The sequence below is a fragment of the Chelonoidis abingdonii genome, chromosome 11, assembly GCF_003597395.2.
Source record: "Chelonoidis abingdonii isolate Lonesome George chromosome 11, CheloAbing_2.0, whole genome shotgun sequence".
NCBI classification, from domain to species: Eukaryota; Metazoa; Chordata; order Testudines; family Testudinidae; genus Chelonoidis; species Chelonoidis abingdonii.
Window position 1 is genome coordinate 1,661,210 of NC_133779.1, and position 69,029 is coordinate 1,730,238.

The following is a 69,029-nucleotide window of genomic DNA, read 5'->3' on the forward strand; positions in this document are numbered from 1 at the left end:
GGGGCAGCGGAGCGTGGAGAAGCAGATCCAGGACGAGGCCCAGCGCCTGGTGGAGGAGTTCAAGAAAACCAAGGGTTCGTCTATTTGTGGGTTCCTCTGACTGGCCGGGTCAGGGTGTGGGGAGCAGCTGCGGGAGTTCCCCATTCATGCCCCTCCCTGCTGGAAGCCATCAGACGTTCCAGTACCAAAACTGCTGGACGGGCTGAATGTCCCGTCCCCTCTTCTCCTTCCAGGTTTGCCCTTCGACCCCACCTTCTTCCTGAGCCGCTCGGCCTCCAGCGTCATCTGCTCCATCGTCTTCGGCCAGCGCTTCGATTACGCGGACAAGAGCTTCCTTGACTTGCTGGTCAAGACCAACCAGGTCTTCGTGCGGCTGAGCTCCACCTGGGGACAGGTGAGCGGCCCAGGGAGCCAGGGATAGGGCCCAGTGCTCCCAGACACTCCGGAGGAGGATCCCCAGGGGGCCACCCTGGCCCTCTTTATCCTGCAGGAGTGGGGCAGACTCAGATGTGGGGCTGGAAGGGACCTCAAGAGGTCACCAAGTCCAGCCCCCTGCGCTCAGGCAGGACCAAGTCAACCCAGATTGATCCCGGCAGGTATCTCCCCAACTCACTGTTAAAAACCGCCAGGGTCGGGGATTCCACAGCCCCAACGTCGCCTGTTCGCAACTCCCCTGAGAGTTGGAAAGTTTTGCCCAATCTCTAACCAAAAACTCCCTTGCTGCAGTTCAAGCCCTTTACTTCTTGTCCTACCCTCAGTATATCACCAGCCTCGTTCAGAGTCATAGGGTTAGAAGGGACTGCAAGCAGGGGTGCTGGAGCAGGGAGCACCAGGCCCCCCCCATCACTTTTAAATAAGGGTGAGCAATGGGGGGAGGGGCAGAGAGGAGCAAGTGGGAGGTGGGGTCTGGAGGGGGGGAAGAGGCAGTGTGGGAGAATGACAAGAAACAGGACATATACAAGGAGATCAGACTAGAGAGTAATCTTCTGGCCTTGAGACCTGTGAAACGCTGGTGCTCGAGAGAAGCTGGGTTTGGAAGGTCACATGTGCATCCCCCTGGTTTTCTCTGCCCTATATATTATGTCCACAACAAACCGACAGAGATGCTGGATAAAAACATCAAACACTCTTGGGGGAAGGTTGCAATGTAACCCTGTTTCGGAGAATTTGGAACGATAATGAGAACCCAGAAACAAAGAGAGACAAAACAGGCTGCTCTTCAAGCACTGAGGCACAGCTCCCCCCACCCTCTCCAGGCTGTCTGTGATTAGACGCTTCCCTCTAGAGCCACATGCCTGCCACCAGGATTAGCAAACACCAGAGCTTTTAAAGCTGCCCCATTTTAACAGTTTTCCATACCCCACTCTACAGCTCTACGAGAGGTTTTCCTGGATCATGCGCTTCCTTCCAGGACCCCACAAACAGATCTTCCAAGACCTGGAGGACATCAACAGCTTCATCTTGGAGAGGATCAAAGCGAACCAGGTGTCTCTGGACCGTGATAACCCGCGGGACTTCATCGACTGCTTCCTCCTCCAGATGGAAAAGGTCTGGAAAGAGAGAAGCTGAAATGGATAGACGTGGCCCCAGTGTCTTTTGTTTCACACGTACAGTTCAGGCATCACCACATACTTCAGGGAATCAAAGCAAGTTTTTCAACTCCCCTTTGTCCTGTTGCCCACAAAATCTGACCACTGTTCAGCCGCTTGTGCTCTGGAACCGCGGTCTATCGGATCCTGGGGGTTCCCTGTGTGCTCTCTTGCCTGATCCTGATATCGGAAGCTCTTTGGAGCAGCATCTTTTTGTTCTGTCTTTGTAACCACTGAGCCCAATGGCCTGACCCACGACTAGGGCCTGCTAGCGCTATGGTAACACATGTGAGTAATTAATTAGTAAACATCTGAGTCCATCCACGGTACCTTAGCACCTCCATGACCTCTGAGTGCCTCCATGGAAACCTAGAATCTCCATTGTCTCTTAGTGCCACCATGGAAACCTAGAATCTCCATGGAAACCTGGAATCTCCACGGTCTCTTAGTGCCATCATGGAAACCTAGAATCTCCATGGAAACCTAGAATCTCCGTGGTCTCTTAGTGCCGCCATGGAAACCTAGAATCTCCATGGAAACCTAGAATCTCCATGGAAACCTACAGTCTCCACAGTCTCTTAGTGCGTCCACAGAAACCTAGAATCTCCATGGAGACACAGACTCTCCACGATCTCGTAGAGCTGGTGTGGGTACTGTAACCCACTCGGGCTCAAACACCCAGATTTAGGGATGCAAACCTTGATTTGAACCACAAACGTTTCTTGGGGTTAACAACTACTATTAGGACAATAGGCAAAATGAATCCATAACTATAATGATCAGTTACCCTCTCCCAAGGCGTAGGTGGGTCGGGCTGGATTGTTCCTACGATGCTCCAAATACCCCTTTATATTTTAGCACATATGTACCCCCCCACACACATATTCATTATCCTTCTCCCTGTCGCCATTAAGGTTAGATATCTTCCAATCAGCATGAAACCCGGCGACACCCACACTGCATACGTCACACCCATCTGCATGATTAGCCATGTCCCTGGCTAATTCTCAGCACGCCTACAACCCAGAGAGCGACCACGTCACAGATTGGCTGCCTGGCACAGGGTTATTTTCTCTTCTCGGCTTTCCTGTTCTTATCCTTCATGGCACTTCCTTGTTTGTCTCAACTATTTCTTCTGGTCATGGGCAGGGGGCTCTTATAAACCCACCAGCATCAGTTATTTAGCAAGCAACTCGCTCAGTTTTACCGCGGGTCCCTCAGGTGGTTTTAACAGACCTTTATTTCCCCTCCTAGCCCATAATCAAGTCCCTGTGGAAATACTCATCAAATCTTAAGACACACGGTGACTTCTCGCAGGCTTAGGCCTAACCATTATTGTTCCTAAGTAACCCATATGTTTCAGCTATCCAACAGGGCCTCCATAGTCACCTGGACTCTCCTCGGTCCCTTACTGCCTCCTTGGTAACCTGGTGCCTCCACAGTAACCTAGAAACACCACGGTAACCTGGAAGCACCATGGTAACCTGGCACCTTGTGGCATCCGAGGGGCTGAGGGCATCAGCTCAGTCTCTCACCCCGTCTGCGGCTGTCAAATGACTGCTTCAAAGGGGCAGCGGCCTACGGGGTTGGGGGTGGATCCAAAGGCCATTGAACTCCATGGGGCTATGCTGGCTTGCACCAGTTGAGGATCAGTCCCTATCCCAGTGATAACCCATGTACCTGCCTGTGCTTTCCAAGGAAATTCTGAACCCCGCCACGGAATTCCACCTCAGAAACTTGGTCCTGACAGCGTTCAACCTGTTCTTCGTTGGCACCGAGACCGTCAGCTCCACCCTGCGCTACGGACTCCTGATCCTGCTGAAACACCCGGAGGTAGAAGGTAACTGAGTGGGCGGGAAGCTGGGAATTAGGCTGCAAGCTTGGAATAAATGGGCCAGATCCCCCACTAGCGTCAACGGGCCTCGATCCCTTGATTCCAGTGGAGCTGAGGATCCGGCCTGAATGGGTGGTAACTTTTGGCCCCATCTGGAGTATTCAGAGGTGGAAGGAGTTTGATGGTTCTCAGCCCCATTCCTAGCATCCCTTACCCATACATTAGCATCCTCCACCCTTCCCAAGGGTCCCTCTGGATCATACCTTGGCCAGGAGCTAACGAGCCAGAAAGAACCACAGGGTCAGTCTGCGTCCAGCAGCCTGAGTAGACAATCCCCCGTGTTGTCACCCCAGCAGAGTTCTCGCTCTTCTCCACGGTGAGGGACCCAATGGCCATCACTGGCTGGCTGACCCCTGGAGAGACACACTGGGCTGTGTTATCCTGCCTTCTCTGAACGTGGGGGCCATGCCCCTCACCCCGAGGGCGTCAGATCTGCAGCTGACGTACCTTGTCTCCGCTGATCTCCCTGGAGCCACCCCGATGTACACATCCTCTCTGGACCAAAGCTGCCTGACTAATGGGGCGACCCTCGAGACCACCCCGCTGCCCCCCGCCGTGCTGCAAAGCAGGCTTTCGGACAGGCCAGGAACAAAGCCCTTCCATTCCCCGCCCCACGATGGGGTGTTCTGGTGTCTCCAGCCGGGCCGTGTCCTATGTCCCACTTGCCTCCCTCTAGAGAAGATGACCCAGGAGATCGACCGGGTGATCGGGCGTAGCCGCATGCCGGCGGTGGAGGACCGGAGCCGGATGCCCTACACCAATGCCGTCATCCACGAGATTCAGAGGTTCAGCGACGTTATTCCCATGAACCTCCCGCATGCCCTGACCCGGGACACCCACTTCAGGGGCTACACCATTCCCAAGGTAACAGCTCACGATGTCCGTGCGGGGCCGATTCCCTTCCCCCACCTGCCCCCCACCCCCAAATATCAGCCCGGAGTAACTCCACTGGAGCCAGCATTACACCAATCTCAATGTGGGGTAACCGAGCAGAATTGTCGCCCGTCGCTTCATGCAAAGCAAAACTGGGATGACTAGACCCATTTTGCAGAGAGGGAGACTAAGTCAGGGGCTGCTCCAGGAATAGAACCCAGGAGTCCTGAGTCCTCGTCCTCCCTACTCTACCCATTGCCTCTGCTTCTCTCTGCTGCCAGGGCACAGAGGTGTTCCCAGTGCTGAGCTCTGTGCTGCGAGACCCCAGCCGCTTCAGGGACCCCGAGAGATTCAACCCCATGCGCTTCCTTGACGAGCAGGGTCAATTCAAGGCGAACGAGGCCTCCATGCCGTTCTCCACAGGTACAGAGCTGGGAGGGCAAAGGGGATGTCGCATGAGCCCGGCTGCCCCCCAGCTGCGGTTTCTGAGACACGAGGAAGGGGGGCCATCATGGGCAAATATAGAACAACACACCTGACAGAGACATTCCTTCTAACTCATTTCAGTTCCAGGTTAGCTGATGCAGGAAGGTTCGTATTCAGCTCCCATAGCAGTAAGAAAGTGGGACCCCCGTCAGGCTGAGCACCACCCAGACCCCAGCCGAGATCAGGGCCCCGTCAGGCCAGGCGCTGCCCAGACTCCAACCAACATCAGGGCCCCGTCAGACCCGGCGCCGCCCAGATCCTGGCCGAGATCAGGACCCCGTCGGGCCAGGCGCTGCCCAGATCCTGGCCGAGATCAGGGCCCTGTGGTGCTGGGCGCTGCCCAGGCACAGTGAGACACTCCCGTCCCTGCCCCAAAACAGATCAAAGTCTAACTTGAGTTAAAAGAGCCTGAGCTGGCAGCCATTCAGTTTGTCCCTTGGATTAGCAGCTCCGGTCTCTCAGGTTCCCTAGGGGCTTTAAGGAGCTGCCGTGTCTTTCCCGCAGTTTTCACCTGGGGGCTCAAGGTCGCAGCGCAGGAAATGTGCCTCCCCGGCAGGTGGTAGCTGCTGCTGGCAGAATTCTTCCCTTGCCCTTGTGCTCCGTGACACAGGGACATGGGCCGGCTTAGCTGCCTCACCCAGGGGGGTGGATTTTCCCCGCCCCCGAGCAGGGTCGGTCTCAGCCCGAAGTCACAAATGCACAGAGGCCATGCCGCAAAGCCAGGACCAGAACCCCACTCTCCTGAAAGCTGCCTGCCTCCGCTGAGTGCCGCTCCCTTCGCCTGCCTCGCTAGCTCTCTGCCAGGGACGGGGGTGGGAGCGATTTGCTGGGTTATAAAATAGCCAGGGTGGGTCGTGGTTAATTCCACCCCTCATTTTCCGACCTAGGGAAGCGAAGCTGCGTGGGCCAGGAGCTGGCCAGAATGGAGCTGTTCATCTTCCTGACCGCCATCCTGCAGAACTTCACCCTAAAGTGCCCCGTCCCCCCGCGGGACATCGACCTCAGGCTGCGCGGTGCCGGCTTCGCCCACGTACCTCCCTGCTACCAGCTCTGTGCGGTGCCATGGGGCGGAGGGAGCCGAGCGCAGGAGGAGCTGCCAAAAGATCGTCCGCAGGGGACAGCAGGGGCTATGAAAGGGCCAAACCCAGCAACATAAAGAGACTCACTGCTTCTTGGCCTTGAGTTGCCAGCCAAAATGCAGGGCTGGGGGCCGTTCCCATCAGGAGGAGCAATGGGAGAGGGGAATCCGGCAGCTCTTTCACACTCCGTTTATGGACCAAGCCCCATCTTCCCGAACACAGGAGGAATCAAACAACAGGAGGGGGTTTCTTCACTCAGATTTCCATGCCACTTTGCAGACAGGTCTCCCCACCCTGGGGTGCTGCCCCTGTTCCCGCCAGGGTCCCCCTGGTCCACCCGCCTGCTGCGGCCCCAAGACTGGAGAAGCTCTGTCTCCCCACCACAGCCCCAGGCCACAGCGGGGAGTAAGAGCACCTCCCGTCCCGGGGCTGCTGGGGGGGACCGGGTGCTGGGGTGTCCTCTGCCAGGGACAGGGTGGGGGGCGCTGGGGGCTTCCCTCACTGCCGTGCCTGCCCGGTGCTGCCGCTGGGCACCGGGGTTGGGGCGTGGGGAGCTTTCCGTGCTCAGCCAGGGCTCTGGCTCCTCAGTTGGCTGTGTTGTACAGACAAAACTACCCAGGATCTTTTCAGGGGCAAGACAAAGATGCCACATTTATTATGACAACAATCTGATTTATGACCAATAACTAATATCTTAATCCTTGTACACACACATTATACCTCATACCTACACACACACACACACACACACACACACCCCTTTGGGGAAGAGAAGCGGTTGAAATACAGTCCAGTTTTGTTGTGCTCTGAGTGTCTTTTTACATCACCGTGTTAGTCTGTATCAGCAAAAACAACGAGGGTCCTTGTGGCACCTCAGAGACTAACAAATATATTTGGGCCTAAGCTTTCATGGGCTACCCCCACTTTGTGGGATGCTTGGAGGGGAACATACAGTGGGAAGATACATACCTGCCCCCTATAACGCCACCCGCTGTAACACGGATTCGGATATAAGGCGGTAAAGCAGCGCTCCGGGGGGCTGCGCACTCCGGCGGATCACAGCGAGTTCGATCTAACGCGGTTTCACCTGTAAGGCGGTAGGATTGTTTGGCTCTCGAGGACGAGGACGGCGTTCTAGCGGGGTAGAGGTGTCTATACACGCAGAACATGAAACAATGGGGGTTACATATCAGCTGTAATGAGACTAATCAGTTTAGGTGCTGCTGTCAGCAGCAAGAGAAAACCCTGTTCTCCGCTGATCAGGGTGGCCCATTTCCAGTACCTGACCAGAAGGTGTGAGTGACAGTAGGGGAAAGATTAGCTTGGGGAAATAGTTTTAGTGGGAGTGGTCTTTCCCCTACAGCCCATTCACCTGAGGGGGGCCGGCCCCACTGACCCCAGTGGAGCTACGGCCCATTCACCCGGGTGGGAGGCGACCCCATGGACCCCAATGGAGCTATGGCCCATTCACCCGGGGGGGCCAGACCCACCGACCCCAATGGAGCTACGGCCCATTCACCCGGTGGGGGGCCAGCCCCATGGACCCCAACGGAGCTATAGCCCATTCACCCGGGGGCGGCCGGCCCCACCGACCCCAATGGAGCTACAGCCCATTTGCCACGGCGGGGGGCCGGCCCCATCAACCCCAATGGAGCTACGTCCCGTTTGCCCCGGCTGGGGACCGGTCCCATCGACTGCAATGGAGCTATGGCCCATTCACCCAGGCGGGGGGCTGGCCCCACTGACCCTGGGGCTGTTTCGAATGAGAAGGGTCTCCACACACTCGTTGGTAGGATTCGCTCCTCCACATGCCTGCTGCCCACCGAGCACAGCAAGAGCCGAGTCGGGCATCCCGCTGGCGGGCCCCTCCCCAGAGCTGTGAGAGGAACCAGCCACTGGGTCCCCGGAGGTGAGAGATGCCTCCCCCCAGCCCCAACCCAGCCCAGCCCTGGAGCCCTGGCCGGGGGAGAGCCACCCTCCCGTGGCCCCTGCCCAGCCCAGCTGCTGCTCGGGGGAGTCCTCTCTCCCTGCCTAGCCCTGGGGCAGCCTGCACCCCAAGCCCCTTATCCCCAGCCCCAGCCAAGAGCCTGCCCCTAGCTGGAGCCCTCGCCCCCAACCCTCTGCCCCAGCGCTCAGCGCTAATCGCAGCGGTCCTTTCTTCTGGTACCGCAGCACCCCCTGGTGGGCGGACCGTGCAATTGCAGCACTCCCCCGTATGCTCTGTTATTGCGGGGGGCTGGGCAGGGCACATGAATTCTGCACTCATGTTTCTTTTGTTGAAAAGGGGGGGCCTATGGCTCCCTTCTCCCCTCCCTCCAGTTCCGGACCTGGTGGGTCAGTCCTTTTACAATCAGCTTTTGCCATCTGTCTCTTTGTCCTCCCTTCACTTCCCATGTCTCCTGCAGACAAGAGAAGGATGCGTTTTCTCCCAGCTCGACACCAGGTGTGTCACCCTGAAGGGACGGCCACTGCACTCAAACAACTCTTTCTTCCAGCGAGGCCGGCATAAAGGCTGCCCAGCCGTGGGGCACACGGAGAGACGGGAGTTTTCATAGCCCCAACTCCAGAATATCGTTACCCCTTTTTGACCCAAGCGGCCAAGGGAATTTGGGGGCCCTGCAGGCTGTTGCAGCCAGGAGGAGCCGTTGACAATGGAGTCTCAAAGTCCTGCTTCTCTGAGCACAGGAGGCAGCTTCCTTGCTCACAGCACGGGATGCTTTCCACCAGCTTGCTCAGGCCGTCTGCGTTTGGCTTTCCTGCTGCTCCTGTTGGCTTCTCCTTCCTGTCATGCTGCAGCTTGTCCCCGGTCTGTGCTTGCACGCCCACCAAAAAACTCCAACCGCCAATCAAAGCCCCGGCTCCTGAATTCAAAACCCCTTCACCATGGGATCCAGCTTTTCCATGTGCCTGGGGGGGTTTCGTACAGGGGCGGCTCTAGACATTTTGCCGCCCCAAGCTGGGTGGCATGCCGCGGGGAGCGCTCTGCCAGTCGCTGGGAGGGCGGCAGGCGGCTCCGGTGGATCTCCCGCAGGCGTGCCTGTGGAGGGTCCGCTGGTCCCGCGACTTTGGTGGACCTCCCACAGGCACAACTGCGGGAGGTCCACCGGAGCCACCTGCCGCCCTACCGGCAGCCGGCAGAGCGCCCCCTGCAGCACACGACCCAAAGCAAGGGCTTGGCGTGATGGGGCCTGGAGCCGCCCCTGGTTTCATAGATTCATAGATTCATAGACTTAAAGTCAGAAGGGTCCATTATGGTCATCTAGTCTGACCTCCTGCAAAACTCAGGCCACAGAATCTCACCCACCCACTCCTGAAACAAACCCCTGGCCTATATCTGAGTTATTGAAGCCCTCAAATCGTGGTTTAAAGACCTCTATGAATCTATCAAGCCCAGTGTCTCCTGGGAGGGGGTCCAACTTCACCTCCCAGCCGCACGCCAGGCAGAGCAGGGAGGGGAGCTGCCCACATCCTGGCAGAGCACTGGAGCTGCTGGACTCCAGGTGAAGAGGGGAGTGCCTCCTCCTCCAGCCCTTTGATGCGGTTTAGGTGGGCTCGGAACACGCCTACCACATCCGTCGCTGCAGGCAAGCGAGGCCGGGAACGCCCAGCCAAAGGACGTCTGGCTGCTTACTCCTAGAAACTTCAGCGCTTGCTTGGGGACTGCAGGCAGCAGCTGAGCAGTGGGGTTGGAGGATCTCCAGGGTACCTACACGTCGGTGCCCGTGTCCTTTTCTGGAGCCCGTGTCCTTTTCTGGAGATTCATAGAGGTCTTTAAACTTTATCTCTTTTAGCACCAGCTGGACACGCAGAGACTTAGCTGCACCTGTTACTGCAGAGGCAGCGAGAGGGAGCTCGGCGTTCGGCTCAGTGTCCCACCCACAGAAATATCTGGGTGGGTTCTTCAGCGGTCGTTGCCCATCCCCAGCTATCTTGCATAGGTGTTTTTGGAAGATACTTGCTCTGCTGCCTAGATCATAAGACTCGGCTACATGGCCTGGGCTTAAACAAGCAAACAGAACAGCCCCAAAGACCTGGATCCCAGAAGAGCTTTGACACAGGATGTTTTCCAATCCCCTCGTGATTCCAAAGGCGTTAAAAAGGCCAGTGCCCCAGTGACTGGCTGGCAAAATCGCCCCCAGACTGTCAATTTCTGAGTTGCGCCCAGCTGTGGGGAATACGGACACAGCCAAGTATCAGGTGAACTAGATAATCCTTGCCAGGTGCCACGAGATTCAGCTCCTGGAACCTACGTCTGACGCTTCAGCTGCTCCTGGCCCACGGGTGGCTGGTGCGATGGAGCTGGGGGGAGCAGCCACTCTTGTCCTGGCTGCTGGCGTTGTGTGCCTGGCTCTCCTCTGGGAGTGGAAACGGCAGCCGGAAAGCAGCAAATTTCCTCCCGGACCAACTCCTTTGCCGCTTCTGGGCAACGTGCTGCAGCTGAGCAGGAGGGACCTGTTCACCTCGCTGATGGCGGTAAGTCAGCGGCAAGTGAAAATCAACCCTTTGGATATTCCCAGGAAAAAGCTACAGGCAAGAGAGCTAAGGTTCAGAGTCCTCACCTGTACCTCAGCAGGGTGACCAGATGTCCCGATTTTATAGGGACAGTCCCGATTTCAGGGTCTTTTTCTTATACAGGCTCCTGTTACCCCCCACCCCCCTGCCGCAATTTTTTACACTTGCTGTCTGGTCAGCCTAACCTTAGGGTAAAATAATTTTCCTACAACCGACCGTTATAAACCCAATTAAGGTTACACTTCAAAGAAATCTGAATATGTTAAAGAACCTTAACTCTGTCCTTTGACACCCCCTAAAACATATATGATTAAGTTCAGTGTTTGTGAGCAAAGATGAAGCAGATTTTTACACACACATTAGACATTTTTCCCACTTATTTTGTCCCAAGACAGAGTTAACATTAACTCTGAATTTCCTGGGTTTATAATGCATTGTTATGGGCTAGTTGCAATTCCTCTATATCATGTATTTTACTGATGTTTCTCAACCGTAACTCCATCCTAACGGAGTCATTGTCTGGGAGTGTCCCCGTGTGTGTGTTTCACTTAGTAATGCCCGACATTGACAGTAAACAAGAAACTGAGTGCGGATGTTAGTTACCATGGGATATTTTGGAAGATATCAGTGATCAACCTTCAGTCTTGTAATGGAGTTGAAGGGTCAGATCCGCTGGTATGTGCTCACTGCTCTCACCCGCTCTGGAGCAGCGAGAAGTGGCCAGAGCTGCTATTTAGGGATGGTTTGTATTGTCAGAGAAATGCAAAGTAGCCCCTAGGAATGGGTATCAGTTTTCCCCTCTGTCTGCTGGCCTTCGGTTCCCCTGCCTGCCCTGCCAGCTGAGAAGATCTGGTTCAACAAGCAGCCTGTTGGGGGGTGGGAGGGGCGAATATGATGAACAGTCACTTTTTGCCGTTTTTCACAACTGAACATCAGTTTGTCAACCGAGGCTGATGTGTCAGAGCGTCAGAAAAGCTCGCACAGAGTTGCCCTCTCTCGAAAGGGCCCATTGTTCTCCAGGAGAGTGAAGCCAGGAGTCTGCCGTGATTCCAGTTCTCCCAGCCCTTTCTAAGCCCCAGAAAGCTCAGCCACTGGCTAACAGCAGTCGAGGTTTGAGCCCCAATGAGCGAGAGCCATTCCCTCTTTAAAAGCTTTTTCTGCGTATATTCTTCTGTGGAGAATGAAGTAAGAACCATAATTCCAGTTCCCACCTGAATGCCCCGTGAGCAATTGGCCTCTCGGTGGTGTGATACGTTTGATAAATGCACAGACAAAATCGTATTGTTGTGTAATCTAGGCAGGTTTTCACACCACACCCAGCCCGGTGATAACTGGGCCAGGGGTGCGTCACAGCTAAAATGCAAATGAAATGAAAAGAGAATCACGCAGGGTTGCTGAGTCACTCCTGGGAAAAGTGTAGGTGCCAAATCCTCAGCCATCGCTTTCACTGATTCCCAAAAGGCCTCCCTGGACTAGGAAGGGGGGAAGTTTTCACAAGGGATATTGAGCCACACGTCTTTCCTCTAGGCCCGTATGCCTCCCTCGTCGGGGCAGCATCTGTTCTTTCCTTCTCATTTACACTCCTTCCCCTTGCAGCTGTGGGGGAAGTACGGGCCGGTGTTCACGGTGTACCTGGGCCCGCGGCGGGTGGTTGTGCTGTGCGGGCACGAGGCGGTGAAGGAAGCCCTGGTGGATCACGCGGAGGAATTCAGCGGCAGAGGAGGCATGCCCACATTGGACAGGATCTTCCATGGTTATGGTGAGTGGGAGGGCGGAACTGGGTTGCAACCTGGGCAGCCATCGCATTCCTCTTTGTGGATGGTTGTCAGCCCCCAAACCTTGCCGAAGCATCGTCCTGCCCTCTACCCAGCTCACCAGCCGGTCGGGAATATGGCCCTCATCTGGGTTCACCTCGCTGCTCCAAATCGGACAGAGCAGGGACGAGAAGCTAGCTCTGGCACGACCGAGGGGCGCGCCCCACCCCCAGGTGGGCTATCTGGGGGTCATGGGCACTTGCTTGCTCACGTTTCTTTTTGTCTGGCTGGCGGGTTTTTTGGTGACAGGTTTCCAAAGGGCTTGGAACAAAGACACATTTCAAAACTAGGCTGGTCAACTTTCTAACTGCACAAAGCTGAACACTCCTCCCCCACCCCTTCCCCAAGGCCCTGCCCCTGCTCACTCCATTCCCCCCCACACACACTCACCAGGGAGGTGAGGACTCTGGCTGTGGGTGCAGACTCTGGGCTGGGACTGGGATGAGGGGTTTGGGGTGCAGGAGGGAGCTGGAGCAGGGGCTTGGGGCACAGGGCGGGTGTGGGCTCCAGGAGGGAGTTTGAGTGTGGGAGGGGACTCAGGGCTGGGGCAGGGAGTTGCGGCATGGGGGGGGGATCCGGGAGGGAGTTTGGCTGTCGGAGGGGGCTCAGGGCTGGCACAGAGTGTTGTGGGGTGTGGGATCCAGGACGGAGTTTGGGTGCAGGAGGGGACTCAGGGCTGGGGCAGGGAGTTGCGGTGCAGGAGGAGGTTTGGGTTGCAGGGTCCTGGCGGCACTTACCGTGGCTCCCAGGAAGTGGCTGCCAGGTCCCTGTAGCCCCTAGCCCAGGGGTTCTCAAACTTCATTGCACCACGCCCCCCTTCTGACAACAAAAATTACTTGCTGACCCCAGGAGCGGGACCAAGGTCCAAGGGCTTCACCCCCAGGCAGGGGGCTGTAACCTGAGACCTGAGCTTCAGCTTCAGCCCTGGGCAGTGGGGCTCTGGCTTTGGCTTCATCCCCAGCAAGTCTAAGCCAGCCCTGGTGACCCCATTAAAACAGGGTCGTGACCCACAGTTTGAGAACCGCTGCCCTAGACACAGGACGGCCCAGGAGGCTCCGTGCACCGCCCTCGCGCCCAGAGGCACCGCCCCCGCAGCTCCCATTGCTAACGTTCCCAGCCAATGGGAGCAGCGGAGCCGGCACTAGGGACGGGAGCAGCTCCTGGAGCCTCCCTGGCAGCCCACGTGCCTAGGGGCCACAAGGACCTGGCAGCTGCTCTGCGCAGACGTAAGGCAGCCTGCCTTAGCCCCGGGCCCCTGCTGCGCTGCTGACCAGACTTTTAACGGCCAGCTGGCCATGCTGACCGGAGCCACCAGAGTCTCTTTTCGACCGGGCGTTCTGGCAACCCTATGCTGCAAGCACTGAGATTTGGGGCTCACGTGGGATTCACTTCTGGATCTCTTTGCCATTGGCCCGTCCTCCCTTATTGGAGTGGATGTCACAGGGCTGGAGGGAAGTGATAGATAATAAATGCCAGAGGTCCCCTGGGGAACTATCCAACTTCCCCCGAGAGCCATCTGGAATCAGGGGCCAAGACCATCAGAAGGAGCCAGTGGTATTGGAGGGCTCGGTTTTGGGGGGCTCAGAGGTGCCGTACCCACAACTTCAACTGGGGGCGATGGAAGCCGCTGGTGCTGAGCACCTCTTTAAATTCAGACCCCAGGGATCTCATGCTGGGCAACCATAATCAGTGGCCATGGAGTCCCATCCAGTTCATCCTCTGTCCCTTCCTAAAATGCATTGACCTGGGCTTTGCCCCATAAAGTTCCGTATGATTTCAGCCCAGGGCTCCCCGTTAGAACCCCTGGGCTTCACACTCGACCTCAGCTCATCACCCTTCTGATCCGCGTTGTCTCCCCTGGGCCACGTGATGGAGGTCAGTCTCCGGAAGGCCTCACACAGCTGCCCTCCCGAGAGCTTCTCACAGATGTGATCCCCAGTGCGCCCCGGGAGGTGGGTGCGTAGCTGGATTTGCATTTTACACATGAGAAACCGAAGTGCTTATGCGTGAATCACTTCTCCTGTAAGTACTTCAGTTACTCGTCTGGGAAACAGGGATTCTACAGCAGACGAGGGGGCGGTGGCGAAATCGGGCCCCGAAGCCAGACTGGAACCTTAACTACAAGGCCAGTCTTCCTGTAGCTTCTTTAACGTTTCCCCTGTGTCAGTGGCTGCCCCACTCTGATCACACCTGTGGCTGTTCTCCAAACACCTTCCGGCTCGGGAATAACTCCTTCCACACAGTTAGCATGTCCCAGCCTGGACCCGCCATGTCTAGACTTGCTGTGTCTCCTAACACCGCAGATCAACTTTCAGGAGTGGGAAGATGCAAAGACAGTCAAACTGCTTGATGAGAACTTACCAGGTGGGTTAGAAGAACATGTCGGATGCCAGGAAAGCCAGCGAGATGCTCTGGGGGATTCCTAAGCAGCATTCAGCCGGTTTCACCGGATGCAGCAGTTAGCAGAACTGGGCCTGTTTTGCAACAGCAGCATTCGAAAATAAAGAGTTTGAAGGGTCCAACCCAGTTTGACAATCCCACTGGTCCACTTCATTTTCCATTCACAAGCTGACATCCCTCTGTTCTCTCGCTGGCTGGTTGTCATTGGTCCCTCCGCCCCTTCTGTTTCCCTCTCTCGTCCTCAGGGGTCATCTTAGCGAACGGCGAGAGGTGGAAGCAGCTCCGCCAGTTCTCGGTCGCCACCCTGCGGAGTCTGGGAATGGGGAAAAGGAGCCTCCAAGAGAGGATCGCGGAGGAAGCTCGGTGTCTGGTGGAGGAGATCAGGAAAACCAACGGTTTGTGTCTGTTGTGTCTGGGCTGCAGGGCCTTGATGGAGGGTCTAGGTTCTCCACACATGGAGGAGGGGCAGGGGGGTCCCTGTTGCTCCTGCTGGGCCCTGTTCCTCTCCCGGCCTCTCCCTCGCTTCGTGCCTTGGGCTGCCCATCAGCTGCCCAGTCGTCGGCCTCCTCAGCTCCAGAGCAGAGGGGTCACACGGGGGAGCAGAAAGGGGGCAAGTTTGTGCATTGAGAGATTTCAGTTTCTATCTCCCAAGAGTTGGAAAAGGATGAAAAATCCCCCTGGTCCCAGCTTGGCGCCGAGGAGGGGGGGTGGCCCATCCCCACACTTCGGTGCCCCTCACGGTGAAGCATTAATCCCGGGCGGCTCCGATTGGCAAGGGATATTCCCCTTCCTGCCGCTCCCAGAGTTCCCGGTGGCTCAGCGCAGTCTGTTTTGCCACCTCAGGTTCTCCCTTCGACCCCAGTCGCCCCGTCAGCCACGCTGTCGGCAATGTGATCTCCTCCATCACCTTCGGGGACCGCTTCGACCACCAGGACCAGACCTTCCTGTGCTTACTCGACGTCATCCAGAACCTCTTCCTGGAGCTGACCAGCCCCTGGACACAGGTGAGTGCTGCTTGCTGGGGCTGCAGGGGGTCTGTGCAGCCTGGGACAGGTCCTCGAGTGGCAGCAAGCGAAGGAGAGCAGGGAGGGAGCTAGGAATCCAGGCTGGATTTTCCAAGGTATTTAGTGCCTAAAGATGCACCTAAGTATGCTAGGCACCCCACCCCTCAGCGTGACTTGTGCACCTGTCTGCATCTTTGCAGATCTGGCCCTTCATCCCTGACCACTCCCCACCCTCCTGCAGTAGGATGGAAGGCCTTCACCCGGGGCTCAGACCTACAAAAATGCCAAGGCCTTATCCCTCCCACGGGCCCCAGTGCACCACCAGACACCTGTTACTGAGGGCAGCTAACTTCACAGCTGCTGGTGTCCCCCCCGAGCTCATCCCTCATCTCTTGAGCCTTCCTGGGGTCCAGTCTGACGCCCAAGCCACTGGGATCCTGGGTGTGGAGGGCAAAGTGCAGGCATGGTCCAGGAAGCCTGATTGCTGCAGAGCTTCATGCCTATGCCTTTGGGGTGCGGAGCAGCCAGCCTGTCGGATCTGGAGCGCACATATGTGACTAACTCTATCCAGGCCTGGCACAGAAACCGGGCCCGGCCAGCAGCTCGCAAAATCAGACTGTGGGATCCTAGCCGAGCAGATGGGACGTCTCGGAGGGGCAGAAGCGGGTTCCTCCCATCCCAGAACCAATGAGGCAGGCGGGGATTCCAGGGTTGGCCGCCGCTAGTGATTCTATCACCATCCGCTGGGGCTCTGGTGTCTTTTCTAAAAGCCCCAGCTCCTGGAGTCATGGGTTCTGGGTCAGACTCATAGCCTGCTGCTTTTTTTTCTCACGTGAGTTTGCCCTCGAGTGTGCCAAGAAGAGCCTGAAAGCGCGACAATGAGCAGCCGGCCCACGGAATGCTCTCCAAAGCCATCATTAATCTTCTTTTAAAATCTCATGATTTCTGAATGCTTGGGGATGGCAGCCCTGTCCTCGCCGCTTGCTGCTGCTTCTGGGCTGCCCTGAGCCAGCCATGGGAGCAGCGAGACAGAGGTCGGCTGGCTGCCTGTGCAGCCCGTTCCCGCATGATATCCAGTCGGGGCAGCTCACGTGTGGCAGCCCGCTCCTTCTCCGTGTTGCTAACAGAGCATTCCATGTCTCTCCCACCTTCCCCCCACAGCTCTACGAGATGTTTCCAGGCATCATGCGCTTCTTACCCGGGCCCCACAACCGGATTCTTCAGCACGTCGAGGTGCTGCACAACTTCGTCACCGAGCGGGTGCAGAGGAACCAGAAGACCTTGGATCCTGGCTGTCCCCGGGATTACATTGACGCCTTCCTCATCAAGATGGAAGAGGTACAGAGCTGTGGGGGCCAGGGCAGTATTTTGATGGGGGGGGGGGTCTTCAGTGGACTCTGGGATGTTCCTTCACATAGGCTGAGAACCACAGAGTCAGAGAGCATCACCATGTCTGTCTGCGACCAACGGCCTGTAGAAAGAATCCTCTTTATCTTCATCCCAGCCAAGCCCTGGCTTTCCTTTCCCTTGAGGAATACCGCAAGTGACAGGCAGTGCATAACTCCCTGGTGTCGCTTTCCAGGGGCAGGAGTTCAACGCACTGGCCCCAATTCTCCGCTGCCCTGCACCCAGGGCAGTTATTTACCCCCAGTGCAATGTGGATGTGGGTAGCATCTTAGACCCGCTTGACTTGTACCAAGGCAAACAGCCCTGCCAGGTGCAGGGCCCTGAAGGATCAGGCCCATGGTTACCAGACAGTGTTTCCTATGCAAATTATCCATGTGCTCAAGCAATGGCATTGAAACCCCTTCACGCCCACAAGACAGCGCCTGCGAGAGATGTGCACACCCAGACAATGCTGTGTGCATTCAAGCAGCCCCCATCCTTTGACCTAGGATATTTTGTGAGAGAAATAGGGGTGGTTTGATCTGAGGCTTTAAGGCTGCTTGTTGATTCAAAATACTATGTTAGAAATATTGAAAGATCAAATTAACGTCCTCGTGAGTTTTTCAGGTTAACTCACAAGTGTATTGGCCTGGCCATGAAACCAGAGATCTCAGCCATGAATTCTGGTGGTGCAAATATTTCTCTCCTGTTTGTCACCCTGCTGTTTGGGTATCATCAGCTACGAGATTTTGGGTTTTTTTTAATTTCCTCTTTCAAGGAAAAGCAAAATCCGCAGAGTGAATTCCACACAAAGAACCTGACGCTGAGCGTAGTCCACTTGTTTTTTGGTGGGACAGAGATGGTGAGCGCCACCTTGCGATATGGGTTCCTGCTCCTGATCAAGTACCCAGAGGTACAAGGTAAGTAGAAGGGGTGGTTGAAAGGTTTCTGACAAAATGGGTTTCTTCCCCTCTATTTCAACAACCCCGCTTTTAGAAAAGAGAAATCAGAAGGAAGTGGTCAGTAAGCAGCCATGTCCCACTTCGACAGTTTTGGAGCAAAATATTCCATTTATTCATCTCAATTTTTCTTAACTTTATATGATTACAACTCAGAATGAAATGAAAATGTTCAGAATCGAAACCAAAGGGTTTTGACCCAAAATGATTTTTTTAACCATTATTTTTGCCAGAAAATTTGTAAATTCTTTTGTGGCTCTGGTGGTTCCATTTTGGAATGGAAACAAATTTTGAAATCATCAAATTGCCCACAAAATGGATATTCCGGTTCCCACTGTTTTGCTACCAGCCGTTTTTTAAATGTTTAAGAAGCTTCATTTAAAATTAAATTAAAATCCCAAGTCCCCCGGACCGGTGGCCAGGACCCGGGCAGTGTGAGTGCCACTGAAAATCAGCTCGAGTGCCGCCTTTGGCACGCGTGCCATAGGTTGCCTACCCCTGCTTTAGTCTCTGTAATGAAAGCACTGGCTTTTAAGAAACTCTTCTGTTGTATATAAGGGTGGACCAGGGGCAGAAGCTGGGTTGGAATCTGGAGCTATCACGGATGGGGTGGACTTTGTGGTTAATTTACTAGACTGGAAGTCAGCTGCTGACCCTTGCGTGAACTGCCCTCACTCACTAAGTCCATGCTGGTTAGTTCTCCACCTGTCAAACAGGGGTATTACTCCTTTGTATCTTGTCTACTGAGATTTTAAGCTCTTTCAGGCAGCCACAGTCTTACCATGAGTACATACAATGGGATCCTTGTGTCAGCCAGGGCCTCTCGGTGCTACCGAAATGCTAATAAAAACGGTTCAGGCAGCTGGGGGACAGATATCATGACCTGCCCCTAGACCACAACTTTGCTGGGGTGTTTCGTGCCATATGCTCCCTGTGCCCGCAACGTGCCTTCCACTGATGTCTCAACAGAAAAGGTGCATCAGGAAATCGATGGTGTTGTCGGCCGGAACCGCAGCCCCACTGCTGAGGACCGAAGCCGGATGCCCTACACCCACGCCGTGATACACGAGATCCAGCGATTCAGCAACATCATCCCGCTGGGGATTCCACATGCAGTGCTCCGAGACACCCAGTTCCGGGGGTACATACTCCCCAAGGTGCTGAGTCCAGAGCTTAGTGCGAACGCCCCATTTACATTTTAAAATACAACACACGCACACACTCGGCAGCCACCCTTCATGGGAGCTTGCCCTAGTGTCCATGAACATTTCTGTTTCCCTCTCCTCACATTACGCTCTGCTTAGCTATCGCCCTGCACCCCAGAGATAGCTGCATTCAAAATGTGGCTTTGAACAGACCCCAGGATAAGATGATTTTCAAGTAGGTTTGCGCAGGACAAGAGGAACTATGCGCAGGTGCACACATGTGAAATACAGTTACAGGGGCGCTCCTGGGCATTGACGAACTGGATCTCCATCAGCCTCTCTTTCTTTCTCTAAAGGATCACAACAAATCTCTGTTTCCGTGGGTGGGACAATCAGGCTGGGGTGTTGGGATTTCCCCAACCACTAAGTGGCACTATTTCTCCATAATTCACAGCTGCAGTGTGGCTCAGAGGAGAGGGGCCAGGACCTGGCCTGGGGAGACCCAGGGGTGCAATTCCTGACGGGCAGTGCACCGAGGTGAAGGAGAGCTCTGATTTCAAACCAAGCACCTCACACCTGGCTAGCCACTTTGTACAAGCCACGTCGCCATGCTCTATGGGGCTGCGCTGCTGACTGTGGCTCATGGGGAGAAGGCAAAGCAGGTTTGCTTTGTGGAAGGGAGTGACAGCCTAGCAGTAACAGCAGGGGACTAGGTGTCAGGACTCCTGGGTTCTTTCCCTGCCTTCTCTGTATACGTGGGTCCCGATCCTGCAAACATTCACACGGGTGCCATGGCTAAAATAGATTGAAACTGATGAGGAAGCTCTTGCTGCAGTACCTAGAGCTGGCCAAACAACCAGAACCACCTCTCTTACCAGGGGACAGATGTTTTCTGCGTGCTGGGCTCCGCCCTCCGGGACCCCAGACACTTCAGCGACCCAGAACGCTTCAACCCTGGGAATTTCTTAGATGAGAATGGCGGCTTTAAGAAGAACCAGGCTTTTGTGGCTTTTTCCTCAGGTACCAGCATTGCTCCCCCTTCCTCAGCCCCCATAGATCAGGCCTCATGCTTAACAAATGAACTCCTTGAAGGCTAAGTTGGGGGAGCGTGGGTGTGACTGTGGTAAGGTTTAACTCACTGCAGGGGGCTGAAGTCTGTGCGTGGAAGGGACGGGCTGTCTTGTTCAATCTCCGGGACAGTCAGCCAGGATTCCTTTACTTGCCTTTGTTCCCCTAGGGAAGCGGGTGTGTCTGGGCGAGGGTCTGGCCCGCATGGAGCTGTTCCTGGTCTTTACCTCCGTCCTGCAGCACTTCACCTTGCAGTCGCCTGTCGACCCCCAGGACATTGACCTCACCCCAAAAGCGAGTGGATTTTGGAACATACCTCCCAAGTACAGGGTCTGTGCCCTCCCACGCTGAGGAGTGGTCAACAGACATGCCAGGAGAGCAGTTACTGATAGTGAAACAAACAGGGTAAGCGTGTGATGGCCCCAAGGCTGGACCTGTGTAAATGAGGAAGATTTTCCAGGGTACAATCTCATTTGCAGGTCTTGACGCTGCACATTCCTGGCTAATTTACCGCACGCGTTCACTCACGTTTTTTCTTTTTAATGCCAAGATATCCCTGAAGCCGTGTACAGTTCTGGTATGGAGAGAGCCCTTAGATGGGGAATGTTCATGGTTTTGTGGTTGATGTGCAGGAGTCAGGGCATGACTCGGGGTCATTTTTTTCTCACCTTTGAAAGAGTTGGTCTAGTGGTTATAGCAAGCACCTGGTAGTCAGGATGCCTGGGTTCCATTCCTGGCTTAGGTGGTCGGGCTCGAGAGTGTGGCTTATTAGAGGAGAAGATTGGGATGTTGTGATCATGAGCGTCTATAGGATTGGGACCCAAGTATATGGCAGAGGCAGTAAAAGAACCCAGAAGTCCTGACACCTACATCCCTGCTCTAACCACTAGATCCCCTGCTACTTTCCTAGAGCTAGAAATCCTCAGAATTGCTGGCTCTGGGAAGGGAGTAGGTGTCAGGACTCCTGGGTTCTTTCCCTCTCTCTGCCATATACGTGGGTACCAATCCTGCAAACACTCCCGCATGCACAATGGCTGAACTCTATTGAAACTGACATGGAAGCTCTTGCTGCGACAGCTTGAGCTTGCCAAAACAGACACGTCCTTCGAGAAAAAAATTAAATATATATTTTTATTTTGGAAAGCTGTGAGTGGGGGAGGGGGAATAAAAAGAGGAGAGAGTGGGGCTCACCAAGATGATGTGAAACATTTTGACATGTTTTGCTGTCAAATTAAAACTTTGGACTAAATTTGTATCTTGGTCAAAGACATTTTTCATCAGAAAAAAACATTGCCGTGGAAACAGCAGATTGATGCCGAAAGAGGTGACACCCAGAGGGGAAGGTAAACCCTGCTTCTTCAGGTCGGGAAGAACAGGGTAACCCCCCTGCTTCACTGATTAGGGCTTGCAACATGCTTTGAGATCTGCACATGCCAGGGACTAGAGACAAACAAAATATGAGCATCCGCTCAGATTGAAAAGCATGAGCTGAGCTGGGGTCTAATGATTAGAAGGGCGGACGGGGAAGCAGGACAGACGGATTCTGTTCCTGGTCAGGTACTGTGTGTGGGACCTCGGACAGGTTCCCACTCGGTGAACCCCACCGGTTACTTCCCATTTCTTTGTAAACACATGGATAGCTGGGGATTTCGGGGGCTGAATCTCTGTCTATTGTATTTCCTGCTCCAAACATGGGGTGTGCAGATCAATAAACTCTATTTTGGTACCAGGCCAGAGAACAGCTGTTTCGCTTCTTATTCTAGACAACCAAAGCCCTCTCCCCTTCCCCCTCTGCTGTTTGCAGGCCAACACAAAGGAAATAGCCAGGTGGCTCCTAGGTTTGACACTTAGCCAGCACTTCCCAGTATCAGTGGGTCTCTGATGGCCATCTACACACATCCCCTTCCATTTAGCACACCAGACTCCGGAGTTCTGCTCTAGGGGCTGGAACAGAACAGGAGGCTATGGGTCAGAGTTGTGGGGCATCAGCAGGATTTTGTGTTGGGGGAGCCCTAGGACTGGAACGGCCGGGGGTGCTGTGGGGCAGGGCTCTGTGGAAGGGGATCCCCAGAAGAGGAGTAGGAAGGGGTGCTGCAGATTACAGCTGAGAGGCATTGATGAAGCTGAGTGAGGGGCACACATGAGAATGAAGGCACGTTGGCAGAGGAGTGGAGACTAGGACTGGAATAGCCCGGCCTGCCAGATAAACCAACCCTTCAGCCCATTAACCTCCGTTACACCCATGTTGTACAGACAAAACTACACAGGATCTTTTCAGGGGGCAAGACAAAGATGCCACATTTATTATGATAACAGTTTGATTTATGACCAATAACTAATATCTTAATCCTTATACACACACATTATACCTACACACACACACACACACCAGCTGTTCTGCAGCTGCTGCATAGTTACCAGTCCTGGACATAGCGTGAGTTTGTGGCTTGATTTTGCAGCTTGGGTTCGTAGCTTGTGGTGACTAACTGGCCAGGAAAGCCAGACACAAGGCCGAGCTGGGTCTCTGTTGGGCCTGCACCGATGCCTTTCCATGTTGGCAGCAGAACGTTACCCTCCAAAGTCTCCCATCTCACCCATCCTTTTTGTAGGCTTCAGTTTGAATCCAGAGTCTATAGGCCTTGCTGTGTCACTGCCTCTGGGTTTGGTGATTGATCACCCGTCACTTGCAGGCCTGACTTTCAGCCTCGGACCTGGCTTTGATCTTCCTTCTATTGCACCTTTCCTTTTTAGGGTGGACATTTCTTACTTTGTTAGGGCTCTTGTCTGCATCTTCAGCCGGGGGAGGAGGGTGGGGGTTGAATTTTATTTCATCAGGACAGGCTGGGGCTGAAGGTTGATTCCATCATCCATCCATACCTCATTCACGCATCTAAACTAACAAATAAGATTACAGCAGGGTTTGCAAAAATGAAGGTTGGAGGAAGCTTTTACAAAATGGAGTGAGCGTTTTAAAATGGGGTGTGAATTACAATATGGCAAACAGTGAACAGAAGATACAATGTAGGCAAGTGTAGTGAATGGTGAACAGAAGTTAAATTATTAAAGTGAAAGCAGCAGAGAATCCTGTGGCACCTTATAGACTAACAGAAGTTTTGGAGCGTGAGCTTTCGTGGGTGAATACCCACTTCGTCAGACGAATTCACTCACGAAAGCTCACGCTCCAAAATGTCTGTTTGTCTATAAGGTGCCACAGGATTCTCTGCTGCTTTTACAGATCCAGACTAACACGGCTACCCCTCTGATAATTAATAAAGTGAACAATTAAAAACAATTTCATTTATCAGTTCTACACCCCCAGCCCAGAGAGTAAGCGGACACAGCTACCAGGAAATCTACAGTCCTGCGAGAGAGCAGGGAATGTTACCAGCGTTCACCCAGAACATCCAGGCTTCACCTGCAGGAAAGGACATGAAAGGCTGAGTTTAGAAGGGGGTCTGAGCAGATGATGGAACACAGAGATGATGAGGCACAGGGGATAAGCTCAGACATGCAGATGGAAGCAGGACCAAAGAATTCTGAGGAGGGGCTGCTGGGTGAGGAAAGTGGACGATGGAAGCATGTGACTAGGAGAACCAGGCAGAGGAAAAGATGGGCCAGCGATGGAGAAATAGAACTCAGGAACAGGTTGCTGATTGGAAAAATAAAGATGAGCCACAGGTCTCGCTGAAGGAGAGAGGGCAAGAAAAAAGAGACGAGCAGCTAGTCTGCAGAAGGAGGGAGAGTCAATGAGGCAATACCAAGTATGAGCCCCAGGAGGATTGCAAGGCGAATACGAATCGAGAGGGACTTGCGGCCAGCAGGTGCAGGGATAGACCGGAGAATCACACGTCACCAGAAAAAGGCAGGTCTACGTGATTGGAGATTCCTTACTGAAGAATAGACAGGCCTGTAACTAGAGCTGATCGAAGAACAGAAGGTGTGCTGTCTGCTGGGTGCTAAGATATGGGATGTGGACCTGAGGCTGAAAAGGATCCTAGCGGAGCGGGAAAGAATCCGTTGATTGTCCTTCATGTGGAACGAATGATACGGCTAGTTACTCGCTGGACTGTCAAGGAGGACTATGCCAGACTGGGAAGACGCTCAAGGAAATCGAGGCTCAGGTGATCTTCAGTGGGATTCTGCCGTTCCTAGAGAAGGGTGACAAAGGAGTGACAAGATTATGACAATAACAGATGGCTCAGCAGTGGTGCTATAAAGAGGCTTGGGATGTACAGTCATTGGGAAGCATTACGGACAGACGACTGTTCTCTCGGGATGGACTTCACCTAAGTAAGGAGGGAAATAGACTTCTAGGATGGAGGCTCGCGGACCTCATTAAGAGAGCTTTAAACTAGGAAGTTGAGGAGATGGTTGGGAGATGTCCCAGGAGATCTCCACGCCCGGAATTTAACCTGGAGAGGGAAGTAAACAAGTGAGAGGGGATACGCTTGTGGACCGAAGAATTGACCCAAGGGGAAAAGCGGTGAGTAGAAACTAGACTAACAGGTGATGCTGGTGGTAGGTAGAATGTCTGTGCACAACGGGGAAGAATGTCACTGATGCCAAACGCCAAAAATTAAAATGTCTGTACACTAATGCGAGGAGCCTAGGTAACAAGATGGAGGAACTGGAGCTACTGGTGCAGGAAGTGAAACCAGATATTATAGGGATAACAGAAACCTGTGGAATAGTACTCATGACTGGAGTACCGGTATTGAAGCTATGTGCTTTAGGAAAGACAGGAAGAAAGGCAAAGGTGGTGGAGTAGCATTGTACCTCAATGATGAGGTTAACTGTAATGAAATAAGAAGTGATGAATGGATAAGAACAGAGTCTGTCTGGGGCAAAAATCACACTGGGTAAAAAAGCTACTAGAGCCTCCCTGAGATAGTGCTTGGGTGTGCTACAGACCGCCGGGGATTCTGATTTGGATATGGATAGAGACCTCTTTAATGTCTTTAATGAAGTAACACTAATGGAAATTGTGCGATCATGGAGACTTTAACTTCCCGGATATAGACTGAGGACAAGTGCTAGTAACAATAATAGGGGTCAGATTTTTCTGGATGTGATAGCGGATGGATTTCTCATCAAGTAGTGAAGTACCTACGAGAGGGATGCCATTTTAGATTTGGTTTTGTGAGTAGTGAGGACCTCGTAGAAGAAATGGTGGTAGGGGACAACCTTGGTTCGAGTGATCATGAGCTGATTCAGTTCAAACTAGATGGAAGGATAAACAAACGTAGATCTGGGATTAGGGTTTTTGACTTCTCGAGGCTAATTTTAAAAGAGTTAAGGAAATTAGTTAGGGAAGTGGATTGGACGGAGGAACTTGTGGATCTAAATGCGGAGGAGGCCTGAATTACTTTAAGTCCAAGCTGCAGAAACTGTCGAAGCCTGCATCCCAAGAAAGGGGGAAAAAAACCATGGGCAGGAGTTGTAGGCCAGCTGATGAGCAAGCATCTCAGAGAGGGGATTAGGAAAAAGCAGAAAGCTTACAGGAGTGGAAGAAAGGCGGATTAGCAAGGGAGCTACCTTAGTGAGGTCAGAACATGTAGGGATAAAGTGAGGAGGCTAAAAAGCCGTGTAGAACTGGACCTTGCAAAGGGAATTAAAACCAATAGTAAAAGGTTCTACAGCCACATAAATAAGAAGAAAACAAAGAAAGAAGAGTGGGGCCGCTATACACTGAGGATGGAATGAGGTTAAGCATAACCTAGGCATGGCCCAATATCTAATAATACTTTGCCTCAGTCTTTATATAGACTAGTAAGGAGTTTAGGATGATGGAGGATGATAAATGGGAATGTGGATATGGAGGTGGATATTACCGCATCTGAGGTAGAGGCCAAACTTGAACAGCTAATGGGACAAATCGGAGGGCCCGGACAATCTCCATCCAAGGATATTAAAGAACTGGCGCATGAAATTGTGAGCCCATTAGCGAGAATTTTTAATCAATCGGTAAACTCAGGGTTGTACCGGTACGACTGGAGATTGCTAACATAGTTCCTATCTTTAAGAAAGGGAAAAAAAAAAAACATGATCCGGGTAACTATAGGCTATTAGCTTGACGTCTGTAGTATGTAAGGTCTTGAAAAATTTTAAAGGAGAAGTTGTTAAGGACATTGAGGTCAATGGTAATTGGGATGAATTGCAACATGGATTACTAAAGGTAGATCGTGCCAAACCAACCTGATCTCCTTCTTTGAGAGGTGACGATTACTTAGACAAAGGAAATGCGGTAGATCTAATTACCTCGATTTCAGTAAGGCGTTTGACACGGTTCCACATGGGGAAACTGTTAGTGAAATTGGAAAAGATGGGATGAATATGAAAGTTGTAAGGTGGATAAGGAACTGGTTAAAGGAGACTCCAGCGGGTCGTACTGAAGGGTGAACTGTCAGGCTGGAAGGAGGTTACTAATGGAGTCCCTCAAGGATCGGTTTTGGACCGATCTTATTTAACCTTTTTATTACTGACCTTGGCACAAAGAGCGGGAATGTGCTAATAAAGTTTGCGGATGACACGAAGCTGGGGGTATTGCTAACACGGAGAAGGACCGGGATACCATACAGGAAGACCTGGATGACCTTGTAAACTGGTAATAGTAAGAGGATGAAATATAATAGCGAAAAGTGCAAGGTCATGCACTTAGGGATTAATAATAAGAATTTTAGATATACGTTGGGACGCGTCAGTTGAAGCAACAGAGGGGAGAAGGACCTTGGGGTATTGGTTTGATAAGCAGGATGTCTATGAGCCACCAATGCTATATGTCCGTTAAAAAAGCAAATGAGTTTTAGGGTGCATCAGCGAGGTATTTCCAGCAAGGAGAAGGAGGTGTTAGTACCGTTATATAAGGCGCTGGTCAGACCCCACCTGAATATTGTGTGCAGTTCTGGTGTCCCATGTTAAGAAGGATGAATTCAAACTGGAACAGGTTCAGAGACGGGCTACTAGGATGATCCGAGGAATGGAAAACCTGCCTTATGAAAGGAGACTCAAAGAGCTTGGCTGTTTAGCCTGCCAAAAGAAGGCTGCGGGGGATATGCTTGCTCTATATAAATATCAGGGGATTAACGTTAGGGAGGGAGAGAATTATTTAGGTTTAGTACTAATGTAGACACAAGGACAAATGGTACAAACTGGATATTAGGAAGTTTAGACTGAAATTAGACGAAGGGGTTCTAACCATTAGGGAGTGAAGTTCTGGAACAGCCTTCCAAGGGAAGTAGTGGGGCAAAAGACTTATCTGGCTTTAAGACTAAGCTTGATAAGTATATGAGGGGATGCTATGATGGGATAGTTTTAATTTGAGCAATTGATCTTGGATTATCAGCAGATAAGTCTGCTCAATGGTCTGTGAGGGGATGTGGATGGGATGGGATCTGAGTTACTGCAGAGAATTCTTTCCTGGTGCTGGCTGGTAGTCCTGCCCACATGCTCAGGGTTTAGCTGATCGCCATATTGGGGTCGGAAGGAATTTTCCTCCAGGGCAGATTGGCAGGGGCCCTGGAGGTTTTTCGCCTTCCTCTGCAGCGTGGGGCATGGGTCACTGCTGGTGATTCTCTGCAGCTTGAGGTCTTCAAACCGCAATTTACGGACTTCAATAACTCAGTCATGTGTTAGGGTTAGGGGTTGTTATAAAAGTGGATGGGTAGGGTTCTGTGGCCTGCTTTGTGCAGGAGGTCGGACTAGATGATCATATTGGTCCCTTCTGACCTATGAGTCTATGAGTCTATGAGCCACGTTCTTCTTGACGCTTGAGGAAAGGGTCAGGATTAAATAGCTCCAAGTGCTGCCAGATGCTTGGATCGCTCAGTGCAGAGGGTAGGGCAGGAAATACAGAGTTACCCTAAGAAAGCAGGATGGGAGAGAGGTTTCCTTCCACCCTCTTACATGCAAACATGGCAGGGAAGGAACATGTGTGTTTAGGGATATTGACCTGCCTTACCCGGCCGCCCGGGGCAGAGATGTGGGGTTCCCAGCAATGGAATTCTGTGCCGTTGGCGATGGCCTTGGAAGAGCGGGGAGCTTGTGCCTTGGGGCAGTGCCCACTACTCTGGAGCCTGGTGCGGCACAGGATGCTCAGGACTCCGAGCTCGCTGAGTGGAGCGATGCAGGAGTTTGGGAGTTGGGGAACTTGGGTCTAGGCCCAGTGTGGGAATATAGTGTGATGGAGCGGTTAGAGCAGGTGTCCCCCGCATCCTTAGGACCCTGGGGATGACACCAAAGCACCCTGAGGGCTAGGGATGAAGCGGTGCTGGGGCTTCAGTCTCTGCTGTGCCTGGATTCAATGGCCAGCAAAGCCCCTTTGCCCTCACCTGGGGCAGGGCATGTCCACAGACACCGTGTCCCTGGTCACCAGGTGCGGCGTGTGGGTAGGGTGAAGGTCTGCAAAGTACTGGATTTCATGGATTGCAGCATTGGTGTCTGGCAGCTGGAGCCAATCCTCTGTCCGTGGAGCCTGGTTCCTTCTGACCACCTTGTCGCGCTCCTGATGCCTGTTATCTGAAAATAGCCTGAGAACCCTCTGAATGTGAGCACGTGTCAGACTAATAGCCAAGGGAGGGAGTGGGGTCTAGTGGTTAGAATGGGCGGGCTGGGAGCCGGGACACCTGGGTTCTTGTTGAGGTGGGATCCCCACTTTTTATTCCACTCTTTGTCTCTCCCATTTTTTCCAATGGAATAAAGCAAGGAAAGGGGAGTAAAAGGTAGGAGGGGAAAAATCTTGGGGTTATTTCAGGGACAAACAAAACAAGGATTTTAACTCGAAACGGGACGAACAGCTTCGTTTCCAACTTCTGGGGCCAAAATAAATGGATTTATTTCAAAATGGCAATTTCCCCCAGCGACAAAATTGGGATTTGTTATCCAACAGCTCCAGTGCAGGTAGCGTGGAGAGAGGTCTTGGATAAAGCAGGCCTCACCCAATCTCGTTGTTATCGCCTGGAGTTAGCGGCATCTCCCCTCTGCTGCTGAACTCGTCCCCTCGGTCCACCAGGGCTTCCTTCACAGCCTCAGATCCACAAAGCAACACTGTACACAACTGTGTGCACACAACGGTGTAACTATTTCAGTAACCGCCCCCCCTCCAACCAGCGTCGTTCTGTCAGAACAAAACTGCCTGTTGGCCCTGGCTAAAGTTAAACACGGGCTGAAGTGTTTGCAGGATCTGCGGCCTAGTTCCCACAAAACCATCCGGTAAGCAATGTGGGGCCAGGAATTCGAATCCCTCCCGACCCCTCCGGTGGGTCGAAATGAAAGCTGGTTGGAATTATTCAATCAAAACAGGAAAATGTCGGTTCGGACTAAACTCTCGATGGGGAAATTCAAAATTAATAGGTGTTGTTCCAAATTGGCTTTTTCATTCCTGATATCTGAAAAGTTGGGGATTTTAGGGGAGGGCCCCCCATTTCTCTCTCTTTTCAAACATCTTCCTTTCTGTTCCCTGTGGAAAAGGTGGCAAAAGCAGAAAAAGAGTGTTGGGGCTTGAGGAGTTTAAAAACAAACTTCCCCTGCCCCAATTTTACTCCTTTGTCTACTTTACTCTATCTTTTCCAGTGAGAAAAACTGGGGGAAAGGAGGGGAACCCCCAAACTATCAAAAACTGACACACAAATGTTCATTTTGCCTCAAACTTTCCTGGCCCATCAATCGTCAAAATTTCCCAGCGAATGTTTGCCAGTGAAAATGTCTTGCTCGACATCTTTCCTGGGTGGCGGGGGAGGACGATTTTTCACCCCATGATGGGAAGTGCTGGAGGTCCTGTGGGGATCCTGCCAGCCCGTTGGCCTCTCCTAGTCCCAGCAGGATACAGGCTATGAAGCAAAGAGCCAGCCCCAGACTCCCTGCCACCTCTGATTCCTCACCATCACTCTCGGTGAAAGAGGAACTGCCTGTCAAGTTGCAGTGAGACGCACTGGTGCATTCTGGTTGCCCTAAAAGCCAGACCTCTAACCTGTTTGGGCTAAAGTCAAAGGGAGAGCGCTGTCTGTTCGCCCCTGCTCTTCAGTTCAGAGCAATAGGGACAATTAAAGACTCCATCAGTATGCAAACAGGGGTTCTACGTTAAAGAGATTCATCGGGGTGGGGATCTTCCCTCAGCTCCCTTGTCCCAGCAAAGCCATAGTACAGGTGCCATTCAGATCTGCTGTAAAATCCAGGTAGTTGCTCTCCCAACCCCCCTACCCCAACATTATGTGCACCCCACTGCCCTGGCTGCTTCTCAACTCACATGATTCCATTGCACCTCCGTAAATCCCCTGCTGCAGTTTTATCTGCACATCATCATCTCCTTCTCTTCAGCCCCTGTCCTGAGGTCCATCATTCTTCCCACGCCGTCGCCTTGGGAACATGTTCTCCTGCTGCTTTCGGGCTTGGAACAGTTTAAGCAGCCGATTAGCTCCCTGTTCGGAAGTTCCTGTTCTCAGGGTCTCCTGTCTGACTGGACCCAGTTTTTTGCAGTTTCCAGGGGGCCTTTCATTGCAAGGTCCTTGGCTAACTTTGCAAGATTCTCTTCCTTCTCAGCCGCTGTATGTCTTTACAGAAAGACCCTTCGGAAGATTCCTGGTCTCTGTCCATATTCTCTGCTGATTTAATAAACTAATGTAATCATCTGGGTAATCATTAATCCAATAATAATAATAATTAATAATTAGCTCTTATAAAACACTTTTCATCCACAGATCTCAAAGAGCTTTACAAAGCAGATCAGTATCTTTACCCTCTATTTACAGATGGAGAAACTGAGGCACGAGGCAGTGAAGTGAGATGTCCCTGGCTGTCCAGCAAACCAGAGGTTGAACTGAGAATTGGATCCAAGAAGAATTTGCCATAGTTAAAAAAGGCAGCAAACCCACCGTGCTGAGGGGATTTTAATATATCAAATATCAACATTAGATCATTACGAAAGTGCCAAAATCTATTTCATATAAAGCGTGCGAGGCAAAATCTGAGGGGAGTTATATCTATATTCAATTGTTAGAGAGAGAAAGGGGGAAGTGTGAGGGCTTTGACCATCGTTTGAGAACAAGAGAGCGAAAAAGACAATATCTGGGGGATTCCTCATAATAGTCAAGAATTAAACAGAAAGGGCAAAATCTGAGGAGAAAATGAAGATGTTTTGTCTTTGATCATTGGAGGGTAAACCCCCCTGGGATTAGATATTTATATTAATCCGCTGGGCCTTTGTCGCAAAGCGCAGCTCACACTTGGAGGCTGGCAGCTTGAAAGACGTGGGAACTGAGGGCAGCTATTTCCCTCCAGACCCAGATTAAAAAGGGAGCCAGAAAGGGGCTCCGAGCTGAGGTGATTTTAGATCTGTTCAATCAATAGAGAAAGGGGCACTTTGTCCTCCCCTGCCACCGCCTTTGACACGGGCATCAGGGAGCCCTGAGCGACACTGCTCTCCCCAGGGAAGGATGGAGCCAGACAGCTCTGGGGCCACTGGGGGCAGTGAGGAAAGGGCGGAGGCTGGGAGTTTGGGCAAGGAGGCCGGAATGTTCTGGGCAGTTGGCAGGGGGTGGCCATGAGGGAAGGGCAGTTGTTAGGTTAGGAGATGGGGCCAGAAGGTTCTGGGCAGTTGTCAGGGGTGCAGCCATGAGGGAAGGGCAGTTGTTAGGTTAGGAGATGGGGCCGGAAGGTTCCAGGCAGTTGGCAGGGGGTGGCCATGAGGGAAGGGCAGTTTTTAGGTTAGGAGATGAGGCCAGAAGGTTCCAGGCAGTTGGCAGGGTGTGGCCATGAGGGAAGGGTAGTTTTTAGATTAGGAGATGAGGCCGGAAGGTTCCGGGGAGTTGGCAGGGGGTGGCCATGAGGGAAGGGCAGTTTTTAGGTTAGGAGATGAGGCCAGAAGGTTCCAGGCAGTTGGCAGGGTGTGGCCATGAGGGAAGGGTAGTTTTTAGATTAGGAGATGAGGCCGGAAGGTTCCGGGGAGTTGGCAGGGGGTGGCCATGAGGGAAGGGCAGTTTTTAGGTTAGGAGATGAGGCCGGAAGGTTCCGGGGAGTTGGCAGGGGGTGGCCATGAGGGAAGGGCAGTTTTTAGGTTAGGAGATGAGGCCGGAAGGTTCCGGGGAGTTGGCAGGGGGTGGCCATGAGGGAAGGGCAGTTTTTAGGTTAGGAGATGAGGCCGGAAGGTTCCGGGGAGTTGGCAGGGGGTGGCCATGAGGGAAGGGCAGTTTTTATGTTAGGAGATGAGGCCGGAAGGTTCTGGGGAGTTGGTAGGGGGCGGCCATGAGGGAAGGGCAGTTGTTGGGATGGGAGATGAGGTCGGAAGGTTCCGGGGAGTTGGCAGGGGGTGGCCATGAGGGAAGGGCAGTTTTTAGGTTAGGAGATGAGGCCGGAAGGTTCCGGGGAGTTGGCAGGGGGTGGCCATGAGGGAAGGGCAGTTTTTAGGTTAGGAGATGAGGCCAGCAGGGGGCAGCCACCCACGCTGCTGCCATATAGCCCCTCAAAATAGGGTAATGACTCAGGGCATCAGTTTCTCTCCCAAAAGGGTGATTTTATCTCCTTCATTCATTAGAGAAGAAGAGGGGTGGTTTGTGAGGAGACTTTCTGTCACTCTTTGATAATCAGCAAGGCGAATCTTGGAGGATTTTCGTGTCAGTATTTCACCATGGGGACAAACCCAGCGAATGCAGAGGATCCAAGTTGTCCTTTGTTAATGTACTTAGTGGCAGGATTTTCCCAATTCACTCCAGGGAACAGGCCCCAGGAAGATGGAGGGCTCATTGAGGACTGCAAGGTCACACCAGCCAACCTATCTGAGAGGGTTTTTGCAGGAACAGGGGAGAGCTGTTGGCATTCCCCTAGCCACTAAGTGGCGTGATATCTCCATAATTCACAGCAGCCAGGGGTTTGTTTGCTAGGAGAAAACCCAGCTGTAAAGAAGCATCAGAAGAGGAGGGTTTTTTTACCCATGAAAGCTTATGCCCAAATAAATCTGTTAGTCTTTAAAATGCCACCAGACTCCTCGTTGTTTCAGCTGTAAAGAGTTTAACTCTCCCATTACTGGTGTGTCCCCACCTCCCTTATCCAGGGCACAGGTGTTTACACTGCTCTGCGCTCTGCTCACCGCACTCAGAACACTTCAACAACCCAAAAAGCTTCAACCCTGGTAATTTCTTGGATGAGAAAACAGCAATAAGAAGGAGGATGCCTTTTGCAACTTTCCTCAGGCACAAGAACCCCCACCTATATGGATCAGAAAGCCTCAGGTCCAGGATCGATCCCTTCAGGGGTCAGTGGAAGAGCATCAGCGTTGTTGCAGTTATCATATTACTAACGGTGTATCTGGGTTTTCACCCAGCAAGGACCCTGAGGTCCTTGTCTGATCCTCTGAAATCCAGATCCTCACCCATAGCACCAGACAGAGTGGATCAGAGCAGGTGGTTATCTATCCCGGTAGCCCATCTCCAACAGTGGCCAGATCTAGACGTTTCAGAGGAAAGCACAAGAGATCCCTTAAGGGGCAGCTATGGAATAACCAGCCCATAGGGTAGTTTCTTCCTACCCTCAGTAGTTAGAGATTGGCTTATGCCTTAAAGTAGGAGAGGAACATAGCCCGTCCTATTCTTGGGATGCTTTTTGCCCCTTGTCTTTGCCCATGTAAGTCAGGATGTGGGCTTGTAGTTAGAAGAGGTTCCCTTAGAAGCCAGGATTCCTGGGTTCTAGTCCCATTCTGGGAATGCAAAGAGCTCTAGCAGTTAAAACAAATGGAATTAGGACTCCTGGTTTCTAAGCCTACTTTGAGAGTGGAGTGGGATCTACTAGGTGAAGCTAGGACTCCTGGGTTCATTTTAAAGGACGAGGAGTACTTGTAACACGGCTACCACTCTGAAACCTGGGTTTATTTTAGTTGCCCATATAATGGTGTGACGAAGTGGGGGAGTTTCTTGTTTTTTCCTTGTTAGACTCTTAAGTTCATTGAAATAAAATCTTTTGCTTTGAAATGTCTATTTGAAATGAAAAATTGCATTTGGTTTGGCACTTGCCATTCCATTTCTAGTGCATCTTCATTCTGAATCGACACTTGGAAAGGAAAAGTTGGATTTTGATTGTCCCCAAATTGACATTTTCCCATGGAAAATTTATATTTTGACAAAACTACATTTTCCCTTGGGAAAACTTTTTCGACAAATAATTTCAACCAGCTGTAGGAGTTAGTCACTTCCTGAAAACACCAGTTTAAGTCAAAACTGCCAGGTAATTCAGATTCATAGGCAAGGTTTATGCTCGCACATGAAACCTCAAATATACAGATAATGACCCCCAAACTACCTTTGCTATAAATCAACACAGATTCACGTACTTCCTTGGGATTCTCCTTCCCAGTATTAATAGCTGTATTTGAATAGCAGCACCACAGCATAGAGCAGTGTTGCAACCAATGCTGAAATATTGTGTCCAGTTCTGGTCACACAGTACAAAAAGAATGTTGAAAAATTGAAGGAAAAATTCAGAGAAGGCTGAAGGAATGATTTGTGGTCGGAAAAACCTGCCTTTAAAGGAGCTCTGGGTAAAATATTCAAATCAAAATTTATAAATCCTCGGGTCAGACTCGATCATTTCTGCCCTTTTAATCTCTGAATCTGTCAAGTGTCTAAGTGACTTTAGGACCTACGTCCCATTAACTTTCAAATTACTTTTAAATATCAGGGCCTTAGGCACGCTTTAAAATGTTACCCTCAGACCATTTTGTTTATCATGGAGAAGGTCACAAGATGACTTGACCACGATCTCTGATTACCTACACAGGGAGAAGATAATCTAAAACTTGCTGCCTTCCTAAACTGTATCAGGGAGATCTCAGGGGCCAGCACCATAGACGGACTGGTCACTGAGAAACACTAGCTCACCCATAAACGATTGGGCTCAATGAAAGAATCCCTGGGTAAGTTCTCTGGCCAGGGCTAGACAGGAGTCAGACTAGGTGATCTAATGCTCCCTTCTGAACCTCAGCACCTATCCACCGCTTGGCTCATTGGCAAACAGCTCTCAGTACATAGAGTCAAGGGGTGTTCTGGGATGAGGTCAGTGTCTCTTGGGTCCACCAGTCGCTGCCCAAGGTGAGGAACAAGAACAAATGAGCTTTGCTGGCACAGCAGAGAGATGGCAGCTGTAACAATATCTACCTTCATGCGTCAGGAGCTTTACAAAGGGTGGTAACAAAGATTGCTGTTCTCAGGGACACAGGAGGAACTTGCAGGTCAGATGAGCCACAAGGGATAGAATCCAGGAATCCTGGCACCTAGTCCCCTCCCTGAGCCAAGAACAGAAGCCAGGAGCCCTGACTCCCACCCAGTGCTGTAGCATTATCCAGATCATCTCGCACTATCCTGGCATCCTCAGTAATAATAATACCTAGCTCTTATACCGCATTTTTCCTTGGTAGATCTCAAAGCACATCACAAACGAGCTAAGTAGCATTAACCCCATTTTACAGATGAGGAAACTGAGGCAAGGGACGGTGCTGTGACTTGCCCCAAGGTAACCCAGCAGTCCAGTGGCCGAGCAGGTGTGACCTGAATAACATCACTCCGGAACTCTCTTTTTTCCACTTCACTCTCCTAGTTTCTCTCTTTTCATTGTTGATCTCGCTCCAGAAAATGTGAGGGTGAAACAGGCACCATTTTTTTTACAACATTCCCTCGCAGCAGTGTAATCCTGAGGGATTAGCCCAGGACTACTAACATCAGGGGATTAAAACCTGAAAATCAGTTGACGATATATGTTCTGACCTAAAAACAACGGAGAATGTTCCCCCTGGTGTCTGTTTAATCTGCCAGCTTTTGAACAAGGGAGCGAGTGATGCAGTGTCCCCTTCATATCAGAGAGAGCTCTGAACAACAAGAAAAACCCTTTATCTGCACGCATCTAAACCTTGGAAAGAGTGTGTATTCAAATCTGGCATCTCAGTTTGCCGCTCAGTGCTTGACGCTTCAGGCAGGTGGGCACGGCTTGTTGGCCTGCACAGTGGACGGCTTCTGGGACCATGAAGGAATTGTAGGTTGCGAGACAAGTGGCGTTTTTCATAGGGATGGGATAGGCTATGTAGAAGGACCGTAGAGTCGATAGATGGGTGTGCACCCAACGACAGTAGGTGGCTTGATGTGCGTACATATGGGAATGGAGGCACAGATACATGTATATGACACCAGATATCTGTACGCACGTATTTGGCAACAGATGGACGCATACACTTATGGCAATAGATACACATCTATATGGTGACAGAAAGAAAGGTTAGCTATCCATGCGGCCTATGGGCACAATCCAAACACCCCACTGCCCAGGGCTTTCAGCCTTCTCTGAGGCACTCTGCTTGTTCATGTTGTTCGGTCAGGAGGAGCAATGGACCTAAGCCAAAAGGCAGGGCTCAGGACTCAGGCATTACCACAGAGGAGGGCGGTGTCCTGGTTTCCTGGCTGATGGGCTCTTCTGGCTCCTGTACAAGCGTGATGTCAGCAGCAGCGTGGCTGGTTTGTAAACAGCTCCTTCTCTGAGGGCTACGCCCCACACTAGTCCTGACGTGTTTCCAGCAAACAGGACACCAACAGCTTCTCACTGGTCCTGCTCCCTCCAGATTGAGATCCTGCCTTTAGCTGTGGACAAGAGCTGGTTTTTCCAGGAGGGAGAGCAGGAGGAAGGCTCAGACAAATGTAACCAGCAAAACTGGTTCCTAAAGCGTAGTAGTCTACACGGGAGAACTCTTAAGGTGTAACAAAGGGGTGGATTTAAACCGGTATGGTTATTCAATTATCAGAGTGCCTGGTTTTGGTTTCATTTATGTTGCATGGGAAAATGTTTAAGCCAAATCATAAAAAAGCTACTCTGATACTGGAATAAGAGTGTTCACACAAGCCCTTATACTGGATAACATAGCTAGACCTGGATAACAGGATTGGTATCACTGGTAACACTTCCCTGTGTAGATGCTGTTTGGTCACCCAGTGTGTGCGGTTCCTACACATTAATGCAAGATTAGACAGATGGGTGTGGATTTAAATGGCTTCATAAATGGATATGATGTGGGGAGGGGGGGGTAGATAGTCTTGTTATATGTAGGCAAAGAAGCAGGGACCGATTTTGCCCATCCATTCCTCCATCTCCAAACACACCCATCTATCCATCCATCTATTCCTCCATCCTCAGATGCACCCACCTATCCGTCAATCCATTCCTCCGTCCTCAGACACACCCATCTATCCATCCATCCATTCCTCCGTTCTCAGACACACCCACCTATCTGTTCATCCATTCCTCCATCCTCAGATATACCCACCTATCCGTTCATCCATTCCTCCGTCCTCAGATATACCCACCTATCCATTCATCCATTCCTCCGTCCTCAGATAGACCCACCTATCCGTTCATCCATTCCTCCGTCCTCAGATATACCCACCTATCCATTCATCCATTCCTCCGTCCTCAGATAGACCCACCTATCCGTTCATCCATTCCTCCGTCCTCAGATATACCCACCTATCCATTCATCCATTCCTCCGTCCTCAGATAGACCCACCTATCCGTTCATCCATTCCTCCGTCCTCAGACACACCCATCTATCCCTCCATCCATTCCTCCGTCCCAGACACACCCCTCTATCCATCCATCCATTCCTCCATTCCAGACACACCCATCTATCCGTCCATCCATTCCTCCATCCTCAGACACACCCCTCTATCCGTCCATCCATTCCTCCATTCCAGACACACCAATCTATCCGTCCATCCATTCCTCCATCCCAGACACACCCATCTATCCATCCATCCATTCCTCCATCCTCAGACACACCCATCTATCTGTCCATCCATTCCTCCGTCCTCAGACACACCCATCTATCCGTCCATCCATTCCTCCGTCCCCAGACACACTCATTATCCGTCCGTCCATTCCTCCATCTTCAGACACACCCATTTATCCATCCATCCATTCCTCCGTCCTCAGACACACCCATCTATCTCTATCTGAGTCCCCCTGGATTTGTATACATTTGAACAGCAGTGGTCTCTCTGAAAAAACATGTCTTGTCCACTGCTAGAAGCAAGACCTCTATCCGGATGGAGCCATGTTCTGAACCACTATGGCAGAGCTGGTGAAAAATGGCAGGTGTGGTGTTTGAAGCCAGCTAGTGCCGACCTGTCATGGATTTCTACTGGTTAAGAGCACGCATTTCACACGGCTAAGAGGAGCTGGGCCCCAGCAGACTGTGTGGGCTACTGATTAAGGAAAACTGGCTTCTAGTCCCAGGTCTGCTACTGACCTGCCTTGTGACCTGGTGTGGGTCAATCCAGGTATAACTTTCCATGGTGACTTAAGAGTCTCAATAGCACTGAAAGCCAAGGAGACCTTGGCTCCTAATGGCCTCTGTCCCATCTGAAATTGGGTCTACGCTTGGGCTAACAGGAGAAAGTTGCACTGGTATAACTGTGTCTTTTACCCAGATAGTTACACCAGTAAAAGCCCCAGTGTGGACACAGTTATACCATAGCATGGTGCCTTATGTGCCCCATATGGGAATAACTCTCCCCATACAGAGCCGTGATACCAGTCCAGCAGCACGCTCACTACTAAGGGGCTGTGCAGCTTTCACGACCCTTTCTATTGTGGCAGGGCCTTAGGCTGCTAAATCACTTGGGACTTTCTATGCTTCAGTTTCCCTCTCTTTAAAATCAGGGTGTTGACCCACATTAGAGAGCTGAAGATTAATTAGCATATGCTTGTAAAGAGCTTCCTCATTAGGAAGGTCCTGCCAGGGCTGCTTTTTTCATCTCTCCCCCACAGACCAACAGACCAAGCAGAGACCACGGGGAGACGGGAGGAGATTTCTACAGTTTAATGCAAAAAAATGTCAGAATGAACATGCCGGGGGCCCCGATCCTGCCATGAGTTACCCCAAGGTAACATTAGTGGGGGGAGGGAACATAATCAAGGGCCAGAGTCAAGCCTGAGTCACCACGGCAGCAGGGGCACACGGGAAACCTGAGTGATGAGGACAGTCAGACATGGTAGGGGGAGAGATTAAAAAAACAACAAACAAACAAATCCCCATCTTGGGAGAAGAGAAAATATCCCTGTTAACTCCCTCACCCCCCGCCTGCCCTCCCCTGTGACACCAGAGTAAGGCTGCGTAATGCACTGCCACTCTGAGCTGGGGGGTGACTAGTTTCTGAGGAAATCAAGCCCACCCAGTCTCTGTTTAGCCCTTTCAATCTGGGCGGGGGGAGGACTGTGTGTGTCTAGAAGGCAAACCCTCCGAAGTCTAGCGCGTCGAAGTCCTGGTCCAGCCCTTCGTAATCCAGCATCTCATACTGGGAGGTCTCAGCATCGCAGGCGGACGGGTGATAGCCCAGTTCTTTGAAGTCGGGGGGGTGCATCTCCCCAGGCCGGCTGGCCGTGGCCGAGGTCACCATGTAGCCCATGGTGGGACCGGCTGCTGCTCCCCCCATCAGCAGGCAGGCAGCCTTCACTCCCGCGCGCATCTGGGAGCCGTGGCGCAGGCAACGGGGTGAGCAAGTCTCCTTGCACAGGCTGCTCCTGGTGGCTGGGGCAGAAATGGCAGGAGAAGGAGGGTCAGTCGCCTAGAGCCAAACCCTGGGCCTGGTTCTATGTCAGCTCTAATGCATTGAATGGGGATTCGGGAGACCCTGGTTCCACTCCCAGCTCTGCCAGTGACCCCGTCACTTTCCCATCTCTGTGTGCCTCGGTTTCCCCATCTGTGCACTCTGGGAGGAATGAGCCTTCCTTTGTTTGATGGGACTGTGAGCTCTTTGGGAAGAGGCTATCTCTGGGCCTGAGCAGCACCCAGTGCCGTGGGGCCCAGATCTGATGGTATGATGCTGGCCTACCCCATAGCGCAGATGCTGCCTGCGCCAGCGGAAGCAGTTCTCTGTCAGTGTAGGAAGATCACGTTCCTGCATGACAGGAGCTCCGTCAATGGAAGCATTTTTCTGTAACCTCGCTGTGTCTACACTAGGACTGGGTCAGTGTAATTACGTCAACCAAGGATTTTTTACCCCCCTGACCAAGTTAGATAGGTCAGCCTGTTTCATGTGTAGACCAAGCCTCTGCTGGAGCCTTTAGGTCCTACTGTAATACTGACAATAATGCAGCAACTCCTGATTTGCACCAGATTGCGAAATTACTCTGGTGCAAAAGGCTCTCACTTTGCACTTTACATTAGGCTTAATTTGGTTTACCTTAAATTGATTAGGAACCAGGGGCGGCTCTAGACATTTCGCCGCCCCAAGCACGGCAGCATGCCGCGGGTGGCGCTCTGCCGGTCGCCGGTCCCATGGCTCCGGTGGACCTCCCACAGGCATGCCTGTGAGGGTCCGCTGGTCCCGTGGCTCCACCGAAGCCGCGGTGAAACCGTGGGACCAGCGGACCCTCCGCAGGCATGCCGCCGAAGGCTGCCTGCCTGCCACCCTCCTGGCAATCGGCAGAGCGCCCCCCACCGCACGCCGCCCCAAGCACATGCTTGGTGTGCTGGGGCCTGGAGCCGCCCCTGTTAGGAACAGGCCTAAGCTAAGCCAAAATCAGAGCATCTGCATTGAGGTGTGAGCCAGTGTAACTCAACCAGCACAAGCTTGTGTGTAGATAAGCCCTGAGTGGAATCAGAACCAGGCCCCAAAGCTCATGAGGTGGCAAGAACCCACGTCCATTCCTGTTTTTAACTGCATTGGAGTTCAGAGCTTACTAGATGTCAAGGCCAAAAGGAACCAGTGTGATCACCTGGTCTGACCTCCTGTGTAACCCAGCCCAGAGAACCCCACCTAGGCCAGTTAACGAGGGCTAAATCCCGGAGGAAATTTGCCCAGGAAGCCTAGCTCGGTGATGGAGGAGGGCATGAGAGCCATTGAGGGGCATTAGCGGGGTGTGAACCCCAAGGAGGAACCAGTGGGGTGAAGCTGAGTGTCAGGGGGCGCTGCTTGGCAGCGAGATCTGGCAGGCTGTGGAATCGCCGCCCTGGGTTGAAGGTGGGAGCCCAGTTCGCCGGCGCATTCAAACAACCTTGGGCAGGCTCCAGGGAGACAGACTGTAGAGAACAGTCATGCATTGGGTTCGGGCCGTCTTTGCTTGAGCGTCTCATCTCTTCTGAGCAGTGTCCTGGGGAATAGAGGAGACCCTGCCAGCAGGACCTGGGGCAGGGTCCTGGTGGGAGTGCCCCAGGTCCAGTTACAGGGACTCTGGGAACAAGCCTATCACAGGTAGGTCCCTGGCACCAAGACAAATAGCCAAGAAGGCCAGACCCTGCCTAACCAGGACTCAGTACCTTCTCTGATCTGTGTGCCAGGAGAACCTCCTCCCCCTTCTCTCCAGCAGCATTTCCTAGACGGAGAGTCGATGTGCAGCTTGCACCTCGCTGGGGAGAAGCTCTGTGCAGAGGGAGGAAGCAGCATCACTATGGGGACAATGGGGTGGACCGTCCGAAGAGGGGAGATCAACCCAGGGCAGAGGCGGGACCTGTGGGTGACATCCTGGCCCGGCTGATGTCAAGGGAAACTTCCATTGACTGACAGCGTTTCACCCAAGGGCCTGGTTACTCAAGAGGTGCTGAGCACCTGCGGATCCCCCTGGCTGTGACTGGAGCTGCCGGTGCTCAGCACAGCCTGGAAATCAGGCCCCAGGCATCTCAAGCTGGCAGCAAGAGCCAGTGGCCACTTGTGAAAATGCAGCTGCCCAAGGCCGTAGGGCAAATGGAGACAATCAGCTCCCCTATTCCTGCAGGGGTGGGAGGGAGATTCACAGGGAACTGGTCCCACCCCAGAGGGGCACAGAAGGACCTGGCTGTGGCTGAGACTTGGACCCACAATAGCCCAAAGTCCAAACTGGAATTGCTCTTGGAGCAGAAGAGGTGGATGGGCCGCTGGTGAACTGCAGTGACTGAGCGGCTTCCTGGCCCTTCCCGCACTCCTCAAGCAGTTAAATGAGGCACCGAGAACCTGACAAGCCCAAAAGCCTCTCGGTGCCTTTGCCTCCTTTCCCAACGGCCCAGCTTAGCTGCTGCAAGCTGGCATCGCGGACAGCCTGGCTGCAGTGACTGATGCCAGCCAGGGACCCAGCCCTGGACTTTGTACTTTGATTCCACTTACTTCTTTGACTTTGCGGAGGATGTTGAGCCACTGCCTGCAGCGTGCGGGGGGGAGGAAAAACCCTGATTAGTCCCGACAGCCTAACAAACTGGTCACCGCTCACCAGCTCCTGCTGCCTGGGACCCAGGAGAGCAGGGCTCATTTTCACAGTTTGCTGCTGCCTCCTGGGACATGCCACTGTGTCTCGCTGGGCCATTGGCAGAACTCTCTCCCAGGGAGCAAGCAGTAAAGCTGGCCTAGCCAGGCTGGAGGCCCACCGATCGGGGAGTCATCCGGCTCTGCTAGGAGCCATGCAGCACCGCTCCCACCGGGGCACCTCCCGCACAGCAGCTGTGTGGATTTCAGCTCTCCCCATGCAGCCTCACTGCCCGCATCCCCTGACCCCAGGCACAGCCTCCCTTGGAGCAGCTCTGGCTTTACCTGCACTCCTGGCTGTCCGGGGCCAGCAGCAGAAGGAACTTCCCATCACTGAGGCTGAGGCCCAAGCAGCTGTCCCGGTGGGCACCCAGGGGCAGGCGGGGCAGGTCGCAGATCTCGCTGCCCTCCAGGATGGCCTGGCAGCTGGTGCTAAGTGAGATGCCCAGCTCGGCCGGGGACTGGGCATCACGGCAGATCAGGAGGCTCCCGTCCATGGAGAGGAAAAGGAACTTCTCCTTCCATTGCTTAAAGAGAAAGCCCCCTGCAAAGCAGAGAGGGGCCATGTGAGGCTATGTCCCAACTGCTAACCACCCTGCTGGGCAGCTGTGAGGGAAGGATTGGCCCCATCTCATGCTGGGGAAGAACCCAGGAGTCCTGGCTCTCAGCACTCCCCCAACCACTAGACACAACTCCCCTTCCAGAGCCACGGATAGAACCCAGGAGTCCTGGCGCCCAGCCCCCTACTCTAACCAACCAGACCCTACTCCCCTCCCAGAGTCAGGGAGAGAACCCAAATCCTGGCTCTCCACCCCCTGTTTTAATCATTAGACCCCACTCTCTTCCCACACTGGCAGAGATTCAGTGACTTGTCCAGGGTCATGTAGAGAGTCTGTGCCAGAGCCAGGAATCAACCTGTGTCCCCGGCTGGTACCCCACTACTAGACCCTCCACTGCTCTTCCTCTGGCACCAGTGTCTCACTGCACACCAGCCTCCCGGGGGTGAACCCAGGCCCAGCAGCTGCTCAGCCTGAGCAAGAGAACCAGCCCCACCCGCAGGGAGCTGGGAGAGACTCCCAGGGCCTGACTCTGTCACGCTGAGGCCCCTCTGTGCTGCGGTGCGCAGGATCGGCCCCCTGAGAGCCCTCCCACCCCACATAGGAGCCTCCCTGGCCAGAGTGGAGCTTGCGTAAGGCCCTGGCACCCACCCTGCTCCCTACCCCGGGTGTAGGGGGCAGATCAGAGGTGTGGCTGGGCGCATTGCGCTGTGGTTAGTTTTTGCCCTGCAGGGCCCATGGGGGGATAGCATATGAGTTAGGGCAGCCCTGAGGCTGGGACAGCATTTTTAAAAGCCCTACAGTAACAAACCAGTATATGATACATCACATCAGTATATAATTTATATGTGACGTGGTGCTCATCAGCAACCCTATAACAACAAACCAGTGTAAACATCCCCAGTGCTCAGGACCAATGATACATCACATCAGTATATAATTTATATGCGACGTGGTGCTCATCAGCAACCCTACCACAACAAACCAGTGTAAACATCCCCAGTGCTTAGGGCCAATGATACATCAGTATATAATTTATATGCGACGTGGTGCTCATCAGCAACCCTATAACAACAAACCAGTGTAAACATCCCCAGTGCTTAGGGCCAATGATACATCAGTATATAATTTATACGTGACGTGGTGCTCATCAGCAACCCTACAATAACAAACCAGCAGGGGGCCTCTGCCGAGAGCTACAGTGCAAGTGCTGGTGTGATCCGTGGTGGTGAGCCCATTGCTTGCTGGGAGATTGGAAAGGGTTCAGAGCCGTGCGAGGCTGAGTCGAGGTCCGTGAAATGCCCAGAAACCATCTGCTTGGCTTGTGGACTCCATCCCAGCCTGTGGGTACCTACACAGGCTACGTAACCAGAGCGAGAGCCGACAGCTGGGAAAACTCACCGTGGGAAACGCGGGGGGGGGGGTTGTAGCACGGCTGGTGGAGCGGAAGGGGACACTGCAATCGGCCTGCCCACAAACCGCTCCCTAGGCAGCGTCCAGGCTTTTGGTGCCAGAGCAGCGTTTGAAGCAGGCCAATGGAGCTTGACGGGGGTCTTTGATCCAGGCCTGGGTCCCACCCCACTAAAGAGCTGCTGTTCCCGTCTGCTGAAGGGAGGGTTAGGGGGTCACTGCAGGGAGCCCCAGCGCTGCAGGCGGCACTCAGGGACCCTGCTACAAGTTCCGATGACTTTCCGAAGCCCAGGCCCTTGGTGGAACCGCCCCACGGGTGAGGGGGCAGAAAGGAGGCTGACCTGTGTGTCGAGCAGTGAGCAGGAGAGGTGGACTGGTGGAGGGGGATATAATCACCCAGGGTCTCCTAGCAGCATTTTAGTTTTGGAACCAGCCCCTTAAAGATGGCAAACGTGAGGGGATGGTGCTGGAACTCAGCCGGCATGGCGGGGGATGTGGTGCAGGGCCTGGCATGGAGGCAGCAGCATGCGTGTATCTGCAACCCAGCTGCGCCTGGTGCTTTCTCCAGAGCATCAGACACAGCATCCCCAGAAAACCACCTGCCCCAGTGACTCTCCCGCGGTCCCTTAACCCATGGGAGCCTGGCAGGGATGGAGGCATGGGCAGCGGCTTCCCAGAGCCGGGCACTGGGCAGATTGAAACACCTGATTAAATTTGGTTGGCCATTTTGGGATTAGAATTCAATCAAGGGTTGGCGGTTCTAATCCCAGCCCACGGGGGCAGGATGCACAGACACAGGCAGCAGAGGGACAATGCTAAATCCCTATGGTCAACTAGGACAAGGGAAGCAAGTGGGGAGTGCTGGGGCCATCCGAAGAAAATGTAACCCTTTGGGGGCAGTTGAGACTGTTAGAAAAAATAACACCCCGGTTTGCCAGTGGACAGAGCCAGTTGGGAGCAAATGGCTCCGTGTGCTGCTAATGTATTCATTCGTCCACTCACTGGGCTCCTGGTTTCATTAAGAATTGATTTTAATTTCCAAAGGCAAAAGCAATTTACCCTGCAAAGTTTGCCACAGCTGTGATCCCTACTAGTTAGAGCTGGTCAAAATGTTCTTCATCAAAATATTTTTTGATCATAAATGGCTTTTTCATACAGAAGACAATGTGAATTCACATTTTAAAGAAAAATAAAAAATATTCAGTAGAAGTGCTTGGATTTGGGAAAAAATAGGGTTTTGTTTAAAAAAAATTAAGCTTTTAATTAAAAAATAGTTTTCAGTTAAAAATTCAGGTTTCGGTTTGTTGTAAAAAAAAATCAAATTTTGATATAAATGGTCAAGATTCTGTGAAAACATTTGTTTTTCCAGTGCAGTTTTCACGTTCAAAATGTTTAGGAGTTTGGTTTTCAAAAACCCACCCAGTCTTTTCACAAAGTCACCGCTGAGAAAAAGAAAAACCATTTTCCAGCGTCCAGAGAACAAATCCTGAGGGGTTTCCAGCTGGCTCCACTCCCAAAGGCTTTCGGGCTCGGTCCAAAGTCCCCTTTGAACCCACAGGCTTTGGCCCAGCACCTTAGCCCAGGTGCCGAGAGTGTTTGAACGAAGGGAGGATTGGGGGAAGGCTGGGAGCTGAAGGCCCTGCTGGGCTGCCTGGGGTTAGAATCGGGGTGCAGTTAAGGGGAAGGGGATAGAACTGAACCTGAGGGTACCAGGCCATTCAAACAAGGGGTGACATTTAGCCGGGATACCCACTGGCACCAATGGGTTTGTTGGAGATTCTCCTTCCTGGCAGCAAGATACTCCAGGCCCCACAATGGTGCCCAATTAAAGATTGTCACCAACAACTCCAGAGTCCCTGGGCTGGGGCTGCAGAGTTGGTGCTGCTCGTGGGGTGCTAGTCACACAGCACAGCGACTGCCAGATTCTGATCTGTTCCCCCAGGGTAAATCTGGAGTCACCCCCTGACTGCAATGGGCTCAGGGCCAGATTCTGATCTCAGTTCCCCCTGGGGGTCAATCCAGAGTCACCCCCCAGAACCTCAGGGCAGTTTCTCTGAGGTCCAGATGCTTCTTCTCATTCCAGGTTTTTGATAGAGGAAGGAAAATCGCAACAGGAATCAAGGCAGCTATCTGGAGTGGGGACGGACCGACCCCCCGGGCCGGCAGCGAGGTGGGTGTCAGAGGTGCAGAAGGGAGGGGGTGCTCACCGTATTTCCTTAGGTAACCCCGATGAATTCCGGAGGAGCTCATGCTGGACCAAACCATACTTCACACTGGTGAGCCAGGAAAGACCCGGTGGGGCCAGCTGCCAAGAGCCTTGAGCAGAGGCCAAATCTAATCCCTAATGCTGCCTGCTGCTGGGGGAATCCCAGGGATCTCATCCCTGCCGGCCAATCGCAGCTCACGCAGGCAGCCGCGCCCCCTGCCCCCGCCCCCCCCCGGCTGCCGGGTATAATGGGCCAGATCCTCAGGTGGTGTAAATAGGTCACAGCACCACTGGAGTCAGTGGGGAACTGGAGCAAAGCTGATTCACACCAACAGGGGATCTCACGCCGGTCGGCGCATCCTTTTCATCTGGCACTAGGGCCTTTAGCGCCCCGAGGCTGCAGCCAATCCCTGGGTTGTTAGCGCTGCTACAAAATGCTATTTCCCCGAGATGGGGGGAAGGCCCCCATACCAGCCCCTCCCTGGCTGGGTGCTGCTCACCATGACATCACCAATCAGAGAACTCTGACGGGCCGGGGTGTGAGGCAGCAGGTCCACACAGACTGTCACCAGCACAGCCCCTGCACCCAGTGCCCTGGCGCTCCAGAGGGTCCTGCCTTCTGAGGTCTCAGCTCAGGGTGCTCAGTTGCTCCGTTAAAATTACGTCACTGCTAAAATTGTTCTTTATTGGAAGGAAATTGTGAAATTCAAGGTGTTTGCTAAAAAAAAGCCAATGATAAATATTATTATTGACTGTAAAACTGGTGAAGGGAATGCAAAACATCTCCCGAGATTCCCATGAAACCAGGCCATTGTTAGCAAATTATAAGTGAAACCTAGGAATGACAGGGATCCATCCGGAATCCATCCGGCTCAGGGTCTCATCTCTGGCAATGCCCAATACAGGTCACGCGAGGGGAAGGCGAAAAACCCCTGCAGCAGAGATGAAAAACCTCTGATTTTTTAGGAGCTGTTAATTTCATTGCAAATATTTTAGTGCAACTACAGTGAATCTCTCCGACATCCTCTTTCCCCAGCACTGCAGGTTTAGATAAACCTCCTGATTTCCAGTTCCCACACCCGCTTCCCCAGATTGCCCGGTGCAGCATGACACAGGTACAAATATATTTTATTATTATAGCACCTGGAGGCCCTGACCGAGATCAGGCCCTGTCGTGCCGGGTGCTGCCCAGACCCCAACCGAGATCAGGGTCCCATCACGCCGAGCGCTGCCCAGAGTCCAACCTAGATCAGGGCCCTGTCATGCTGGGCACTGCCCAGCCGAGATCAGGGTCCCGTCACGCTGGGCGCTGCCCAGACCCCAAACAACATCAGGGCCCCGTCGCGCCGGGCGCTGCCTAGACCCCAACCGAAAACAGGGCCCCGTCACGCCAGGCACTGCAGAGGCACATAGCAAGAGACAATTCCTGCCCCCTGAAGCTAATAGTTTAAACAGAGAAGGGAAGGGTTATTATCTGCAGCACAAAGCCTGATGTCAGTTGCAGTCTACAGCTGCTATTGTAATAAGGGGGGGCCAGAGCCACAGCTGCACTCAACTACATTGACTTCCAGCTGATTGCGCAGCTCTGAAACTGACCTATAGGAGAGAGCAGAGATTCCCTCTCTCTGGCCGGAGGAATGAGTTTGCAGGGTCTCCGCCCAGTTCTTATGATCTAGCCGCTCTATTGCTGAAACTCACCCGCATTAACTGGTAGCACCAGAGGCCAAAGCCCAAATGTGCCACATGGCAATAGAGCCGCCCCTCTCCTCCCCATCCCTTAGAGGGGTCCCTGCAAAGTACACACATGCGTAAGAGCAAGTGCTTCCCCTGCAGCTGCCCCTCCTCCGGGGAGAGCCCTCCTGAGCACAGCTCCTAGCTGGAACAAACGGGTGGAGCTGGGCTGATTGATATGGCCAAGGGTCCGGCCCCACGGAGGAGAGACTGACACAGGCCATGGAATGACTCATCCCAAACCACTCGGGGCGTCTGGCCAGAGCCAGCAGCTGAACCCAGCTCTCTCCTGTCCCAGGACAACACTGGAACGACCCAGTCATCCTAGTGCAAAACAAAACAACTTGGAAATCCACAGGCTGGGGAAGCAAATAGCAATCGTATTAATAGGACCAAAAAATAAATAACCGAACTCAAGAGGCAGGAAATTCCTTCCTGCTAAGACAACAGCCTCACGGCTGGGGAATGCAACTGAGCCGTTGGTGGGTTTTTTCCATCTGACACAAACCAGCGGGTCCGGCCAAGATTTCAGCCCTTAGTGGACCCACAGCGAGGCGACAGCGGCAGAGTCAATTCTGGCTGCACAGGGAAGGCAGAGCCCAACCAAATTTGAGGTGGACGTTTCATTAGGTTGGGAGGGGCTGGGGCTAGTGGGTCAGTACCAGCTGCTCTGGAGCCAGAAGCCACCCTGGTGGACAGTAAGGGGCTAACCCACCCCTGAGGAGCCCCCAGCTCCTAGCACTTAGAGGGGAATTGACCCCTCAAAGCCAGTGGGCTCCTGTGTGTCAGGTCTCCCATTGCAGTGCAAACCCAGCCCGGGGCTGGTTAGCGCAGAACCAGAGCCAGGAGGCCAGCCCTGCTAAGGGGTGGGGAGCCCAGCCCAGGGCTGCGGGGGACGGACAGCAGCCAAGGGGAATCATTCATCCTCCGCCTCCACTGACAAACTTCTCAGGAGCCAGATCCCCGGTCGGTGTGATGCGGCACAGCTTCATCAACTGCACCCACGTGCCCCAGCCTGTAACTCCTCTCCCCACAGAGGGGGCCATGACCACTCACACACCCCACCTCGGGGACAGCTGGGAGCTTGGTCTCTGACAGTCTCCACATACCATTCAGAGGCTGCCAGCAAGAAGGTTTTTCAGTAAAGAGGCTCATCCCTCTAAGAACCAAGTCAAGACCCTGCAAACTCATTATACTCAGAGATGGGAGAAATCTCTGCTCTGATGGGTCACTTTCAGATCCCCAACAGCCCAGCCACCATCGAAATCGGTGCAGCTGTGTCCATCTAAACTAGCTTCATTATAATGGTAGCAACTATAAGCTCCAGCTGGGACTGGGGACCCATTGGGCCGGGTGCCACATAGACCCCGACCAAGATCAGGGCCCTGTCGCGCCGGGTGCTGCCCAGACCCTGACCGAGATCAGGGCCCCGTTGTGCCGGGCGCTGCCGAGGCCCCAACCAAGATCAGGGCCCCGTTGTGCCGGGCACTGTCGAGGCCCCGAACAAGATCAGGGCCCTGTCGCACCGAGCACTGCCCAGACCCTGTCCAAGATCAGGGCCCTGTCATGCTGGGCGCTGCCCAGACGCTGGCCGAGATCAGGGCCCCTTCGCGCTGGGCGCTGCCCAGACCCTGACCGAGATCAGGGCCCCATCGCGCCGGGTGCTGCACAGTCCCTGTCCTGAAGAGTTTCCAGTCCAAACAGTCAAAGGGTGGGAAGGGAAACTGAGGCACCGATCAGGGCAGGAACTTGTCCAGGGTCAGTGCTGGGCTAGGTGTTTTGAGTCCTTGTCTAGGGCCCTGGGCAATAGGTGTGACGAACTGGGACTGTTCTTAATGTTTGCTCTGAACACTGTGTTGGTGCCTCAGTGTCCCCTAGGCAGTTCTTAAGTATCTAGGTGGCGGGATAAGGGTGTGTGATTGCTACAGAGGAAGGGGCCAGTGCACCTAAATGCCGGGCACTCTGTCTCCTAGCAACTGATGGCCTGGGCCCCTCCTCTGCAAAGGTGCCAGCTGAAGGTGTTGGAGACAAAGGGATCAGGTGACTCCTGCCCGGGAAAGGAGCTGAGCAGAGAGGAGGGGCTGGAGGGAGGTGAGTCTGGTAGCTGCCTGGGACAAGGATGAAGTGCAGACCTAGGGGTCTGGCTCACTGCCCCCCAGAATGGACCTCGGCCCCGAGGGGTCTGGTTCGCTGTATCTACAAGCTCTGTTTTAGACTCGTTCCTGTCATCGAATAAACCTCTGTTTTACTGCTGCTGAGAGTCACGTCTGACTGCTAAGTGGGGGTGCAGGACCTGTGGCTTCCCCAGGACCCCGCCTGGGTGGGCTCTCGCTGTGGAAGCGCACGGAGGGGCAAGAGGATGCTGAATGCTCCAAGGAGAGACCAGGAGGTGAAGACGTGTGAGCTTCTTGCCCTGAACAAGTCTGCTCCAGGGAGAAGAGGGCTCCCAAAGGTCCTGACTGGCTTTGTGGGGAGCATTCCAGAGCATCGCCCGGGGGACTCCGTGACAACGGGCTCTGGCCCAAATCACCTTATGCCCTAGTGCCAGCCCTACCCCGCTGCCCCTCGCCCCACACACTGGGGCGAAAGGGAGTCAGTGGGCTGCAAACTACAAACCCAGATCCACTCCCTGCCCCACCTAGGGGTCAAAGTAAGGAGCCCTGGCAGGTAGCACACTTTCATTCATAGGCTCCCTGAGTTAGCAATTATCCACTGTGCTTAGCAGAAAGCTGGGAAGGGGATGCCCTGCCCCAGAGGGCAGGGAGGAGCAGGATCACGCCCCAGCTCAAGCAGACCCGCCCAGACAGGGAGTTGTGACCAGCACAGGGATGGAATGGAGGGGGTTTGGGGAATTCCCCATGGGACACTCTACAGCCAGGTGATGCCAGGGTACAGTGACATGTGCAGCTGCGACAGCACCTAGGAGCACCTGTCAAGCAAGCCCTGCTCCGCACGTCTAGATCGAAATGAACTGATGGCTCTCTGCATGCCGCAGTCAGCGATTAGCTGTGCCATGGGCCCGGGGCCGAAGTCACAGCGTGGAGCTGAGCCACCTGTGATGCCCCTCAACCCCAGCTAGGCAAGCCCTCTGGATGGGGGAGCCACTTACTCAGCACCAGAGTGCCAGCTCTTTACACCCGGGACATGTCCACATTCTGCCAGTTTCCTAGGGTCACTGGAGTGGGTTGGGGAGGGGAGAGCAGTGATCCTGTGCAGCAGGACACGCAATCACACACGCATGCTCATCTGCGTGACAACATACAGCTCAGCACAGTTACAGACGAGCCCATGCACACAGACATACCAGTGGTGGATTTTATTTGAGAGCCACTGATACGATGGGAACTGCTTCAAGCCAGGGGGTGAAGTCCCACTGACGATAACACCTGCCTCCTCCGGCCAACTCTGGGCTCCCTGCCCACACTGCTGAAATGCCTGCTGTCAATTATGGGGCCGTGGCAACTCCGCTGCCCCGCCCTGCCAGGGTGGCACTGTATTTCTCAGCCAGAGCATGGCAACTTCAGTAACCACCGAGGAAAAGAAACATTGCGCCACACCAGGGGTGAGCATCTCCAAGGCAAGGAGTTTCTGACTGGGTTGTTTATGCTCGCACTGGGAGGAGAACGTACAAATATCGGCACCAGGGCCCCCCAGTACCATAAATGTGTGGTCGGCTATGGTGCGGTGAGCAGCCAGCAAGAGGCGATGACGACCTCCGGTGTGGGGAAGGATTGCAAGAAATGTCCCAGCTGAGAAACCATGAGTAGCTCAATTGTCCTGGCTTCGTTCTGCCAAGGCTGGTCAGGGCCAAAAGTTGGCTCATGTGTGTGCGAACAAGGTCACAATGAAAGACCTGGTGTGCGTCTAGTATGCACCATGTGTGTATCTAAGTCTCACCGAATGGTGCAGCCATCATGGGACAGCAGCGTGTTCCGATCGCACCCCTGCCACAGGAAACGAAGCCTGGTGCTGGAATGCAGTGGCCGGGGGCTCAGCCCCATGCAGGACAGTGATGGTCACTGAGCTTGCCATGCTGCACTCACATTTTGGCTGCTTGTTCCAGCGGGTGCTCAAAGACTACATCCCCGGCGAGAGGCCAGTTTACAGACACATGCGACCTCCTTCCCGATGCCACGTGTGGGGATTCTTACCCCCAGGACGTCATGCCGTCCTCACGTGGCTGAAGAGACAGGCGGGTTGACAACGCCAGCCCGCAGCACTCCTGCTCCCACAGGAGGAACCCCATGACGGGACCTTTAACCTCACCCTGACCTACACCTTCCTACCCACCCTGCGACGATTCCTGGCAGACATCTTCTCTTGCCACGTCCCATGTGCTCTGGTCCAGCCCCTGCGGGAGGGAGTCCGTCCCTGGCTAACTCCACAGGTGAGTCTGGGCTGTGGAGGCAAAGGATCCCTGGAGTCCAGGCCCCCCTTTATATCGCTGCCTGGTAGCATGATTCGCATATTTCGGTAATTTGTCCCCTCACATGCCCCCTAACGCAGTAGCAGACTGACTCTGCTGGATGGTGGCAGGAGGGGGGCTGCACCTTTGGTGTGTCCCCGCAGTGGGCGAGGACAACCCAGCCTGGGAAGGAATGAGTAGTAAGTGGGGAGAGGCTGGCAGGAGCCAAGGGGAAGGAACGATCCCTGTGCAGCCAAAATACCCCAGTTTCACATGCCCCCGCACCTGCCAAAATCAGAGTCTGCTGCCCAGGATGGATCCTGTCCATACTGATCTGTGTATATGGGCACGCCCGTGAGGGGACGATTGTGCCAGACACTGCCCCCAGACATCAGAGGAGCTTGGGCCACACGGTCCCCCCCCCCCCCCCCCCCACCTGCCTTGGCGTGTTGCTTGCCAGTCTAACCAGAGCCGCAAGGCAGACCCTGGGAGGGAGTATTGCAAGGGGCAGCCCTGGGGAGTGGTACATAATGGGGCAAGAGGATCAGCTGAGTCCCCTGGTACACGAGCCATTCGGGGTCAACTGTCAGGCAGAGCAGAGTGTGGGCAGAGCCCAACCCCTTTCCGTGGACCCCGGGTACCTTAGGTGCTGTAAAACTGAAGGGACTGGCACCCCTGGCTTGAAGCAGTTCCCATCGAGGCTTGTGGCTCTTCAGTCAGCATCCCCTTCGGGTAACCGTCTGTGTGCCATTGGGACTCGTCTGTCTTCTGTGCATGAGCATATATGAATTGTGCACGCAGATGAGCACTGCGTGTGATTGCGTGTCCCTGCAACCCGACCCACTGCTCTTCCCTCCCCAGCCCACTCCTTTGACCTTCTAAAGGCCTGGCAGAGGTGGGTGTTAGAATGTTCCCTTCCCTGTATAGAAGCTGGCACCTGGGTAATGCCAGTCCCTAGTTAAGTGGCTCCCCTGCTCTCCATTCCCAGAGGGACAGTCCCTACCCTAGCTGGGGTTGAGAAAGAATGCACCAGGTGGCTCAGCTCCCTAGCGCTGTGCTTGGGGCCCGGGGAAAATGGCAGTGCCCATGGCAGCAGGAGTCCTGTGGCAGAGGATGCCCAGGGCCCTGACTCGCGCTTCCTGCATGTCCACTGTACCTGGCATCCCTGGCTGGGGCCCATGGTGCTTTACAGGAATCCCCTGTGAAACCCCCCCTCCAGCGCACCCCCTTGGTGCTGGCCACACTTCCCTGTCTGGGCGGGTCTGTTGAGCCTGGGGGGATCCTGCTCACATCCCTGCCAGCTCTGGGCAGCATCATCCCCTGCCCCAAGCTTTTCTGCTAGCAGGGAGCGCCCCCGTGCTTTCTCAGGGGACTCATCTCCATAAGTAATGCTGGTCAAAAGGGCCTGCGACCACACAGGCTCCCTACTTTGGGGCATGGATGTGGGGCAGGAGTGTATTGCATCCCGGATGTAGTTTCCGCAGCCCAACGCCCTCTTTGCTGCATGCCAAGTGTGGTCATTGCGAGGGGGGCCGGGGGCAGGTGGCCAGGGGCTTAGGAAGGGATGTGGGACAGAGCCCGTTGCCCGGTCAGAATCCCCCTTGCGGCATGCTTCTGGCGAACTGCTCCCCACAGAAAGAGCCAGTCAGGACTTATGGCGGAGGCCTCTTTTCCCTAATGGAGCAGACTTGTTCAGGGCAAGAAGCTCTCACACGTCTTCACCTCCTGGGTCTCTCCGCTGAGACTTGGAGCATTCAGCATCCCGCTGTGCCCTCCGTGGCTTCCCACAGTGAGCCCACAGGCGGGGTCCTGGGGAAGCCACAGGGTTCCTGCCAGCCCCCACTTTTGCAGTCAGCACGTGACTCTTAGGCAGCAAAACAGAGGTTTATTTCGATGACAGGAACAAGGGTCTAAACAGAGCTTGTAGATACAGCGATCGACTCGGCCGGGTCCATTCTGGGGGGTCAGTGAGCCAGAACCCTAGTCTGCACTTCACTCCTTGTCCCCAGCCAGCTCCCAGACTAACCAACCCCTCCAGCCTCCCTCTCGTTGCTCAGCTCCTTTTCCCGGGCCAGGAGGATCACCTGATCTCTCTGTCTCCAACACCTTCAGCTGGCACCTTTTGCAGAGGGGGGCCCAGGACATCAGTTTGCTAGGAGACAGAAGTGCCCGGCAATTTAGGGGCACTGGCCCTTTGCTCTGCAGCAATCACACACCAGGATCCCACCACCTAGATACTTAAGAACTGCCTAGGTGACACTTGAGGCACCAAACAGTATCAGACCGCCAAACATTAAGAACATTCCAGTTCCGTTCACATCTCTCCCCCTTCGAGACCGAACTGAGCCAGGTCCTCCAGCCAGTGAACGCTGGGAGTTCGAACCCAACCAACGTTCCCATGGATGCCCCAGCTATCTCCACCATTCCTTGGGGTGAGTTACACCAGGCGCCTCCCCAGTTTTGTGCCCTCATCTTGCTTGAGTGTGTTGACTGGCAACTTGCAGGCCACATGTGGGAAGGTTTATGCGGCCTGTACGACCTTTTGCCACCCCAATACTCCTGGGGTTTAAATGGACAGGGTCTTCTCCCAGTCATCTCTGGGCTGCGATTCGGGCTCTCTGTTGTTAAGGAGCCCATCTTGGCCTTGGCCAGCTCTGGGCTTGAGGCGCCCGCTACCCACCTTGTGGCCCCCCCCCCCCCCCCCGCCCCCAGACACAACACCTCTGCATCCCCCATCTTATAAGCTTTCCCAGCTTTTACCTATCAGTCCACCTCCTTGAGGCCGCAACCCCAGCCCCCTCTTCACCTGGGGACACCTGTTCCTCCCCAGGTCTGGCTTAAAGATGCACATGTTATCAGTGTCTGCCAGGGCCAGGTTCTCCATCCCCTCTGCTTGTCTAAGAAATCTCCGCCAGGCCTGCATGGGGTCCGGCATCGGATCGCGGATGGTTTAAAGCCTTCTGATGCCCCCATACAACCAGACAATCGTCTGTACTCCCTTAGGGGATCAGCCCACGGGATGAAGGCCCATGGGCTGTAAAGGCTGGAAATCCCATCTAAAGCCAAGCAAGAGACATTGCACCTCTCTCTCCAGGATTTGGGTTGCTTTCCCCAGTGGACTCTGGATGGGGAACACCTGATGGGGAGATTGGCTCCCACTCAGGGAAGAGATCCACCAGGGGGTCCTTCCCCTTCTCCTCCCAATCCTCCCTTTCCGGTCGAGGGATACCTCACTCTCCTCCCATACCAGCAGCTTGAGAGGGAAGAACACCTGTGGATCCTGGGGCACACCAGCATGCCTCCTGATTCCCCTCAGTTCTACTTCCCCTTGGGGAGTCCTATTCCCGGGACAGGAATCCTTCTCCCCGGCAGGACTGCTGTCCCTGCATGCCTTCCCAAAGGGGGTTTTGGCAGTGCTGTGACCAGCGAAGTTCCTCATCAAGCTTCTCCAAGGAGGGATCTCTCTGCAGCTCGGTCCTGGGAGTCAGCTGCTGGGGCGGGAAGTGGGACCTGCTCCGCTCTCAGCTGGCTGGGCCCTGGGTCCACAGCCTCCCTGAGCCTTTCCCTGGTAGCTCCCTCCCTGCTGTATAATGCATTTCCCAGCAGCACGTGGACCAGGCTAAACTGGTTTGGCAGCTGGAACCTGCCTTTGCCTGGGTGTCGGCCCGCCTGGGTGGGCTCGCTGTGGGAAGCGCACGGAGGGGCAGAGGATGCTGAATGCTCCAAGGAGAGACCCAGGAGGTGAAGACGTGTGAGCTTCTTGCCCTGAACAAGTCTGCTCCAAGGGAGAGGAGGCTCCCCAAAGTCCTGCCTGGCTTAGTGGGGAGCAGTTCCAGAGCATCGCCCGGTGACTCCGTGACAATAGGCCACACTACCGCCCAGGGCACTTGTGGACACTATCGATCAGGGCCAGCTCCAGGCACCAGCTTAGCAAGCAGGTGCTTGGGGCGGCCACTCTGGAATGGGGCAGCATGTCCAGCTATTCAGTGGCAATTCGGCAGAGGGTCCCTCGCTCCCGCTCCGAGCAAAGGGCCTCCCACTGAATTGCCGCAGATCGAGATCGCCGCTTTTTTGGGGGAGGAGATGGGAGGGGGCTGCCTGGGGTGGCAAAACCCCTGGAGCCGGCCCTGCTATCGATATAAAACAATGAACTCCTCTGTGATCCAGAGCTGGCTGGACCCGGGTCAAAGCAGAGTGATCCTGGACTGGGGGTAAACAGGAAGGCGCTGCTGCCACAACCGTGATCCCCCGTCCTGGCTCCAGAGGGAATCCTGTCCTGCCTGGGCCCAGGCCCGACAGCGCCGCACGCAAGCCCAGCTGGGATGGGCGTCTGCGTGAGGAGCTGCCCAGGGGCTTAGGATTTGATGCAACTGCTGTCCAGAAAAACATCTGGTGCCGATGTCATCAGCTGCGCAGAGCCCCCAGGCAGCGGAGGGGCTTGTCCCTGTCTGGCTTAGCTGGCCCAGGGAAAAGGCCAAAGCCCAGCTGCTCTCATTCGGCCTAGCTCCATTGGAGTCAGTGGGGCCAGATCCCCAGCCGCCCCACTGGAGTCTGTTTACACCAGCAGTAGCTCTGGTTCCCCAGTGCACTGAGGTACCCACCCCTCTGGCTCTGGGAGGTTACAGCTCATGGAGGGAGTTTCACATCCCCAAACTGGCCTCATCATCTGCTCAGCTCCGGCTGATCTGACCTGAATATTTATGACAGTCAGCAAAGGGGGCCAGGCCACAGGGAACATTAGGGCCAGATCTGCCACTGGAGGAAAGCCAAGGAGCTGCATGGACACCAGTGCAAGTGTGCTGACTTACACCTGCCGGGGATTTGGCCCAGCTGACTCCAAGAGAGTGACGCCCCTTTACACTGCTGGGGATCTGGTCCAGGTGGAGAGCAGTGTTAGGGAGGGAATTGCCAGCAGGTGCCTCCAGGACCTCAGCCAGTGCTTGATCCTCAGTTACACCAAGGCGCTTCTACACTGCTTCACCTGGAAATAGAACCCAGGAGTCCTGGTCCCCAGCCCCCCGCTGCTCTAACCACCAGCCCCCACGCTTCTCCCAGGACTGGGGAGAGAACCCAGGAGTCCTGGCTCCCAGCCCTCCCCTGCTCTAACCACCAGCCCCCACTCTCCTCCTAGGGCTGGGGAGAGAACCCAGGAGTCCACAATATTAAATTCCTTTAGCCCCGGGGCGTGGGGGCAGGAGAGGGTTTCCTTTGCTTTGTGATCCTGCCTACTCCCAGGGCAGCTGAGCTAGTAGATAATGAAGGGATGATGGAAAACTCAAGGGAGCAGGCAGGTGTGTGGGGCAGACACCAGGGGGCACCAGCAGGGGGGCGTTACCTGTGCTGGGAGGGCTCATGCGCATCCCCATAATGCATCAGACCAGTGGTCCACCTAGCCCCAAGTCTGGTGGCCAGTCCCTGGGGAGGGAAGAGACACGATGCCCCACAGTGGACAGTGCTGGGATAACTGCTGTTACGTGCCCAGCACACCCTGGGGGGAGCCCAGAACCACAGGAAATGCTTCTGCTGGCAGACAGCAGCATGAGGCTCCTTTCCCAGCACAGATGGACCCCAAACCAGAGAGAGACGAAGCAGGCTGCTCCCTAGCACAATGAGCCCAGCTCCCCGCCACGCTAGGCTGGGCTGACTGGCTGTAAACTGCTGAGCTCTCCCGCTTCCCTCCAGAGCCCCCTAGCCTGCAGGCAGGATCAGGAACAACCCCCCCAAACACACACACACAGCCCTTGATACCCTACAGCCTGTCCCCATGGACGGTCAGACCCCCACCCCACCAGACTGAGTCCAGCCCCACAGAGCGCTAATTGCTGGGCCTCTTTGCTACGCAGCACATCCAGCCTCTCCTGCTGCAGCCTGTGGCTCTGTCTGGCGTGGGAGGGAGCAGCCTTGGGCTCGGGTCTTTGAGATCCAGGGTTTGAATCTGCCAAAGAAACGGCCATAAAACAACTCCCGGAGCTCCGCCAAGTGCCCCCCAGCCAAGGCGGTGGGGCCGGGGCTGGGCTGGGCTGCAGGTCAGCTGGGATGTGCACAGCGGATTGCAGGGCCGGGGTTCAGTGCTCCAGTTAGAGTCACTCCAGATTCACCATGGGGAGCTGAGATCAGGATCCGGCCCTGACCCCACTGCAGTCAGGGGTGACTCTGGATTGACGCTGGGGAACCGAGATCAGGATCCAGCCCCGCCCCCACTGCAGTCAGGGGTGACTCTGGATTGACGCTGGGGAACCGAGATCAGGATCCAGCCCCGCCCCCACTGCAGTCAGGGGTGACTCTGGATTGACGCTGGGGAACTGAGATCAGGATCCGGCCCCAACCCCACTGCAGTCGGGGGTGACTCTGGATTGACCCAGGAAGCTGAGATCAGGATCCAGCCCTGACCCCACTGCAGTCAGGGAGTGACTCTGGAGTGATCCCGGGGAGCTGAGATCAGGATCTAGCCCCAAGCCCACTGCAGTCAGGGGTGACTCTGGATTGACCCTGGGGAGCTGAGATCAGGATCCGGCCCCGACCCACTGCAGTCAGGAGTGACTCTGGATTGACCCCGGGGAGCTGAGACTAGGATCCGGCCCCGACCCCACTGCAGTCAGGGGTGACTCTGGATTGACCCCGGAGAGCTGAGATCAGGATCCAGCCCCGACCCCACTGCAGTCAGGGGTGACTCTTTGACCCCAGGAGGAACAGAGGTCAGGATCCAGCTCATACCTCTATGAGGCAGCCAGGTTTGGTCCCCTGACGGGGAGAACACCCCACTCCTGGCAGGTCCTTGGGTGGACCCTTCCCCCCCCAAAGTCCCCAATTTGGCAGCACCTGCATTAACCCTTTCCACACCCTGCTGTCTGCCTGGGCGGGGAAGGAGCAGGCGGGGGCGGGGACAGGGAGTGGTTATGCTCCTACTTCCCACTCCTTCCCACATCTATATTGACTCCCTGTGGGAGGCGAGTCCAGCACCTGGATCCTTTCACCCCAGCCACTCCAAGGGGTCAGCGCCCTCAAGGCCACATTCCTGCCCCACTGCCTGGGAGAAGGGCCTGCAGGGCGGGGTTTGCTCGAGCAGCTCCTGCTTTGTGTCCTGCCCCGGGGATGTCAGCCTGCCTCAGGGGTCCCGCTGAACACCCCTCGGAGCTGTGCCAGCCTTCCGGGCTGGGAGACTAGAGACATGAAAGATACTGACCCTAGATAGCAGGGGCTGGGGGTTAGGAGTGAGGGGTACTGGCAGAGCTGGTGGGGGCAGGGCTGGGCTAGCAGGGGCTGCGGGTCGGGAGTGAGGGGCCCTGGCAGAGCTCTGGGGGAGCCCAGGGCTGGGCTAGCAGGGGCTGCGGGTCGGGAGTGAGGGGCACCGGCAGGGCTGGGGGGACCAGGGCTGGGCTAGCAGGGGCTGCGGGTCGGGAGTGAGGGGCACCGGCAGGGCTGGGGAGCCCAGGGCTGGGCTAGCAGGGGCTGCGGGTCGGGAGTGAGGGGCACCGGCAGGGCTGGGGGGACCAGGGCTGGGCTGGCAGGAGCTGCGGGTCGGGAGCGAGGGGCACCGGCAGGGCTGGGGGGACCAGGGCTGGGCTAGCAGGGGCTGTGGGTTGGGAGTAAGGGGCACCGGCAGGGCTGGGGGGGAACCCAGGGCTGGCCCTGGCAGAGCTGGGGGGGCTGTCTCAGGTGCCTGTGTACTTGAGCCACATGGGATATGGCCCTCTCGACCCCTGGCTGCCCTCAAAGCCAGGCACCCCAGAGCCCAATGATCGCAGCTGGCATGGGGCGGGGCGGGGCTGGGGGGGGAGCTCTGTGGTGGATGGCTCAGGCTGCCTGGCTGGTGGCTTCTCTGTCCCAGTCTGAGGCATGACGCATCCGCCCAGCAGACCCCTCGGGACAAACCCCCAGCCTGGTGCTCCATCAACAGCAGCCCCCGCGTGGAAACCTGAGCCCTCCGGTACTGCCATCCACAGCCTTCCGCTCATCACTGCTGTGTTAACCCCACAGACAGACACTCTCTGTCACTCTGCGGCAGAGAGCAGGGTCTAGTGGTTAGAGCTGGGGGCCAGGACTCCTGTGTTCTAGCCTAGCTCTGGGAGGGGAGTGGGGGCTAGTGGTTAAAGCAGGGGAGCTAGGGACCAGGACTCCTGGGTTCTATCCTAGCTCTGGGAGAGGAGTGGGGGCTAGTGGTTAAAGCAAGGGGGCTGGAGGCCAGGACTCCTGGGTCTATTTCTTGGTAACGGTTTCCCCATTTATAAAATGGAGACAGTGCCCCTGACCCAGCTCTCAGATTTAAGGCTAAGATGGTAGAGTCTCTTGATTCATTTAGGGTCCCCTGACCAGCTCCCCTCCCCAGTCCCAGCTATGATCACAAGGGAGACCGACATACCTCCAAGGGTAGAAGTGGGGTGGCTCCCCTCCTCCTTCCAGTGGCAGCTGTTCCTCCAGCTCGGCCTGCGGGGGCAGGGGGGATCCTCCTGCTGGAGGTGGCCCCCCAGGGCCACAGTCCCACCTGGCAGCTCTTCTGGGGGTTAATGTTTAAACCAAAAGGCCCAGGCTTGTAATGGGCTCCCGCCCCCACTTAATCTGGGCAAATACCACCCGGGGCTTTAGTGGGCCAGGAGGCACCCGCCTAGGAGCCAGGACTCCCGGATTCAATCCCTAGCCAGGGGAGGGGGCTGGAGCCAGGACTCCTGGGTTCTCTCCCCACTCTGCCAGTGACTCCAGGCAAGTCATAGCCTCTTTCTGTGCCTCAGTTTCCACATTTGTAAAATAGGGGTAAGGATCCTCCCTGTGTCAATGTAGACTGAGCTGGTGGGGGCAGGGACTGTCTCTCACTCTGTCTGTCAGCTGCAGCCACCCAGGCTCTGATCTCAGCTCCTGCTGTGGGTGGGACCCAGCACAAACACCAGATAAGATCCCCTGTCCTTTATCAGATGGATTGTCTTTCCCTGGAGTTCTCACTCCCTGGTTTCTTTATTGCAGGGTAGCTTGGCAGGCTGGGCCTGTGGATTTGCTATTTAAATTACTGTGGCTCTTAAAAGCCTTGACTGACATCAGGGCCCCGTGGTGCCAGGCACTGCCCAGACCCCGGCTGAGATCAGGGCACCGTCACGTTGGGCACTGCCCAGACCCTGGCCGAGATCAGGACCCCGTCATGTTGGGCGCTACCCAAACCCCAACCAAGATCAGGGCCCCGTTGTGCTGGGCACTGCCCAGACCCCGGCCGAGATCAGGACCCCGTCGCACCGGGTGCCACCCAGACACCAAGATCAGGGCCCTGTCAGGCCAGGCGCTGCCCAGACCCCGGCCGAGATCTGGGCACCATTGCACCAGGCACTGCCCAGACCCCGACTGAGATCAGGGCCCCCTCAGGCCGGGCGCTGCCCAGACCCCGGCCGAGATCGGGGCACCGTCAGGACGGGCGCTGCCAAGTTCAGGGCTGGTTGTGGTGTTTGTCTTCCATTGCCAGGAAGGAGCCTTGCTTCTCTCTGCCAGCCCAGCCCCAGCACAGGGAGAGGCAGAGAAAACAGCCAGTCCTACTCTGAGGCTCCTGCTCGAAGACAGGACAAAATCAGGAACCTGGTTGGGCAAAAATAACCCAACAGAAAGTCCCCGCTGCAGTGGGTGTAAAGGGAAGTGTGCCGGTCACAGCTGGTGTAAATCAGGAACAGCTGCAGGGAAGGCAGCAGGGACAGCTGGGGTAAAGCTGGCGTAAACAAATGGGGAGCTGTTTCCCAATTGCCCCTTCCTGGTTCAATATTTGTTCTGTGCCAGCCATGGGCCAAGGCAGCATGATATGGTGCTTGGGGGCTGGGCTGCAGCCAGGACACCTGGGGCTGTGCTGCACCTAGCGCCACGGGGCCCTCATCTCAGCTGGGGTCTGGGCAGCGCCTGGCCCAACAGGGCCCTGTTCTCGGTTGGGGTCTGGGCGGCACCCGGCGCAACGGGGCCCTGATCTCTGCCAGGGTCTGGGCAACACCTGGCGCGACAGGGCCCTGATCTCACCCGGGATCTGGGCGGTGCCTGGCATGACGGGGCCCTGATCTCAGCCGAGGTCTGGGCGGCACCCAGTGCGATGGGGCCCTGATCTCGGCCGGGGTCTGGGCAGCGCCCTGCCCGACAGGGCCCTGATCTCGGCTGGGGTCTGGGCAGTGCCCGGCGTGATGGGGCCCTGATCTCACCCGGGATCTGGGCGGTGCCCGGCATGACAGGGCCCTGATCTTGGCCGGGGACTGGGCAGCGCCCCATGTGATGGGGTCCTGATCTTGGTTGGGGTTTGGGCAGCGCCCGGCGCGACGGGGCCTTGATCTTGGCCGGGGACTGGGCAGCGCCCTGCCCAATGGGGCCCTAATCTCGGCCGGGGTCTGGGCAGCGCCCCATGTGATGGGGCCCTGATCTTGGTTGGGGTTTGGGCAGCGCCCGGCGCGACGGGGCCCTGATCTTAGTTGGGGTTTGGGCAGCTCCCAGCGCAAGGGGCCCCCGATCTCCACTGCACACTATTATCCTGTTAATAGGACTAGAAAAGATTGAATTTGTACTAACCCCTGGTGTGCCCTGGGCACGGGCAGCATCTGCCCACCCCCCTCAGCAACCCAGTCCCGCGCCCGCCTGGCCCTGGCCTCGCCTGCTCGGTTCCCAGTGCCTGTAACTTTAACAGACTGAAAACTTTCTTTCAGCCTTTCTGCTGCTCTCCTCCCATTAACCCCTCAGCTGCTGGCTGGAATTTCCCAACCATTCACCCCAGTGCTGGGGCCAGCAGTTCCCTGCCCCCTTCTCCTTTTGGGCCCAGCCAAGTTTCAGCCCAGGCAGCGTGGGTGGGTGGGGAGCCGGGTGGGGAGCCAGGCGGGGAGGGAAGTGTAAGCAGCACTGGCTCTGGCTCTGGAAGGAGGGAAGCCAGAGGGCTGGGAAGGGGCCAGACCCTCGCTGGGGTTGGACTGGATGTTTCAATCTTGGTTTGCGAACTTTTCTGACACCCGGGTGCCGGCAGCCGGATGAGAGACGCGGGGAGTCAGGTGTGGACACCGCGAAGGAAGGCTGAGACCAGGACAACCCCACTAGCTCAGCCAAGGACGGAGAACTGGAGCCAGCTCTGTGTCGGGGCTCGCACTGTTCTGGCCCAGTCGTGGGGAGGAATTTGTTTCCCCCGAGCCTTGGCAAACCAGCCTTCGAGGCACGGATTGGCCGTGTGGAGCCTGCGCTGATTCGGGACCGCCTGGACCAATTCCAGCCTTGGGACAGTCCATCAGGGCAGGGCTTCTGGCTCTGGCCCCCACCTCCCCGACCCCCCAGCTCAATTCCAGGATCTGGCGATTTGGGGGGAAATCGGAGCCGACAGCTTGTTTAGGTTGGTAGAAGATGGGCAAGGCCTGCAGGTCCCTCCTGTGTGTGCTGGTGGCGTGCTGGATGGGCACAGGCGCTGCCCAGTCGGGTGAGTACCCACCCTGAGCCCCTCCGCAGAGGCCTGGCTTCCAGGCTATGCCAGCCACTGTGGGAAAACGCTCTGGGCCCCCAAGCAAGTCACACTGGCAAGTCTGGCTCTCCCTCAAAGGGCTGTTGGGCCCCCAGGAGGCAGGGACCCAGTGCTTGGTGGGAGCCTTTGAAATCCTTCTGGAAGGGCCTGGGCTGGAGCTCAGTACACCTGGCTCTTCCGCGGCCTCCCACGGCAAGTAGGGCAGAGCCAACTAGCAGGATCGGGGCCATCTTCCCCTGTGCCCCACTGCATGCAGAGGCAGCTGGGTCCTAGAGGATAGGGCAGAGGCCTGGGCCTATAGGAGACCTGGGTTCAAATCTTGACTCTGCCACAGACTCCCTGTGTGACCCTGGCCAAGTCCCTTCACCCCCACTGCGCCCCGATTTCCCCATTTGGGGTAAGGCTCTTGCCCAGTCTCCCGGACATGGGAAGAGTAAATCTCCCTTGAGTGTAGGTGGGCTGGGACAGAGAGGAGGTTAGACTCCAGGACCTGCTCTCAAACTCACTGTGCGCTTCGGGAGGCGCCCAGAGCCCACAATGAGGAGGGTTGTAGAGGTGCCTGAATCGGTGGATGCTAAAAATGGCTTTACCCCGAAGCACCCTGCGGGAAAGGGGCCTGTTCAGATCCCAGCGGGGCCGGGAAAACAGGGGGCTGTGGGAAAGGGACCTGTTCAGAGCCCAGCAGGGCTGGGATAGCAGGGGATTGCAGGTCGGGGCAGAGGGGCATTGGCAGAGCTAGGGGGCAGGGCTGGGACCCAGGAGGTAGTGGGGCAGGGCTGGGGGGCACAGGCAGAGCTGGGGAGCAAGGCTGTGACCCAGGGGCTGAGGGGCACTGGCAGAGCTGTGGGGCAGGGCTGAGGGGCACCGGCAGAGCTGGGGGGCAGGGCTGAGGGGCACCAGCAGGGTGTGCTGCACATGCCACACATGATGCCTCCTGGCTGGGAGAGTTTTGCACCTGCAGCTCCCCTCAGGCAGCGGCCGGGGGCTGGGGGCCGGGGGCCAGGGCTGCGGGGGCACTGCTCGGACCAGCCCCACTACCGCCACCCCTCCCGAAGGGACCCAGAGCAGCTGAGGAGCCCGCCCTGCTGACCAGGCCCAGACATCTGGGACTGGTTACCACTGGCCAGGCGGTGCCTGTGGTGAGGCAGGCCGGCCTGGACAGCCCCTGCCCTGAACTCAGGCCTTTCCCAACTGCTGAGGAACTCCTCCCCAGAGCTGGGTGCATTTCAGCCCCACATTGACCTTGTGAAATGTCTTGGGCTGGGACACTCGCTGGTTGTTATACAGTCCCTGCTAGCGCCTTGGGGCGCTGAGCTCTGCCACTTGGACACAGCAGGGCGGGTCAAGGTGTTCTTATTATCATCTAAGGGGCCTCAGCTGAAAGGGCCCTGTCGTGCCAGGCACTGCCCAGACCCCGAACCGAGATCAGGGCCCCATCGTCCCGGGCACTGCCCAGACCCCAACCGAGATCAAGGCCCCATCATCCCGGGCGCTGCCCAGAGACATGGGCCCTGCCCTGACGAGCTCCCAGTTGACCAGCCCAGAAGAGGACAATTCTCCTCATTTCCCGGAGAGATGCAGGGACTGACCCCAGGCCCTCCAGGGCGGCAGTGGTACAGTCCCTTCACCACTAACCCAGCCCCCCATCTCTGAGCCCAGCTGGGCTCTCGGGGGTGAGTCCCAGGCCCTGAGATCACTGCAGCCGCCGGGACGTGCTGGGAACGGCTGCCTGGGGGCCTGGCCCCGGCCCCTCCGCTGGAAGCTCAAAGGGGAGAAATGAAAGAGGAAATAAATAGTTTTGAACCACAACAGAGGGAGGGGGCACGGGGTGTCATGCTTCAGGCCAGATGCCTGTGTCTGATACACACAGCTGGGGGGTGGGGAGCTGGGGACTGGGCTGTGCAGAGCTCTCAGGCTGCTGGGACCCACAAGCCCCCAGAGTGAGGAGCGGAGCCCTTGCCAAGTCCCTTCTGCTTCCCACGCCCTGGAATATGGCTCCCCTTCTCGAAGGGCTAAAACAGACCTGGGGGGATCTGGGAAGGTCCCTTCTCGAGGGGGCTGCAGAATAATCATCTGTCATTCGGCCGCTGGGGAAACCGAAGCACAGTAGGGCGGGCAGGGACTGTCCAAGGCAATGCAGAGACTCAGTGGCCAAGCCAGGGATGGAACCCAGGTGTCCTGATTCCCAGCGCTCTGCTGTGCGCAGGCATTCAGGTGCCAGGCCTCGGGGCGGCCATGCCCACCCCATCCACCAGTGTCTGCCAGTGCGCCTGGCACGAGGCAGGCCCCTCCCACGTAATGCCAGCTCGTGCATTCCCTTCGCACTGAGCCAGCCGAGTGCCTCCTGCCCCCCAGCCCAGGCCGCAGGGTGTCACTGTGCAGGTGGGTCTGTCACACCGGGACAAGCCCCGAACCCTGCCCCACCTTACCCAACACACCAGAGAGTAGGGCCCTCGGGACAAGCCCCCTGGGTCCACTCCCAGCAGGTGCAGCCAGTCGCATGCGTCAGGGCCAGAGCCCCAGGGGTCAGGAGGGACGTCCCCTGGACCCCCAGCCCATGGGCCGGCTCTGGGTAAAAACCAGCCTCTGTCTGGCTCTAGAACTTCAGGGCTGGTGCTGTCCCAGGGGCTCATGATGATTTACATCCCTGGGATGTAGATATGCACAGGGATCCCTTGCCCAGCTGAGATGCGGCTGCTTCTGAGGTGGGGCGCGGGGGCTGGTTATACAGGGATCCCTCGCCCAGAGCTCAGATGCAGCCACCTCTGGGGTGGGCACAGGGGCTGTTTGTACAGAGATCCAGGGAACCTGAGGTGCAGCTGCTCCCATACCTAGGGGATTCTGGGGGGCAGCCTCTGGCACTAGACCCCTTCATCCTGTCTCTCCTCCCCCACCTGCCTGCAGACCTGCACTTCCTGGAGAACCCCTCGAACCAGACCTCATCCCTGGGCAAGGACGTGCGGCTGCGCTGCGCTGTACAGCTGAGCCAGGAGCTGCCCGAGATCAGCTGGCTGCGGGACGGGCAGGTGCTGGAGCTGGCCGACAGCAACCAGGTGCAGATGCCCATAAACGAGAAGGTCTGGCTGGCCATCAGCGAGCTCAGGTGAGTGGGGGCCTGGCGGGGACGTGTCTGGGGGGCATAGCAGCTCCTGGGGACCAGGCAGGGCCCTGCCTCCTCACAGGGCGGCTGCGTGGCCCGGTAAGGAAGGAGCCGGGATCCTGGGCCAGATGGGCCCATTGGTCTCCCCTGGGTGGGAGGGACAGGGACAGGGACACGGAGCTGATGGCCCATTGCTCTGATCTGAGTAGCCGCGGGGGACGGGGCTGGTGGCCTGTCACTCTGATCTGGGTAGCCGGGGAGGGACGGGGCTGGTGGCCTGTCGCTCTGATCTGGGTAGCCGCGGGGGACGGGGCTGGTGGCCTGTCGCTCTGATCTGGGTAGCCACAGGGGACGGGGCTGGTGGCCCGTGGCTCTGATCTGGTGTAGCTGGGGGAGGGGAGGGTTGCTGGTGGCCTGTCACTCTGATCTGGGTAGCCGGGGAGGGACGGGGCTGGTGACCTGTCGCTCTGATCTGGGTAGCCGCGGGGGACGGGGCTGGTGGCCTGTCGCTCTGATCTGGGTAGCCGCAGGGGACGGGGCTGGTGGCCCGTGGCTCTGATCTGGTGTAGCTGGGGGAGGGGAGGGTTGCTGGTGGCCTGTCACTCTGATCTGGGTAGCCGGGGAGGGACGGGGCTGGTGACCTGTCGCTCTGATCTGGGTAGCCGCGGGGGACGGGGCTGGTGGCCTGTCGCTCTGATCTGGGTAGCCGCAGGGGACGGGGCTGGTGGCCCGTGGCTCTGATCTGGTGTAGCTGGGGGAGGGGAGGGTTGCTGGTGGCCTGTCACTCTGATCTGGGTAGCCGGGGAGGGACGGGGCTGGTGACCTGTCGCTCTGATCTGGGTAGCCGCGGGGGACGGGGCTGGTGGCCTGTCGCTCTGATCTGGGTAGCCGCAGGGGACGGGGCTGGTGGCCCGTGGCTCTGATCTGGTGTAGCTGGGGGAGGGGAGGGTTGCTGGTGGCCTGTCACTCTGATCTGGGTAGCCGGGGAGGGACGGGGCTGGTGACCTGTCGCTCTGATCTGGGTAGCCGCGGGGGACGGGGCTGGTGGCCTGTCGCTCTGATCTGGGTAGCCGCAGGGGACGGGGCTGGTGGCCCGTGGCTCTGATCTGGTGTAGCTGGGGGAGGGGAGGGTTGCTGGTGGCCTGTCACTCTGATCTGGGTAGCCGGGGAGGGACGGGGCTGGTGACCTGTCGCTCTGATCTGGGTAGCCGCGGGGGACGGGGCTGGTGGCCTGTCGCTCTGATCTGGGTAGCCGCAGGGGACGGGGCTGGTGGCCCGTGGCTCTGATCTGGTGTAGCTGGGGGAGGGGAGGGTTGCTGGTGGCCTGTCACTCTGATCTGGGTAGCCGGGGAGGGACGGGGCTGGTGACCTGTCGCTCTGATCTGGGTAGCCGCGGGGGACGGGGCTGGTGGCCTGTCGCTCTGATCTGGGTAGCCGCAGGGGACGGGGCTGGTGGCCCGTGGCTCTGATCTGGTGTAGCTGGGGGAGGGGAGGGTTGCTGGTGGCCTGTCACTCTGATCTGGGTAGCCGGGGAGGGACGGGGCTGGTGACCTGTCGCTCTGATCTGGGTAGCCGCGGGGGACGGGGCTGGTGGCCTGTCGCTCTGATCTGGGTAGCCGCAGGGGACGGGGCTGGTGGCCCGTGGCTCTGATCTGGTGTAGCTGGGGGAGGGGAGGGTTGCTGGTGGCCTGTCACTCTGATCTGGGTAGCCGGGGAGGGACGGGGCTGGTGACCTG

General features: G+C 55.5%; 3 protein-coding genes and 1 long non-coding RNA gene across 7 annotated transcripts in view; 3 read left to right on the forward strand and 1 right to left on the reverse strand.

Moving 5' to 3' along the window:
• The window catches only part of LOC116833873 (cytochrome P450 2G1-like), an 8,646-nt gene extending 2,353 nt beyond the window's left edge, over positions 1-6,293 (forward strand). For 2 of the 3 annotated variants that reach the window (XM_032795647.2, XM_032795645.2), the window contains exons 3-9: positions 1-74; positions 234-394; positions 1,372-1,548; positions 3,288-3,429; positions 4,160-4,347; positions 4,638-4,779; positions 5,730-6,293. The exon at positions 1-74 is cut by the window's left edge and continues 76 nt beyond it. In XM_032795647.2, coding sequence (XP_032651538.1) covers positions 1-74; positions 234-394; positions 1,372-1,548; positions 3,288-3,429; positions 4,160-4,347; positions 4,638-4,779; positions 5,730-5,998 — 1,153 coding nt within the window. In that variant the 3' untranslated portion in view covers positions 5,999-6,293. Of the gene's footprint in view, positions 75-233; positions 395-1,323; positions 1,549-3,287; positions 3,430-4,159; positions 4,348-4,637; positions 4,780-5,729 lie in introns of all 3 variants that reach the window. The other variant, XM_032795646.2, reaches the window with a different exon arrangement.
• Positions 6,294-9,703: 3,410 nt separating this feature from the next.
• Positions 9,704-20,798, forward strand: LOC116833874 (cytochrome P450 2G1-like). Of its 2 annotated transcripts, XR_004375803.2 has the most exons (10): positions 9,704-10,394; positions 12,030-12,192; positions 14,893-15,042; positions 15,491-15,651; positions 16,813-16,989; positions 17,816-17,957; positions 18,966-19,153; positions 20,020-20,161; positions 20,379-20,614; positions 20,760-20,798. XR_004375803.2 is itself a non-coding variant. In XM_032795648.2 (9 exons), exons 1-9 carry the CDS (start codon positions 10,215-10,217, stop codon positions 20,558-20,560), a joined length of 1,485 nt encoding a protein of 494 aa, XP_032651539.1. In that variant the 5' UTR covers positions 9,704-10,214; the 3' UTR covers positions 20,561-20,792. The 2 variants fall into 2 exon arrangements, 1 of the variants encoding a protein (XP_032651539.1); XM_032795648.2 differs by having other exon boundaries at positions 20,379-20,792.
• An 18,234-nt stretch (positions 20,799-39,032) lies between these two features.
• Positions 39,033-41,577, reverse strand: LOC142047452 (uncharacterized). The gene is made up of 2 exons (XR_012656721.1): positions 41,487-41,577; positions 39,033-39,755 (listed from the first exon to the last, which is right to left on the reverse strand). It is a non-coding gene; the product is annotated as an uncharacterized LOC142047452 (long non-coding RNA).
• Positions 41,578-63,956: 22,379 nt separating this feature from the next.
• The window catches only part of AXL (AXL receptor tyrosine kinase), a 34,439-nt gene continuing 29,366 nt past the window's right edge, over positions 63,957-69,029 (forward strand). Inside the window, exons 1-2 of the mRNA XM_075070718.1 lie at positions 63,957-64,151; positions 67,098-67,296. Coding sequence (XP_074926819.1) covers positions 64,079-64,151; positions 67,098-67,296 — 272 coding nt within the window. The 5' untranslated portion in view covers positions 63,957-64,078. The remainder of the gene's footprint in view (positions 64,152-67,097; positions 67,297-69,029) is intronic.

What these genes read in the sequence shown, in the direction of transcription:
- LOC116833874 (XM_032795648.2), top strand. Translation starts at nt 10,215, where the DNA reads ATGGAGCTGGGGGGAGCAGCCACTCTTGTCCTGGCTGCTGGCGTTGTG. An exon ending in GGAGATCAGGAAAACCAACG is followed by an intron (nt 15,043 to 15,490) that starts GTTTGTGTCTGT and finishes TTGCCACCTCAG; the next exon opens with GTTCTCCCTTCGACCCCAGT. An exon ending in TCCTCATCAAGATGGAAGAG is followed by an intron (nt 16,990 to 17,815) that starts GTACAGAGCTGT and finishes TCCTCTTTCAAG; the next exon opens with GAAAAGCAAAATCCGCAGAG.